This window comes from Ochotona curzoniae, unplaced genomic scaffold (assembly GCF_017591425.1).
Source record: "Ochotona curzoniae isolate NIBS_2020 unplaced genomic scaffold, NIBS_Ocur_1.0 contig_64, whole genome shotgun sequence".
Lineage (NCBI taxonomy): Eukaryota > Metazoa > Chordata > Mammalia > Lagomorpha > Ochotonidae > Ochotona > Ochotona curzoniae.
The window spans coordinates 25,049,890-25,121,978 of NW_024466502.1; positions in this window are offsets into that span (position 1 = coordinate 25,049,890).

Sequence of the window (72,089 nt, forward strand, 5' to 3'; positions counted from 1 at the left end):
GGCTACCGTGCTGGGCGTGCTATCTTTGTACGAGTAGCCTTTTTAATTGGACTCGGTTGTCATTTCCTGATGGTTAATTATATTGAGCATCTTTTTATACATCAGTTGGCCATTTGTTTTTGAGAAATACCTGCTTAAATCTATTGTTTCTTTCAAGTAGATTATTTGGTAGTTTTTATATTGAGTTGTTTAAATTATTATTGCATTCTTATTATTAATGATTTGTCAAATATGTAACTTGAAAATAATCTCATTTCATTTATTTTTTAACTCTGTTGCTTATTTCCTTTTATCTGAAGAATTTTTTTGTTTGATTAAATCCCATTTAGCTGTCGTATGGCATTTTGTGCAAATACCTATTAGGTCCAGTTGATCTAAGGTGCAATTTAACTGATTTTTCCTTGTTGATTTTCTTTCCATATGATCTATTTGCTTCTAAAGGCAAGGTGTTAAATTCTCCTTCTATTATTGTATTGGAATTTGTCTTTTCCTTAAGGTCTACTAATATTTGTTTTATCTATTTGGGTACTCTGATTTGGAATACAAACATATTTACAAGTGTTTTTATTCTTGCTGGCTTGAACCCTTTATCATTTTATAATATCATTCTTGTCACATTTTCCTATATTTGATTTAAACTGTATTTTCTTAAATGTAAGCATGACTACTATTGTTCTCCTTTGTGTTTCATTTGGATGGAATAGTGTATTCTATCTTGCTATTTTCAAGTCTTTGTGTGTCTTAGAGGAGAAGTGAGATCTTGGTAATCACCATATAGTTGAGTCTTGCGTTTCTGTCTATTTTGTCACTATGCTTTTTAATTAGACAATCCTGGTAATACTTAAGGTAAATTATTTTCTGGTTTTATTTTAATTCCTTCCCACTGCCTTAGGTGGAAGTCATTTTGTATAATATTGTGCTATAGTTATTTGCTTCTTATTTTTGGTATCTGCTGCCACTTTTGCTTTTTTGATTACCATGAGATTTACATAAAACATGTTTTGATTATAATGTACTATTTTGAAATAAGAACAACTTGACTTGCTTATGAAGGTACAAAAAGAAATTAAAAGATAATTCAATAAGCAATGGAAATAAGGAACTCTACACATGTCCTCAATTTCTCTTCACATTAAGAGATGCCTTATACCTTTGTATAACTCTTCTCTCCTAACATATGATTATTTATAATTTTGAACTCTAAATTGTTGTTTTTGAATTAACCCTATGTCTGAGGATGTGAATGGTTTATATGTAATGTTTGCTCTATTACAGCAAACTGAGTTTTTCTCTATAGCTACTCTTGCTGGTGAATTGTCTACCCTTAGATAAACTTCTCTTACTTGTTGATCTCTTTTAGTTTAAAGAATTTCCTGTTTCATTTATTACAAGACAATTTTGGTTGTGGTGAAAACTTCTCTTAGCTTTTGTTTGGAATGTCTTTATCTGCTCTTGGTATTTGAAGAATAGGTTTACTTGGCACAATATTTTTGCTGGAAGTTTCTCCCTTCAGTGTTGCCAAAGTGTCATCTCACTTCTCCTTGGCCTGTGATGTATGCTGACTTGTCTGACATCAGACAGACCCAGATCCTTTATGCATCACTGATTTTTGTTCTTGCAGCTTTAAGAATATTCTATTTATCTTTAACCATGGAGAACTTGACTATATAACATGCCTTGGTGTAAATTTGAATGAATAGAATTTGTTAACTCCTGACATTTCTGTATGTGCCTGTCCTGATTTGGGCAATTTTTCTAATCTCCATTTGAATGTACTTTCTATTCCTTGAGCATACTTGAATCCCCCTCAAATCACAATTATTTACATATGTGTTCTTTTCACAGCGTACCAACGTTCTCATAAGCTTTCTGCATTCCTCTAAATATTTTTTTTTCTGTTTCAACTGTGCTTTTCCAAATAGCCTGTCCTCTAAATCACTGTTTTTTTTTTTTCCTTATTTGAACAATCCTCTGATATGGATACCTTGTAACACGCTATTAATGTCACTTGTCTACTCTTCAGTTGAAGGATTTCCGCCATCTGTTTGTCAGGGCTCAATGATAGTATTAAATCATTTCTCTGTGTTCATTTGAAATTCATTAAATTTTCTTAAAATATATACTTTAATTCTTCACCTGAATAACTGACAATGGCAGGTCTGAGGTGGTGGTTTTCTGAAGCCTTATTTTGTTTATTATGAGGTCATAGTTCCCTGAGAGTTCTTGGCATTTATTAATGTGTGATGTCATTGAAGGATGAAGTTCATTTATTCCAAAGATCATTATCTCGCTTTATTGTAGCTGTACTTTAACTATCTGAATCTCTTTGCTCTTCTGTGATACCAGCACTAGGTAGTGCTGTAAGTTGAGGCTTGCCACAAGTCCACTGCTTGTGTGTTGTCACTGCCTCAGTGATATCCTGAGCTCAGATTTGTTCCACATCTGCAGTTAGCATGGTCCTCAGAATGAACATGAGCAGGGAAATCTGTCTCTGCAAGCGTCCCCTGGAGTAACGGCAAGCCCAGCCATCCAGTTCTTTGCCTACTGATGATGCCACAATGCTAGATCATAGGGGGAGTTCAAACCCACCTAGACCAAAGCCAAACCAACTACTATTATCTGTCAAATGCTGAGATGAACTCACAAACTAAGGCTGTCCTAACCAGCCACAGATAGTACTGGCCAACAGTTTAAGTCTGATCAGCTGAAACAAAGAGGCTCTAATTGGTCTAGGGCTTTGACTTTTGGCACTGGCCTGGGAGTAGTGGCAGTTATGATAATTCCGATGAAGGTTTTTCCAGTTCAAAACTGAGTCCTCAGATTCCAATAGTTCTATGTTGTCTACCCAAGGATAGAGGAAGGGAAGGTAATAAAGTCAGCACCTTGGTCACCCAGCAGGATACCAAACCTTATCATACTTGTGTATCACAGTCTAAGGTATACACAACAGGGCTGTATGAGACTGGAATTGATCAATACTGAAACAATCTGTCCTATCAAGGAATATGTCTTCATCCATTCCAGAGAAGGTCTTAGGACTGTAAGCAAACAGTGGCTTAGAAGTAAAGAACTTGGATTTTATCAGGTATTGCAATTTCACAGCAGCCATCCTGCTTTGAGATTGGAGGCAAAGTCCCCGATTCCCTTTCCTAACATATTTCCCAGTGGCTGAAGTTCATCTCTCCTTTCTGCCAGACCTTTGTGCAAGGGCAGCAGAGATGACCCACTGACTTCCTAGCTCTGGGCTGGTATAGCAACATTGCATGATAAGTCTCAACCTGTATTGCCAGCATCCCATATTTGTACCAGTTCCTGTTCTAACTGAACCACTTCTGATCCAGCTCCCTGTTAATGTGCCTGGGAAAGCAGAAGAACATGACCCAAGTGTCGGTGCATCTGGTTCCACGTAGGAAACTTGGAAAAGATCCTGGCTCCTGGCTTTGGCCTGGCCCATCCATAACACATGCAGCCAACTGAGGAGTAAACCAGCAGGTGTAAGATTCTGTTTCTCATCCTCTCTCTGTAACTTGCCTTTAAATCAATTTTTAAAATATTTTTAAATACTGCATTCAAACTGGTGGCAGGCTCCTTGGGGCCTGTTTTGGTTGTTGTTGTTTTCATGGCAGACCTGTTACTGAATTTCTATCTAAGTTTTAGATTTCATCAAGTGCCCCCACTCCCAGGAGGAGACTCAGTGTTTCTGTGCTGTACCTCTTGGAGCTGGAGAAGGGGTGAAGCAAGAACTTCTCTTTTCTTCCCTCTTTTTTCAGCACCTGTTTTCTTATACTAAAATCAGGTACTGTGTATTCTAACCTGGCTTCCTTAGCACTGGTGAAGGTGACTTGGTACATGAATGACTGTTCCAACTGGTGTCTCTGTGGGGAGGCAATCGCCCGAGATCTCACTCAGCTGCGTGCCATCTTCCTCTCTTGATGATGTGTTAAATTCAGTCATTGTATATTAAAAACATAGTAGATGACATGACAGGCAGTTGTCCTCTGGCTCAATTGATTCTAATCCTTAACAGAAAGATGCTGTACATGTAAGTAAATCAGTAACTGTCTCATGGTCTCTGTGGTAAAAATGCTAGATGTAACATTTGAGAAAAACAAGAAGAAATATGCTATGAAGGATAAGATCTTGATAGGCATACTTATGGGTAAAATGAATGTTTTTGAGAAGGTAGATTGAGATCTTAAGCCCTTCTAGCCCAGATTTGAAGTGCTGAATCTAGATTTAAGAAAACTCATATTGCTCAAGTTACCAGAGCTTGACTGACTTAGCTAGCAATTTCTTAAATGTGTTTAAACAAAAGTGGGAGCCCAAGCGAACACAGAGTTTCCTGCTTTGAAGGGACTGTGCTTTTTTTCACTAGATCACTTACTTACACACATACCAGAACACAGCATACCGTAGGGACTCGAGGAAGCTTGGCAAGTGAATTTGTCAGAAATCACAGCAAGTGAGGATACTCAAACTACCATGTTACGTGAAACCTTTTGTCTTCTTAGAAATTCAGAACTGCAAGACCAAAGCTTCGTTGGAGAAGATGTGTATTTTAGAGAAAAATCCCTGCTTCATGATGAAATGAATTGACTGCTCTTCCTGCTCCTTTAAATTTCAGATGAGTTTAGTGTGTAGAATAGCAACTTATTTTGCACTAACAGTTGTTTTTTGCATTTGCCTGGAATATTTGAATGGAAATCAAATTATTATACTATAAGAGTTAAATGTTTGATTTTAACCTTGGAATGGTTAAAATCTGATTTACATAAATGCACTAATTATTTTAAAGTATAAATGCTATTTTACTTACCATGAATTTCTGTATTAGGTATATTTTCTATTTAAAACATTATTTCATGCTTAAGACATCATCATCCTGAGTTCTTAATCTCCATAAATCAGGTCTATGTCAGAAGGTTCTTTCTGCTATAAACATGGGCATTTTGAACACTAATGTTCACTCAGACATTGAGATTAATTTTTTTATTTTATCATGTCAGAAAAATCTCAAAATCAGTAGCAACTACAAACCTCATGCATTGGCCTTTGAGAAAGCAGCAGGAATCTCCATTGGAGCCAAATTGTAGCCACTCGCTTGCCATTTGGCAAAGGAAACCATTTATGTGACTGTATTCAACAGCAGCACAAAATACCTTCCCATTTCCTAATTTTAAGAACCTAGGAAATCTGGATGACCGTAGAAATAACTTTTTTTTATAGAAGTTTAATGCAAACAAACTAGATTTAATTTTTATAAACGGATAGCAAAGTTGATCATTCTTAAGCTACAATAACATTTCCTTAAAGTAGTCATATTTCTCGAATTCTACTCTAATTTACTCTACTGCAATTTATATGATCACATTTTCCAAAAGTTTTTTGTATAGGGCAATCCTAGAGGTGCTTCTGTGATTTTATTGGGCATTTAACCCATGGCAACCTCATTGAAACCCAATTTCTGATGGACTTTTCATTTCTAAAAGCTCCCAATCTGGATTCAGTAATCCTCGGATCTCATATGAGAAGAAAGAATATGTGGACTCTGTTTTACTGTTTCTTAAAAGTTTTAAATCATTTATTTCAATAACACTTTCTACTTAATATTTGAAATTATAGGAAGGCTTTACCTTGTTTTTTCTGTGTGTTGTCATAAAAAGAGCTGATAGAACACAGACATTTATAAGTATATTAATCTGCAGTCCGAGAACAATGCAAGCTAAGAAATAAAGCAGAAAACACCGTTTGGTATTATTTCTTTATTGCATTATCACATTAACAACAAGTCAATGATATTTTCCTCTTGTAATGGAACAGCATTCATCATAGATATCAATTCTGCTAATAGTCCCCATCAGTGGAAGCTCTGCATTCATGGTCTCTTGTCTTAGTGCAGTGATATCTTGACATACAAATGTTTGTTTCATAATCCAAAAACTATAGCCTATTTAAATTATTTTTATTTTGGCTCCAAATTTAAAAATACAATACTGGTTTTCATAGAATTAATACCAATGTTGGCATTTGCCTCCAAAAGCATCCTGGTGAATAACTGATGAAGTGTTATTTCTGCAAGGTTAAAAATATTTTACAACACCACCTCTGCAAAGCAGAGGCGTACAGATATGGCTTCAGGCTTTGGAGGTGACTAGCTATTCTCCAAGGAAACATTTATAGAGTTTTTCTCAAGGCCCTCTTAGAGTAACTGGAGAAACCCATTGATTCTGAAATCACCGAAGTGTGAAGGCTCTTCCAACCACCTGTTCCTATGCAGAGACTCTTGAGATTGTAGCATCTAATTAACTGTTTTGAATTCTTGCTTTCTATTACCACATCTTCAGTAGCTCATGTTGAAAGTTCAAACAAGACACTCAAAACAGTTCAATCTCTGTTATCTCTCAGCAGGAATGACATTAATGAGTTGGATGCCATTTGTTTAATATCTGACTACCAGAAAGGCTGGTTCCATTCCAATTCATGCTCTTGAGGAGCAAACTCTAAAGCACCATGGACTTCCATGGTAAAACAGTGGATTATTCACCAGGGAATTGTGAGTCAAAGACAGACAGACCATGCAGAGAATCTTAGCTTTAGATTTATCTTGCTTTAGATCTTTGCCTTTGAAAAATTTTTTGTCATACGCCAGTCTATACAAGGTAATCTTCAAAGATCTTAATATTATAATGAAAACAGAAAAAGTCTGCTTATCCTGCTCTAACTCATGCACTCAATTTTAAAAGGATCAAAATTTTGAAAAAAATTTGATGCTTCATTTCCAACTAATTAATTTTTCTGTTCTTTTGCTTCATCTCTGAAAAATGTTTACATTTGCCTTTTCTTTCACCTATGGAAAGCAAAATATATGTAGCTGTCTTGTCAGAGCCTCTTTACCATATGTTTGTGGCTCTTTACTACTTAATTAGAATTCAGATACCATAGAATGGCATGAGAATCTTATTATTTAGTCACAATTGTTAGTCATCTCGATTGATTTCATCTTACTTCTTCTTACTTATTGTTATGGTTACAACAAACTCTTTCTAAAATTTTAGTATTAAAAGTTAACGGCCATTGTGATGGTATTAAGAAGTGAACGTGTAAGTGATTTGGTCATCAGAGATTTTCCTTTATGAATGAAATTAAAACCCTCATGTTAGAAAAGTGGCACAACAAGGTGTTGAGAAAGAGGTGAAGAAACAGGGAAAAAACAGAGTAAACACCCTGCCAAACTGAACTTATTAGAGATAAATTCAAAGAGGTAACCATCTGCCCGGGCATAGATGAAGTATCCACGTGGCAGAAACCCAGTCCCTCTACAGAATGGGCTTTTTATAGCTTTGGATCTCGGGGGTGCTCCTAGAAGCGGAGGAATTCTAAAAAAATGGAGGAATGGGTGGGAACCAGAACTAACTTTTCTTGGGTGTGTCAGTCTTGGTAAGCCCTGCTCTCAGGGAACAAGGAAATGCAGAAACTGGGGTGGGACCAGATTAAATTGGTCTTTTGATTCCATAGTGTATTCTCTGTATCTATCCTGAGAGCATAAGATACAAACTTGTTATCGTTCCCTTAGCCTATGGAATAAACCACATAGAGGATGGCTCATTTGCCCTTTTGCCTTCTGCCATGTGAAGAAGCAGTGTTCTTCATCAACTGCTTTCCCGGGCCACAAGCAGGGAGCTGGATGGGAAGTGGAGCTGCCGGGATTAGAACCGGCACCCATATGAGATCCCAGGCGCGTTCAAGGCGAGGACTTTAGCCGCTAGGCCAAATAAACACTAGCAGTAACTCACCAGTAACTGATCTCAGCGATGATATATCTTTCCCTTCTGGTCCCTAAAGAGGATTCCTGTCCTCATGGATGACAGAATAATTATCTTGCTTTTATTTATAATTTTGTCACCTGTGTATGTGTCTCTAATGATGTTATTTGGCTATGTTTGGTTTTACATTTTATAAAAATTATTGTCATAAGAACTCCCAATTATGTTGGGAAATTTAATAAGAGATACTTAATGGTTGTAGTTCTTCCACTTTATTGCAATATTATGCTATCGAATGATGTTGTCTCATATCCAATCAGCTCTACTAAGATCAATATTATGATGTATTTTCTTACACACATCTTCCATTTTTCATGATGAAGCATCTATTTAGTCAAGCCTAATAGTAGACTTGCCAGTCCAGGGGGTACGTGACTTTGACATTGTGGTAAGATCAAAACAATTTCTAAAGACGTTTTCTAATGTGTGATTCATATGAAAAGTTTCTGTTGATTTACATCCTTTTCAATAATTGGTTCCATACAGACTTCACATTTTTGCTACTCTGATGCATATGGCGTAATATTTCATTCGAGTTTCTGTTTGCATTTTCTGATTGTTGCTGAATTCAAATGCATTTTCATCTGTTTATGATTAGGTTTCCTATTCTTTGAAATGCTTATTTAAATGTTTTTCCCAATTTTGTATTGAGCTATTTGAAAATTTCTTCAGGGTACTAGTTTTTACACTATGCTGTACGTACGTTCTTGGAGTTCGAGACTTGACGTTGCGCTTCCTTTACAGCGCCTTGGAAAGCAGAAGATGGACTTTTTTAAAATAGCTGTATTATTATTCTAAATGTTACTTTCCAAAATTTGTTTTTTTGTATAGTAAGAGTTTGGAATGTAATTTTTTTAATTATTTGTTTTTAAAGAGCATTGTTTATTACAATGACCATTTCCAGTAGCAAATCTATCAGGCAATAAGTGTGTGAATGTGTGTGGATCTGTTTCTGGGTAATTCGGCCTCACTGGCCACTTCAGAGACTAACGGGGCAGAACTCTGAGAGCCGGATCAGCAGGAAGAGCCACATCAATTGGAAAATCGAATACAAAAGAACAGTGCGTGTCTCCTCCTTGAAAAGTTATTAATAACTTCAAGATGGCAGAAGGACAGCATTGGAAGCCCTGCCTGGGGCTCTTCCGAGTGGGAGACTTAACACAATGGCTTAAAGCACACGCCTACAAAGCTAACACTGCAGATAAAATAAAATAGGATTCATTTTGTATGTGAGGATTATAAAATAACTCAATCACCCGCATCTTCTCACAGGAAGCAGTTTTATATCAGAAGAAAAAAATAGTTTCAAGAAAGAAATTAGACACCAAAACATGTGAACAGAATTTGTAATACTATTTGTTTTAAGTCCACTGTGGGATCTATGACTTGTAAAAGTCAGAAAACACCAAACTGACTATCCTCTTTACACAGGTTCCTGCTTTATGATATTTTAAATAAATGATATTTAAAATAATATTCAACTAGTAGAAAATTTTATTTTAAAAATTTAATATTATTTTTAAAACAATATTTATGGTATTACTTTATTTTACATAAACATTAAAATGTTCTCTGAACCCAGTGCAGTAGCCTAATGGCTAAATCCTTGCCCATGCCAGCCCCAATTTGTGTCCTGGCTGCTCTGCCTCCCATCTAGCTCCCTGCTTGTGGCCTGGGAAAGCAGCAGAGGGTGAACCACAGTCTTGGGACCCTGCACCTGCACGGGAGACCCAAAATGAAGCTCTGGGCTCCTGGCTTCAGATCACCTCAGCTCCAGCCATTGCAGCCACATGGGGAGCAAACCAAGAAACTGAAGATCTTTCCCTCTGTCTCTCCTTCTCTCTATATAGCTGCCTTTCAAAAAAATAAGAACAAAACTAGTAAATAAAGTTTTCTATAGAGGCCAGTGTAGTGGTATATTGGCTAATTCTTTTTTTAATTACATTTCATTTTATTACACAGCTTCATAGGCTCTGGGATTCCCCCAACCCCTCCCTGTGCTCTCCCCCCACGGTGGATTCTTCCACCTTGTTGCAGTATTACAGTTCAAATCCAGTCATAATTCTTTCATTGCAAGCATATACTTTGCATAGTGTCTAGTATCTTATTGTCCAGTTCAATTCAACAGTTTCTTGGGGAGACCATCTCTGGTCTGAAGGCAGAACTGGCAGAATATCGTCCCGACCTATTAAAAGCAACAACATAACATCAACAACTCTTTACAACCTCATGGAGTTAATTGACATGATACTGAGTGACCAATATGTTAGAAAATGCAAGTTCTTAACCACATCTGTGATTACTTCATTGACATTTCAACTTTAGTGTATATACAACTGGCTGCTATACACCTTAAGATGGCTATAGAGTACTATTCAGCTGTCTCATGTCTATTTTCATTTTTGTATTCAGTAGTTTGTAGTGTTGAAGCATATATTTTTACTGAACTTGGTGGATTTGGGGATAGTCCATGCTGGCTTATAACTCTAACAAGGCATTTGTCAACAGTTGAGGCTCAGAACAGTTATAGGAGGGTGTGCAGAGAAGTCTTCAATACTTAGTAAGGAATAACTTATCTTTGTGTCCTACCTAGTAAGGTATATGTGAGTCCAGGCTATGTCAGTATCACAGATGGACACCGGTGTGTGTCCTGGTCATTCCAGTTCCAGTCCAGCTCCCTACTGTGTTCTGAGAAAGCAGCAGAGACTGTCAGGTTCTTAGGCTCCTGCATACATGTGGGAAATGTGGAGCAAACTATTGGCTCATGTTTGAGGTTGGCTCAGCTCCAGCTTTTGGGACTGTTTGAGGAGTGAACCAGCAGATGGAGGATCTCTCTACCTCTCTTTTTCTTTGTAAAATCTGATCTTCAATAAAAACAAATATACCTTGACAATATGATAGCAGACTTCCTACCATTGCCTTACCCACAATGCCATGGTACACTTGAACAGCGCAGTGTCGGGCTTGTGACTGTTGCTGAAGGACTGTTGTACTGTGGTAATAATATGTAGCAAAGCAGTGATGGCAGGGGGTGAAAATGGGGAGGGAGGAAGGGGAGGTGGAGGGAGTAATCCCTATACCTAGAAAACCCGTCATGGAAAATAATTTTAAAAAATAAAAATCAGCAAATAAATTTAAAAATCTTTTACAAACACCAGTTCTCTATAGCCCCCCATATGATGGCATAACTGTTTTAACTGTTTAGTAAAGAAATATTTGAATAGGTACCTTGGATCTATCCACTGATAAAGCCACTTACTGTGTTTTCCTATGTTTTCTAAAAGAATTATACTATTTATATTATAAAAACTGGATCAATTTTATACAGGGTATATTAAATAACACTTCTATTATTCAGCATTATCAAGGACTCTAGAGTTCCATGTAACTGAATTTAATTATTTGAAAATAATATTATAAATTATATATTTTGAAATTATGACAATTATAAAATTGAAAGCTTCAGCATTTTGCCATCATTTTCTCTTTTATAAGAGAAAAAGCTTCCCATCTTTATGAATCACTACCTTGTCTAACTAAACAGTCCTTCAAATATTATCTATTATTTTCTTGATTATGTGCAAGCATTATTTGGGACATTAAATGTGAAGCTATATTGTAGTTAAGTTAGCTAAATTATCAACAGCTGAATGTCCTATGTATTGAGCTGCAGGGCCTCCTCTCATTGTTCGCCTAGCCAGTTCCTCTTGGTTATATTGTCATCTGCTACTTCAGTATATCTAGTGTTTTTTGAATTGTATTTTATGCTTCATTTGCTTCTCATAACGTGATATATGCTTGGAACCACTTACTAATTTATTAGAATTCCATGTCGAATTAGAATCAGTAGCTTCAAAGAGGAAACCAATATAAAGAAAAATGCATAAGTTATGGTAACAGGATTTTGACTGCTGTTTGATCACTAGCAGACCTTCTGTACTCACAGTCCCTGCTTCTACTGACTGTGCCTAAAAATGAGCTCTGTTGATAGATGTGACACTGTAATGAGCACTCAGTTCTTAGTATTTGACATATTCTTGTCAGCTGACTTACAATTACTCCATTGTTTGTTATTATTTTCCCTCCTGCTAAATTCATGTAGTTTCAGTACCCAAATAGGTGTCAAATAACTCAAATTAATTTGGTTATGTGTATGTACAATTACAAGGCAAATAACAGTTACACTGTGTCTATTGCCTACCCAGGAATAAGCTGATTATTTATCCACCACACCAAACAAAAACAAGAGAAAATGTCGCTATCACATAGATCATAAATTACATCTCAATGAAGTTAGAAAGCACACGTTGGCCTAGGTAACAAAACCTAACAAAGTGTGTGTCACTAGGGAACAGTCCACACACAATTCTTAAATACGCAAATGTTGCTATTTAACCCTCACTTCAAAACATTAGTATTTTTCAAAACATACAGGGAGTGAGCACGGATGGAACATTTAGTTAAATTAAGCCTTCAGATGATCCTTCCTTTTTGCTTAAAAATTGTAACCTTTTTCTGCTGCAGCTACTAAGAATAAGGGATAAACAGTAAGGGAGATTCAAAAATCACTGTCAACATTCACAGCCATAAAAAGCAAAATAATTAGTAGTGGATAGTACATGCAAATAAATAATCCACAATTATACACGAGTTTTTATTTTAAAACAGAGCATGTTAAATTCAGAAATGTCAGCTTTTACAGGCTACTAACTGCTGAATAGTATCAAATGTGAGATCAAATGATACTTAGAAAAAAATGATGTATAAAGAAATGTTTCGAAGAAAGAAATCATGGATTCTCGGTTTGTTGTGGCTTTTATGGGTTTCTTGCTGACACACTATTGTGGTTAGGAGCAGCAGCTGGGAATACAGTTCTAGATAAAGCCTAGTGGCAGACACTGGAAAAACGGACTCTTCAATTCACCTCTCAGGTAAACATGGCGAATAATCCTTTCCAGCCTCCATTTCATCCAGCAACAATGAGTTTGTATGGAATAGAAGCCTTCCAAAGATAACTACTGTTAGTAAGAATATTCAGATGCTGGAGATCATGTGTCTGAGCATGTGTGTGTGTATATGTGTGTGTGGACAGTAAGCATCTCTGATTTTGCTTGACCATAGTTCATGCTTATCATTCTGTAAACTATGTTGTTTTACTGGTCTTAGATACATATTCCATGATAGCTGTGTAACTGATTCACCTAAGCAGATTCAGGTGCCCACTGCTATGATCTGAGAGATGAGTTTTGTATGATAAATATGATTGCATCTGCAGGCTTTGTATGCTACTCGTATAAAAATTACTGGACCCAGGCAGTGATGGATAAATGTGCAATGGATGTTACCATACCATACCAGTTATGAGATCCTTCTCTCTGGATTTCTAGACAAGCAAAAATTTGATTTAAAAAATCTCTTCAAGTTTATCTGGCTCTGATTCTCCATATACATTTTCTGAGCCACACACAAAGGATTTTCTCTCCCCACAATTCTAAATTTTTTTTTAAAGAAAATCATAATTCTGAATCGAGTAGTTGAAGAGCCCCTCCTTACTAGGTATAAAATCTGATCTAAGGAAGGAAAGGTACATTAATTGTTGGTGCACTACAAATTACTCCAATGTAGCAGTCTCAACCAGCAAGCGTTTACTCTTTCACAGTGTCTATAGGTCAGGAATTCAGGAGCAAGCAGCTTAGCCAGTGTCACAAAGAGTATGTCCTCCAGCTCTGGGCCAGTGCTGCAGCCTCCTCAAGGCTGACTTAGTGGAGCACCTGCTCCTAAACTCACCCATAGGGTTACTGCCAGGTTTCTGGTACTCATTTGCTGCTAACCAGTCATTCCCTTGACACATGGGCCTCTACAGAATTGCCATATCAGAAATAATGGTAAAATAATGAACTGTTTACATGTTAGGACAGCAAATACTTTTCAAATTGTGTCAAACAATAGGCTATGGTAATCTGGGGTTTTTTTTTTTCTGCTCTTAGGTTTTGATTTAGTTTTTTAATAAAGTGTTCAATACCATTTGTTTAATTATTTATCAGAGAGAGAAAGAAGATGAGTGCCTCCATCTGCTGTTTCATTTCTCACATGCTTGTAACAAGGGGTTGATCTCAAAGAAAGGAACCAGAAAGCCTTTCAAGCTGGGTGACAAGAACCAAATTTTTTCAGCCACTGTTACTACCTCCTATGGTTTGTGTTAGCAGGAGACTAAAGTCAGTAGTGGGAGTTGGGTCCAGAACACCACCAACTTAGATGTGGGACACAGCTGTTCCAAGCAGTCGCTCAACCACTAGGCCACATGTCTACACCCACTTTTATTTTTAAATGCTCAGCAAAGTTCTCCAACAACTGTGGATACTTTTTCAAGTGGTCAAGTACATAGAATGAATTTCAGGGTTTGGTTTTCTCTGCATTCGGAGAATGTTCTTTTCACCAAGTCCTGTCATCTTCCTTCAAGGTATATTCATGATTATTAAGCCTCTACTTTACTTGACACTTTTGCTGAGTATTATGACCTTTCATTTCCTTAATCTCAGATAACCTTGAATAGCTCTGTATTTATTTGAAAAGTATTATCCAGTTGTTTCTGATAAAGCACTGTAATAACTCCAAAGTTTTTACCTTTGCACATGATTCCTATTTCTGCTGATATAAAATCCTAAGCTGAAAATATTTTCGTTCAGAGATTCCTGTAAAGGCAAATATCACTGACACTTAATTTTGGTATTTATGCTGAAAAGTTTGAAGTCATTCTTATTCTACTTCTTTACTGCAATTACTATTCTTCTCTGATTCTTTCACGATCCCCTTCTTGTTTCTGATAAATCTGAAAATCATGTTTCTAGGGCATTTGTCTCATGGTGCTGGACACTCTCTGAATCTCTTGAATAAGGAAGAATTTCAGTTCTAATATTTCTCAAATATCTATTCTTCTTACATTTTTTCTAGTTTCTAAATTCTGTAGCATCTATTATTTAAAAAGTGGGTTGGTTGGCTTAATTGTTAATATTTTCTTGCAAATTTCCCATTAATTTCTCTTTTATCTGAGATTTCCTATGTGCCATTGTCCAAATCTTGAATTATTACTTTTGTGTCTTCTACTTTTTTATGTTGGAAGCTTTTCCTAAATTCTTGTGAATTTTTATGTATGGATTCTCCTTTCTTATTCCAGACTGAGTCAGTATATTCTGACTGGTGGAATATGACATAGTTGAGGAATGAGGGACTAACCAACTTTTGCACAGGAGAAATGCACTCCCTTCATCAAGTAGGGCTTTGATTTTATGCTCCTAAAATTCACAAGGTAAGCAGAGGACCAGCAACTCAGAGAGAATTTGTCTGGTTGTAGTTTTGGATTTCTCTAGGGGAAGGGTGAGGCAGCTTCAGGACACAGTATCTTGATTGAATTATCTGCCTTTTATCAACACAAAGCCATGTTACCTGGAATGTATGTTAAGCAATAAGACATTTCCCAAAAAGCTTCGCCTCCAGTGGGGTGACTCGGTGGGGGTTTGGGTGTTGGTGGATGGAAAGAGGGCTGTTTCCCTGACTATGTTATGTTTGCCCTCCCCATATGCACAACCCACCAGCTCTGTTGTTTTCCACTTTTTCTGATGCTTCCAAATTCACTGCAAGATTAATAGTTAAGGAATCAGAATTCTTGAAAACTGTCAAATCATAAGCCAATCTTTATTTTTCATAATGCTTCATTTGCATGTTTTAAATAATAATGCATAAACATAATTATTTAGGGAGAATTAATTTTCCAGGGACTTTGGCTGGAACATATCTAATAAATACATGGCCTAATATCATTGCAACCTAATATCATGAAAGAAATAATATGGCTTATTATTATTATTAACCAATATTATTTCAACAAAATAAAAATTTTTAGATGTGTAAAAATTTCTGACACAGAAATTTGATAATAGAAAACACTTGATAATTTAAAAACAGGAAATGACATAAATAATTAAAATCAGTGTTGGAAAATGGTGCATAAGTATGCAATATATTTAAAAGTGTTAGTCTTAAAATAAAAATTTTTAAGGATGTAAAACATTAGTAACTCTATCCAACAGTCTTGATCTATATTTTATAAGAAATATACTATTCAGTTGAAAACTTTATTTTGTATTGTTGGTGTTGGCGGAGCCATGCAAAGGTATTTAAGTCACATGTTAGTATATATTCTGACTTTTAAAAAGTTCATTTTTTTAATGATTATAGTATTTCAGCTTTCTTCCCTAAATTTAATTTTACTTTGGATGTTTTCACTGATTTAGATCTTATATTTTACTAACTGTACGTAGAAATATTTCATAATAAATTCCAGGATTTCTCCCTGCAATTTTTATGCCATAATATTCCCAAACAACTACTACATAGCAAAAACTTCCATACTGAAAATAGCAGTTAAGGTGGTTGAGCAGTTTTGTAGCAACATAACATCCTGACACTCTAACAACATTAATAATCCTACATCACATTTCAAAATTGCTCATTTAAGTGCTTATTTTGCTTCCAGAAGATGTTGTTTCTTGAAATAATATTCAAAGGATTTATGGGAAACATAGTGTGCTTATGAATATATTAGTATTTATTTTATTGTGAGAATGATTTACCATTAGCAGTAGAGAATTTAAAAAAAGACAGTGGAGACATGACAAGAAGCACTGCTGACATTCTGGCAGCCTGTTTTGGGACTGCGCATGTGCTGTTTCTGCACAGGTTGAGCTTAGCCTTCTGCCATGCGTATCAGTGTTGACTGCTTGTGCTTTGAGCTTGACACCAGTCTACCTTTTCAAACTGGTCATGTCCTTACAGTGATCACTATTTTTTAATTCCAGCAGGGCAATTGCATTTCTTTCCCTGTTTTTTCCAAAAAATTTCTCTCTGGATAAAAACAAACAAGCAGCAAATACAACAGACTCCATGCAGAAAGCTGGAAAAGAATCCTTCCATGAAAGCCTTATTTATGCTTAGCCTTCTTTCTCTGTGTCTGGGGTGCTGCCAAGCACTGGAGCTCTCAGAAAAAACATGAAGTAAAGTGATAATCCCTCCTCTGCAGTTTGAACTCTCTTTACTTGCCTGGGTTGGAAAGTCCTGCTTCTGATTTTCACCTCCCCAAATTTTACTGTACTTCTCACCTGCTATTTTCCTCTTCTCTCCAGTACTGTTTAATCTAGTGGATTGATATTTTACACTCATTCAGGAAGACTTGGAGACTTGAAAGGAGATAAATGAGATACAGATTCATCACTTTTTAAAAAAAAGATTTATTTTCATTTTTTATTGCAAAGTCAGACATACAGAAAGGAGGAGAGACAGAGAGGAAGATCTTCTGTTCAATGATTCACTCCCCAAGTGACTGCAATGGTCAAAGCTGAGCCAATCCAAAGCCGTGAGCCAGGAGATTCTTCCAGGTCTCACACACGGGAGCAGGGTCCCAAGGCTTTGGGAGATATTCAGCTGTTGTCCCTGGCCACAAGCAGGGAGCTAGAAGGGAAGTGGGGTCACCAGGATTAGAACCAGCACCCATATAGGATTCTGGCGTGGTTAAGGACTTTAGCTGCTAGGCCATTGCGCCGGGCCCAAATTCATCACTTTTAATGTTGCCCCTCACTTCTGGCAGGTAACTTGCCAACCATAGATGATAAGAGAACATCATTTTAAAAATGAATAACACTGTTTTTAAAAAAGGGAGAGAGGGCCCGGCGCGGTGGCGCAAGTGGTTAAGTCCTCGCCTTGCACGCCCGGGATCCCATATGGGCGCCGGTTCTAATCCCGGCAGCCCCGCTTCCCTTCCAGCTCCCTGCCTGTGGCCTGGGAAGGCAGTTGAGGACGGCCCAAAGCTTTGGGACCCTGCACCCGCGTGGGAGACCCGGAAGAGGCTCCTGGCTTCGGATCGGCATAGTATCGACCCGTTGCGGCTCACTTGGGGAGTGAATCATCGGATGGAAGATCTTCCTCTCTGTCTCTCCTCTCTGTATATCCGCCTTTCCAATGAAAAAATAATAAAAATAAATCTTTAAAAAAAAAAAATAAAAAAGGGAGAGAAATCATTTTAGGGTAGTGAAAGTGTATCTGTGGTCTTGATGGTGGTAATAGTTAAGCTTACCCCCAATTCATCAAGTTGCACACACTGAATGTATGTAACATATCTCCAACATACCTCGATAACATGGTTAAAATAAAATCCTGTGTTTCATGCAACTCAACTCTGCCTCTCATCTGTCATAGCTTAGAGGACAAGAAGTTAATTCAAGATCCAATCTGTGATTTTCTCATCCAACATGTTAAACATGCCATTGGGTTTCCAATATTGGGAAGCAGTTATCTGCAGAGTAGAAATAGCATGTTTCTTTATTTAGCCCCCTCAATCATAAACGCTATTTCCAATTTTTCCAACTTTCCTAAAGTTTTTTGGTCTGCCTGGTATATCCCCGTTGATTTGTCTTTTAGCTCAGATATTCTTTCTTCTGCTTCACCAAGTTTGCTGTTAAGGTTTTACACTGTATTTTCTATCTGACTTCTGAGTTGCTCATTTACAATATGGGATTTTGATTTACCTTCCATATGTCTTTCTCTCAGCAAAATTTTTCATCCATTTCAGTGTGGGTTTCCTCTTCTCAAATTTTGTTCCTTTGTGTTTTTTTGAATGATATCTTGGTTTTCTTTTGGATTCCTTTTCAGGCATTTTATGAATCACTCTGTCTTCACATTCCAGCATTGAACTATTTTTGTGTTCTTTTTGGTGAGTCATATTGTCTCCCTTGTTCTTATTTCTTGTTTTTCTGCATTTACTTTTAGGGAAACTTGTTTTTTCATCTGATGGCTACTACATTTAAGCTATACCTCTGTGGCTTAGTGGCATGTCTGTTCCTTCAGTAGATGCCCAAAAGACATGTGCCAGAGGGGCAAGGGAGTGCTGGTCAGTGCTCAAGGATGAGGCGTGGGTCCAGGGTGATCCCTGAATTGGGTGAGGTACATCTTCTCTGTTGTCAGCAAGGGGAAGGGCGTAATCAAAGCCTCTCCTCCTCTCTTCCAAGGTGAACAATGCCCAGGGCTTCCTGCACAAGGACTACAACCCACTCCCACCAACATACAGGTGCATGGAACATACAAAAGATCTGTGTGGTCCTCAAAGTGAGCATGGGACCCTCTAATGAATCACCACAGTCAACAGAGAACTAAGAGCCTCTGAAAGGAGGTACATTGATTACCTGGAGACCCAGCAACAGCACCATGCCCTGTTGTACAGACACAGAATTCTGATTGTCAGCTCCACCAACCTGCCTGGTCCAGAGAGAGCAGGTGTTGTCACCAGCAACCTATTGGTGCTCTACTGATACAACTTGACTGCTACAGCATGTGATGGGGTGTGGGATGGAAGCACTTCACACTCCTAAGTGGGTACCCAAACTCTGGCCAACCCTCCAGGCCAAACTCAAAGCCATTGAGGATTGTGGATTTATTCCACTGATAAAATCCCCTTGACACATACATATTTGAGCTCCCACTAATTTCACTTACATTAAGATGGTGTTTTCTCCCTTCTGGTTACTATATATCCTTGTGGGAAAATGGGTATGGAGGGATATCTTTTCCTCCACCGGCACTCCAGGCCAGGCTCTAAGTCAGTGTAGTCTGCAACGTTCTCCCTAGGGTAATATCATGGACTATCACAGTCTCTTCTCATCTCGCTCCCAAAAGATGCTGTCTTCTCCAGCACTCAATGTTGTGTTCACTAGCACCTAATTCATAAGGAATTGTCTTCAGTAGGGCTGCAAAACAAAAGATTTTAGTCTGGAAGACTTAGGAACAACAGCAGTTTTTCACAGTTCTGCAGGCTGACCATCCAATATCTGGTTGGTTGAGGACCCTTCTCAGTTGCACAGTGCTGGCTTGTCATTCGTATTCTCACATATAAAAGGATCTTTGTAGAACCCTTTACGATAATAGTCATTACATTCATCGCAGAACAATCACCTCTCAAATACCCCATGCCCTAATATGACACTATTAGACTTTTAAACTTTAGCAAACATATTTTATGTGGATACCATCAGTCCATTGCAGCAGGTTGGTATACCATGAGAATGCTATGAACGAAGGACTTCAATTGTTGTTTGGCTTAATGAAATAAGTCAAATCCAATCTGATTTTTGGAGGCTAATATATAAAGTGCCAAAAAAAACCCTCTTAATATGTAATGTACAATGAAATTGGTCACTGTGTGTAGCTCTTATCTATATTACTGCCCCCTCCAAATGCAATTTCTACTTTTCACTTAGTGAACTCCTGTTTTAGTAGACCATTAAGTCTGCAATTATAAGATAAATAGATCGGGTGTTGTCACAAAAATTTGAAGTAAGAAAAAGGATGGAAGGAAGAGAGGGAGTTGAGAAGTATATTATTAGAATTTTATCTATAAATACCTAAAATCAACTCTTTACATTAGTAATAAAAAAGCTCAATAATCAATACATATCTAGGCCTGAAAGCTCTGTATGTTTGTTAACCTGATACCATGGACAAGTGCTTGTTTAACTGGATGGACTCAATGGCACTCTTGGGAAGTATCATTGACCTGTGGCACCCCTTAAGGGTTCAATTCTGACTTCATCCACTGGCAAAGGTAGTGAATCTGATCAGATCACTACATTATCATTCTGTAAGCTCTTGGTTCAATTCTCTACTAAATGAAAATGTGGCAGGTGCTGTGTTAGAATCAGTAATATTTCATCAAATTGCATCCTTGGTCGATTTTATTTTCATTTCTTCTGATAACTGCAGGAATTCCCAGTCAAGTCCAGCAGTTGGTCATGTCACTGTCAGTCAAAGCAGCAGGGTATCCTGTTGTCAATGTGAGTTAAAATATTAAATGAAAATACCGCCAAGATGGTCTCAAGTTTTTTATTAAGTCAAATAAAATGATAATGCTTGTGATAACACTGTATCATCACCCAAGCAGTAAGTGACAGTAAAATCACTCTAGGAAAGCTTAAACACATGCACATAGGCACACACATGCATAAACTTAGTTTGTTCACTTTTTTAGTGTTATAATCATTTCCGATTCTCCTTCTGTGTCACACCTTCACAGAATATATGGCACACAGCTCAAGCATACTGATTTTCACTTTGTGAATCTGTAAACCCTATAATTCTTACCCCAAACCTGGCAGTTTAACCTGTCTTTCGAGGAATGATTTAATAACAGAGACTTGTAATGAGAGCTCTTACCACTAAAATGTCACTGTATTTACAAAATATACTACAGGGCACTTACTAATATACTACAAAGTGCTTTCATAAATCATTTAGCCTAGGCTACCTTCTTAGGGAACATTAATAAAACAGAAATAGTTCAGTGTCTGTGGCTTAAAAACACTCTTTCTGTGTGAAATAACTTGAGCGATCTTAATTGTTATTACTGTGTTTTCGATGTTCAGTACTCTCTAACAGTTTTACCAAACATTCATTTGGAATCAACCTACTATCCACTTTTTATTAGTATAATAGATAATGATAGAATATAGAAGGTGTTAAGGAGGGAAGATAAAGCTTGGAAACAACTAGTCAAAGAATAAATACTAATGCTGCAAATAATTGTAACACTCTTGTTATTACCTTTTGTGACAGGAAATATCATACATATCAATACAAGTACAGCATGCAAAATAACAATCAAATACTCACAGGAGACTTGATAGTGGTGGTAGGGTCAATCTTTGAAGGAGATTAAGGTGCCAAGAAGATAAGTACCCTATCCATGGAAACAGCTCATTGGTGAATTACAGAAGGTTTAAACTGTTCTGTTTGATTCTGAAATTCCTGTGCATTCCAATGAGCTGTGTAGACTCTGCTTCATGCCTGCAGTGTAGACAGTAAAGTGTTTCCTTTTGCCCTTTTACTGAATAGGAGAATGATTAAAATGACCTCTTGCGTCAGTGCCAAGCATCTACCCTTGCAGCTTCTTTTCTGGGAGGAATCAGAGAACTGTAAATGCACAATTTGAGAAGAACCAGAAAGAATGTTATGAAAAGAAATCAGAATTCTGAATATATTTTCCAAAGAGAGAAGGGAAAGCATTTTTCTACAATGTTTTTGAAAGTAGAGAGATCAGCCAATCGCAATCATTGACATTGTGAGCACAGACGATCAATTCTATGCTGCTTTGGTATCCACAATTTGATTCTTCAAGCAAGAACGCACAATATTCTGAGATTAGATGAGTTACAAATCAGGAAATATTTGATTAAATGATAGTTCTTTATCCATCTCCATTCTTTTCATGATCTTTCTTGACAAACATGCAGACTCAGACCTACCCCCCGACCTTTGATTTTCAATATTATTACAATTAGGACCTAACACAATTTGAATCATAAGTTTGCTTTTCTAAAACCCTCCTAAGTTATCACATCCTAATACAAAGATAAAAGTTCTCAACCATTTTTGCCAAAATTTCATCCTGATTCTAATCAAATCTACCTGCCAATGTTAAGACATTTAAGTGAAGGAGATGTAGGTTAGATAATAAATAGTCTAGGAGTATGAATTTGTCCTACTGGTTAAGATACCTGTGAAACATCAGAGTGAATGTGATCCAGTTCCAGCTGTTTCCTAATGGCAGCTTCCTGCTGATGCAGAACCTGGAAGGCAGTGATTGGGTGTCTGCCACTCACATGGAAGACATGAATTGTGTTTCCAGATTCCTTCTTCATCCCAGTCAAGCTTTGGCCAAGCCTGTGCCACTATGTGCCTTTACAGAATGAATCATCAGATGGGAGCAGGGAGCATTCTCTCTCTCTCTTTCTCTCTCTTTTTCTCTCTCACTCACCTTCATCCCCCCTCTTCTCTCCCTCAACCTCGCTCTCTTCTTTTTATATGACTCTGCCTTTCAGATAAGAAAATTTTTTAAAGTTTAAAAAATATTATAGAATGAGCAAAATGCAAACTGTAAGACTCTATAGAATGAAGTGATCTGTTTCTTCAACAAATATTTCATGAATGAAAGGGCTAGGTGTTGTGGTATAGTGAGTTAAGCCACCACCCAGGATGCCCGCATCCCTTCTCCTAAGGCTGTTTGAGTCCAGGTTGCTCCACTTTCTACCCAGCTTCGTGTTAGTGAGTCTTAGGAAACAGCACGTGATGGCTTAAATTCTTATATCTTCCTACCCAGTGGACATTTGGGAAATAAACCAGTGAACAGAAGCTACCCACATATACTTCTTGGTCGCTCTGCCTTTCACATGGGTAAAAATAATCATTCAGAGAAAAAGAGGAGAGGGAAAAAAGTAATTGCTTATAATATATGACCCTCATTTAGATAATAATTGAAGCTTTAAAAAGGAATCATGAGAATATATATAAAACATCTGAAGTCATATCTGACTATAGCTAATTCTTCAGGAATGATTATGGAGTGGAAATATTTATTGTTTAGACATATTTACTGGCACACTCATAAGTGAAGTGATATAATTTCTGATGCTTCTTTGAAAAAAATTGTGATTCGCTGGTGAAACTGATGAAAATATAGGTGAAACAATATGGGCTATACATTAACAGTTCATGGAACTGAGTCATGAGTGGTATAGGAGGGATTCATTTATTACTTATCCTCTCTTCCCTCTGTGTATATTTAAAATTCTCCAGACTGTTTCTTTCAATATTATTTTGTCCAATACAAAATCAACTCATCATATGAATTGCTAAATTCACTGTGTTTCGCTTCAACCAGATAGTGCTCTAAGATGTTAAGATCTCATTAGAGATAAGACATGTACATCAGTGTAGTCATTCACAGCTTGGTTTTCTGAGTGAATTCCATTATACTGCATATAATATTTTAAGAGGACAAAAAGAAAAAAGAAAGTCACCATTCCAAAGCTACATAGGATACTCAGCATTTCAAGTTACTTCTGTTTATGAATGAAGGAATATTTAACCTGGTTATCACATTAACTAAATATGTCAGTAAATGTTTGATTTGAGAAACTCTTTCAAGATAGGTCACTTTGCAAGTGAGATTGCAACATTTGCAAATTGGTTCTCTTTAACTGTTACACAGGGGACACTAAACGTGGCTGGGATGGTATTCTTCTCAGCAAATCAAGAGATCAGGTTAAGAAGTTTAAACAACTTCGCTAACCACTGAGAACTGGAGGGCTCCACAAGTGGGACAAAGCTATGAAAGTTGATTGAGCACCTTGTGCCTCATTATCCGTAGCTGTCTTCCCCTCAACAAAGCAGAAGAGCATTCTCAGTTCTCATGCGATAAATTGAAAATTTATCCCAAACTGAGTAAAACATCCAAGCTTGTCAGATACTGAAGGGTTGAGTCTACTTTTCCTTTTAATAATGTTCACCAACAGCACTGCAGGTTTGTTTCCATACTGAATCAGTGGTTCATAGAAGAAGCCAGTTGCATAGAAAAGCAAAATCATATTACTTTTACTATATTTTTAATTATAAAATGTTTCAAACATACAAAAAATCAAAGGTCAATATAGCAGAAATATATCTGCCAATATATTAAAATTTTATTCTAAAATTTAGCCTACTTATTTAAAAACTTATTCAATGACTTAGGAGAATTTAGTCAAAGCAACAATTAAGCATAAATGTAACTAGGTTTTGACACATACATCCTGTCACATAAAGATGACCACAATCATAACCTTTATTCATTTATTTTTTACTTATTTGAAAAGTAGATAGAAGAAGAGAATGGTAGATCTTTCAAACCTGATTCACTCCCTAAATACCTACAAAATCTATGTTTGGGCCAAGCCCAAGCCTGTAGTTAGGAACTTAAGCCAGATTTTCCATGTTAGTGGCAAGAACCAAACAGCTAAAGTCATCATTTGCTACCTTCTAGAATATGCACTGGAAGAATCAAGAATATGAGCAGGGTTGGGCCTTGGGCCCAGTCATGCTGTTACATGATTTGGACACCAAAGCATCATTTAATTGCTGTGCAAAACATCACACCCTTTCTTTCTCTTCACAATGAATCCCATCCTATTAGCTCAGCTCTAATCAACTGCTGATCTGCTTTCAATGAAAAGGCAAGTTGTAAACTAGAAGAAAACTTTTCACATATGTATGTATGTATCTATATATGTGAGTGTAGTTTTGTATGAGGAACTCTTAGAACTCAATAAAAAAATTAAGCCACAAAAATTGGTCAAATATTTAATAAATATTTTTCCAAAGAATATTTACAAATACAAGTGAAGCCAATTTCTTATAGGAATGCGTTCCCATTTTCTTTCCTTAGGTAATCATTACTTTAATACATTCATTTTTTTACATGGAAGTTTAAAAATATCCTTCATGGAAAGGATGTTTTTTTTCCCAGAAAAAAATTTGTCGGTATCATGTATTTTTGGAAGAGTCTACACAACTTGTCCTTTTTATTTATCAGCATGATTTTAGATTAATTTATATTTATGATGTGGCTAATTTATTCATGTGTGTTACTGCAAGCATATAATGATCCATGTGCTAAATACAGTGTGTGCAGAAATATATACAATTTTCTATTCTTGGATGTTTAGATTGTTGCAAAGTTCCTTCCCAATGCACATTTCTTTTTCGATGTGGCATTAGTTTTATTAAGATCAAAATTATACAAATCATTCCGTATAAAATCACCTCAAGATACAGAGGCACAGACACTAACTGAGAAAAGAGAGAATAGAACGTTGTTACTAAAAGGTAAGCAATAGAAGAATGTGAGGACAAACTCTGAGACTTTACAATTTCAGTATCACAATATTCCACAAACACCCAACATAATACCTATTGTAATACTAATCTGATCTGTAGAAATTGCTAAACTTTTAAATCCCTATAGCTATTCAATGAAACATAACTATCTGAAGCAGTGCTAAAAGGCTGAAAAATTAAGAAGATGCACATTTCTTGGTGCTAAAATCCAGCAAATTCCCACATGAATAAGGACAATGTGGCAATGGACTAGACTAGATATGTAAAGCAAAGCATTGACCAAAATCTTGGAAAATATCTTTGTTTTAATATGCAATTGATTCTTTGATGTCAAGATAAAATAATACCAAAATAACAGTCTTTTAAACAGATGCAATGGATTTCCATTGGCAAGAGAAAGAAAGTGGCACCTCCTTCATAACAAATAAAATTGTTGGCAAATTGATTCATCCAAGAATTCCTATATGTAAGATATGAAACTGTAGAATTCTCAGGGGGAAAAGTTTTGGGCAAGTTTTGTGACCATGACTTAGACAGTTGTTTCTGATACAGGACACCAAGTGCATAAGTATTTTTGTGTGTGTTTATGTGACACACACAATTCTTCTTTTTTTTTTTAAGATTTATTTATTTTATTGGAAAGTCAGATATACAAAGAAGAGGAGAGACAGAGAGATCTTCTATCCGATGATTTACTCCCCAAGTGGCTGATTCGGCTGGAGCTGAGCTGATCTAAAGCCAAGAGCCAGGAGCCTCTTCTGGGTCTCCCACGTGGGTGCAGGAGCCCAAGGTTTTAGGCTATAATTGATTGCCTTTCCAGGCCACAAGCAGGGAGCTGGATAAGAAGGGCGGCTGCCAGGTTTAGAAACTCGCACCCATCTGGGATCATGGCACATGCAATGCAAGGACTTTAGCCAGTAGGTTATCACACCAGCCTGCCACACATAATTCTGTAATGCAGAAGAAGCATTTAGCTAATGTTTCTTGGTCAGGAATGTGAATCTGCTGAGCACGTGCCTAGAATTGGTACATAATATGTGTTTACAAGACATGATTAAAAACAGTCTGTTTTGAATCAAAATGTCAAATTGTGTATACAAGGAGTTCTTCAATAAGTTTTAGAAAACAATTTTCTTCAAGAAAGGTTTTTGATTCTTCTTTTCATTTCTTCAGTGACACATTGATCATTCACTCCCAAAATAACCATAACTGCCAGGAATGTGCCAAAACAAAGCCAGGAGCCAGTAACTTCACCCAGATATCCAAGGCAGGCTGCAGTGGCCCAAGCACTTGGGTTATCTTTTATTGCTTTCCCTTGGCCATGAGCAGAAACAAACAAAAGTAGAGCACCAGGATACAAACCTGCATCCATATGGGATGCTGGCATGGCATCCATAAGCTTTAGCTGCTATCCCACAATGCTGGCCCTCAAGTGTACTTGTTTTTGAAGGTTTATTTATTTTTATTGGAAAGGCAGATTTATAGAGAGAAGGAGAGACAGAGAAAGATCTGTCCACTGACTCACTCCCCAAGCAGCCACAGCATCTGGAGCTGGAGCTGAGCCAATCCAAAGCCAGTATCCAGGAACTTCTTCTGGGTCTCCTACACAGGTGCAGGATCTCTAGGGTTTAGGCCATCCTCTACTGCTTTTCTTTCTCAGGCCACAATCAGGGATCTGAGTGGGAAGTTGAACAGCCTGGACAGGAACAGGCACCCACATGGTGTCCCAGCGGTTGCAAGGTGATTGTTTAGCCACTGAGCTATAGCTCCAGATTTCATAGATCTAGAGTTCTGCACCAATTGTGTAAAGGGCATCTTGTGGAGCAGTCTTACTCTTCTAATGCTCCTAAACTCCTGAGTCCAGGGCTTCCTCTGATGTGCTCTTTTGGAGAAGGCAGCTTTTCCCTCTGTTGTGCATGCTCATTCCCACTGTATGCCCATAACCCTGTACCAGCCTGCAAGCCTCTGGTGTTGGCATTGGGTGCTGTGACTGCCACTGCCATCTTCCCTGAGCTACCCAGAAGAGGCTACCACGCTTGTTTCACAGACTCAGATGTTTCTCTCTGCTTCCAACATCTGATAGAGTTCCATTATTCCTTTCAATATGTGACAAATAGAAAATGATATGGAAAATCTGATAGAGGCAGGGAAGCCCATTTTATGCTATCCTGTTAACAGTGCTGGAGCTAGATAACCAGAATATTCTGCCCTCCAGCTATCTCTCCTTAAAAAAATAGTTTTTATTTGAAAGGCAGATATACAGAGCAGAGAGACAGAGAGCATCTTCCATCAGCTGGTTCATGCCCCAAATGACCACAGCAGATGGAGCTGAACCCATACAAAGCCAGGAGCCAGGAGCTTCTTCTTGGTCTCCCTTGTGGATCCAGGGGCCTTGGGTCATCCACTGCTGTTTTCTCAGCCCATAAGCAGGGAGCTGGATTTGAAATAGATCAACTGGGACATGGACAGGCATCCATGTGATATGTTAGCAGTGTTGTTGGAGGATTAGCCAGATATGCCAATGCTTGAGCTGCTAAACCTACGCATTTTTAATGTTGCCCAGCCAATATAATGAGTGTCCTTGTTAACTATAGGGACTATAAAAAATGTTTGCACTTTTTTTGAACAAGCTTAAAATTAGACTGAATCACGACAAAATCCAACACAACTTCACTACTCATTGAATTCTCTGGCACGTCCTGCCTTTTCTACTGCATTGACTAAGACCAACAGTTTGCCAGTCAAGTAGCTTTGGCTCTGTCCTAACATAACCAGAAACAGGAAATCCTAGAGCGTTCCTAAGATGGTCAGTAAAATTATCAGCTATGCTTCCCAGCACTTACTGAATTAAGGTTGCGTTTCAAATTGTAATGTGTGCTTTTCCAAGAAAATAAATAGTTCAATTATATTCTAAACTGTGATTTATTTTTATCAAGTATGCTCCACTCATCCTGAGCTTCTTCTGTTTTCACTGATTTGTATTAGAAACCCAGCACACCACAAACTGGCTTTGCTTCAGATGTCTTTGTTTGTCAGTGGGAAAACAATCATCAGAACATTCAAAGAGCATCAAAATTTTCAGAAGCGCCAGAGGAGACCTTTGTTGCGACTCTGAATTTTCTGTTGATTTCCCCTCCATGGCTGTAAATATCCTTGAAAAGCCATGTGAACTGTATCACAGTAGTACAGGGGGAATATTTGCTTATTTCTCAGCTGAGATATTTCTGTAAACAATAAGCCCCCAGGAGAAGGCCAGATTCCCAATGTGGTTGATAATTGTTTGCTCTATTTGCCAAATTGGAGAGTTTGGCAGAGTTCTATTTCTCTCTGTAAAAGGAACTGTTTGTTCCATCTAAAAAGAAAAAAAAAAAAACTATTTCAGAGTTACATGCAAAATCAACAAGATTCTCACTTTGTTCCCCTTGGGCTAAAACAGACCTTTGGGTCCTGTGTCATTATTATGTCTTCAGGTTCTGTATCCCATACCTACCTAAATTGAAGGTCTATAGCTAATGTTTTCCTCATTAGAAAAAAACACACAGGTGAAAAACAGGAGGGATCAAAAATTCTACTTTGAATATTTTGTATATGCATGATACCAATACTTTTCTTGGCTTCCAGGAACTATAACCAGCTTCGTGTTTTCTCTGCACGGATGTCAGAACATATTCAATTCATAAGCAATAGGAGAGAATTTGCTAAAGAATCCAAGACTCTAGGTTAGGCACTTTAAGACCTAGTGTTAGCTCACTTGAATATGTTCCTTCTGCAGGAGTGCGAAGCAAACATCCATCTCCACTGTTACATTTTATGGCCAATTCCATTATCTCTTCTCCTATAATTTGTCTGCGTTGCTTCTTCACTTCCCATCCCTTAGCGCTAGAGTTCTCATTCATACCTTGACTGGAACACACACATCAAGTGGCTTTGACACTCAGGCGCAATTACCAATGATGCATTTGCCTCCATGCAAATGTCAGGGTGTAGCATCAGAAAGGTTACCTCCCGGCACTGCAGGGGCAATCATTTTGCAGAGTGCCAAAGCTCCATTCGCTCTGCGTCCTTTTCAGATCCAATCAGAGCTTCCTGGCATCAGTCACAGAAACAGATCCCTAAATCTCTGTCTCCTGGGACAGTCACACTAATTGCCAATCCCAGGTCGACCCCCACCCCCAACTCAGGAAGCAGCCTTTGCCTATGGAAATAGTAGACTGCGATTGACTCATACATTCTTGTAGAGTTTCACTTCCTGTCTGGTAAGGAGTTTCGGCCTTGGGAGGGAGCAGCCCTGTGGCCAATGTCCAAGGGGTTGAAAGTCAGGAGCCTGTGCCTTCTGGGTTCATTATCAAGGTCTGGAATCCCTGTCACTTTCAGCCGCTGTATACCTTCCTTCCAGACCTATTCTTAATCATTCCATGAACCATAAGGTGAAGCCAGAGGTGTTTCTGGGTTTGGGGAGAAAGTGGGAGACAAAGAGACCCACGGAGAAGCGCGCTGCATGTTTCGCTCCCCGCACCAGCTCCGAGCAGGGGGTGGGGACACGCACACAGCGCAGCTGAGACCTTTATGAAATCGCTGCAGCGGCAGGGGCGGCAAAGCACTATTTTTATCTCCAAATTGATTCAGCTGCAGCCGCCGCTGCGCCTCTGACTTCATCTCTCGCCGGCCCTCCCTCCCCCTCGCTGGCCCCACTCCCCGTCGTCACAGCCCAATTTGGAGACTTTATCTTCAGCTTCCTGTGCCGCCCGCTGCCCCCTCCACGCGGCTCCCTTCCCTTCCCGGCCAGGGCTGGGCTGCGCTGGACAGGGCGCGGGCAGGCTCCTGGCGGATACTGATAGCGACAGCCGCAGATGGCGCCCCGGGCTCGGGCGTCCCGCGGAGGCGTGAGGCCAGGCGGCAGCCAGCCTTCTCCAGGCCAGGCCAGCATCTAATTGTTCACCCTCCAATTTCCTCTGCCCTTGGGAGAGTTCACAAAGAAATCTCATCAATTGAAATGCTGCAGGAGGAAACGCGTGCCAAATGGGTCCCACCTGACCAAGGTCTATGTTTGCATATGCTGTTGTTAGGGACAGAGGGCATTGGCAAGCTGGGTCGTCCTTGTGGACTCCTCCTTTCTAGCCTCCTAGCTCAGACAAAAGCTCCTGGACCTGGGCCTTGCCCCCAAGGAACTGGGAGAGCCTTCCTTGCTGAATGGCAGACAAGGTGGGGTACTGCCCCGCACCCTTACACCCTTCCACCCTTCTTCCGCATGCCGTGTTTGGAGTTGCAGCTCTATCTGTCTCTCTGTGCAGTTTCCTGATATTTTCATGTCTGCCTAGCTGTATCTGCAAGGTCCTCAGAAATGATTGTTAATCAAGGATCACTAGGGAAGGGTCTATTTTACCTACCAAAGAACAAGATTAGAGAAACCAGGTGTGAGGTTATCTGAGTACCTTCTTAATTAACTGTGGGAACCCGGACTTACGGATGCTAGGGCCTGGCTGACTCCGTGGGTCAGAGATCAATTCTCCCTCTGAGCTAGCAGTGTTGGTCTCTCCCAGACGCCTTTAGGATACAGTAATAATATTCTAGGGATGTTGATCTAGGCGACATCTTGCCTGCTATGGTCTGTGTGGCATCCAAAAGTCATGTTGCACCTTTAATGGCTACTGTCAGAATATCCACCTTAGGAAGTGATTGCATCATGAGGCAAGGCCACCTGGAAGGGTTTAGAGAAGTGTCAGAGAGCTTGAAGGATGAGGTCACCGCCTCTTCAACCCCTTCATCTCTGGAAAAGGCACCAACTTGGAAATGGACAGCAGCCTTCGGCAGATACCGAACTATCTGATGTTTTGATCTTGAACTTGGCAGTCTCTGGAACAGTGAGAAATAAGTGGGTTAGAAATCACCCAATCTGTGGTGTTCGGTGACAGCAGAACAAAAGGACTAAGACAGAGCAAGAAGAATCTGTCGTCTAACAGAGAAGGTAAGACACAAACAAACAAAAAGATGTGTCAGAAAAATCCAGGGAAAGAGGTGAGGTCTAAGTGAAGCGCCACTAAGTAAAGAAGACTTTTCCAGGCCTGGGCTCTGCCACAAGAGTGGCTGTTTAAATTTAAACTTTACTCCATTACAATCCAACATTTCAGTCACCACACCAGTCACACTCAAATATTGCATAGTCACATGTGGCTCAGGGCTCCCAGGGTTGCATAGTGCATGTCATTTTTGTCATTACATTGAGTTCTGTTAGACAGGGCTGCTTTCGAATTAGAGAACAGCACAAACAAAGACACTGAGCTAGGAAAAACTCATGTCCCATAAAAGGAACCCGCTCTGTAACTTGGAGTGACTCGGGCAGTGGATGAATAAAAGGAAGCATTCAGAAGTGAGAAGCTCAGAGGCTTCCACCACATGTGCTTCTCAGACACTGCGTTCATTTTGTAGGCAATGGGTTTTCGACAAGACACCGCAAGTTAGAGGAGTGCCATGGCCAGAATTATGCTTCTGCGAGAGAAACGTGTTTAAGATACATTTGCATGCTTTTGTACTTTTCAGAATCTTTGTTTATCCATTATCTTGTCTAACTCTCAAAACAAGCCTAAGTAGATGCAGAAAGAAAAAGGAAGTTTCCAAGGGCTTGAATAAGTTGGCAAAGGTAGGTGGGAAAACATAGGAATCAGAAAGAAGCCCCAAAGGAAAAAAAAATATTATTCCATGCTTGAAAAGCAGCTACTGTTCTCTGACTCTGTTCCATTGGCAAGTCTCCCTTTTGCCAGCAGGAGCTACTGATAAGTTACATCCCCTCCCAGGAGCTGAATTACTGTATTAAATACTGACAACCCTGAAGAGAAAGCGAAAGGCCATGTGACATAGTGGCCATTTGGCCTAGGAGAGATAAAATGACAATAACAAATCAGAACCATTTGAAAGAAGAAAAGCCAAGGCAGAAGCCTGAGGCCATGTGAGTGGCGCCCCCTGTAGCTGGCCACACACACAGCAGCCCGAATCACCACCCTTGGGAAAAGAGAAAGCTATGCCTCTGGGCTAAATGCAGAAAGAGAAAACCCAGAGGCCTCTGACTGGGTACCAGAGCAGCCCCGCCTGCCTGAAGGCACTGCTGAAACTCGTGATGCAATAACGCTGAAGACAACTCCCTCTCCCCTCACATCCCCAAGAAACCCTCGGATCATGCCTGGTAGTGACTCTCAGTTGGGTGTTTAGGGAAGAAGAGCTTGGGTTTGAACATCTGGGCACTTTCATGTTCTGAGTTCTAGCTGATGCCCTGGATGAGGCGATTAACTTCTTACACTCAAAATGTCTTTATTTGGAAACTTATGAAATGCTATAAATATTTATCAGGGTGTTTGAGAGGATTCCATGAGACCACAGAAGTCCATAGTCCATAGTCAGAGTCTAGGACACCTAAAGATAGATTTTTTTTTTTTTTATGTAACACAAAAGCAAGTGGAATATTCTGGTTCCAGGTAGGAAAATGAAGAACAGTTGCCAGAATTCAGCAAGGTCTCCATCTCCAGTCCCCAAGAATGATCTTCCCTGTCTTGAAAAAAACAGAATTTTTTTTTCTGTCTCCCTAGTGAGAGACGGTAAATTCACAAACAGAATATTGGCTATTTCCCCACCATCATCAGTGTAGCAAAGGATATGAAATACCAAGTGAGAGAAGGTCAGTATGGATTTTTGCAGGGTGTGCATCCCAGTGCAAAGCCAAAGGTTGGATTTTGTCACAGATATAAAGGCACTGCCTCAGGCCCAAGCTCCTATCCCCACCTGCTTTTAATCTTGCTTTCTTTCTAGACTTTAAAAACATAGAGAATTTTACTGGTGGCCTCTTTCTTCCTAAGGTATTGCCTCTTTTGTACAACTTCCTTATATTCCCAGTTTAAACAAACTGCAATTACTTTTAGCGCAGTTTCTTCTTTGGGCTAGACCATGGAGCAGTTACCACATGCAATGACAGAGGGGTACTTTTTCTCTTGGCATCTTCTACTTGAGAAAAACGTGTTTATCTGGTCATCAAAACCCCAAACCACTATCTCTCCCAATCTTTTGGGCAACGAAAGATTGAACATTCCCAAGCAAGCCAAATCAAGACCACTGTTTTAAAAGGTTTTATTAAAACAGGAAGTTATTTGAAGCAAAAGAAACAAATGCTTCCTAAAGCTTAACTCAAATCCCCTGGTCACAGGGGAGTGAACAGAGGGCACCCTTTGTCCCAAGCACCTCTGGTGACACAGAGAATCCTGCTGTCTTAGTTCTTGGTCCACCCTGGATAAGGAATGTCAATGCCACAATTTAGAACTGTGTCCATCAAAACTGAGAGCTCTGTGTGTCACCCTTCCCACCTCCACCCTCATCATCCTTGTATTTATAGTCCCAGTTACTCTAGGTTCTTCTGAGTCCAGCTCAATGAGGAGTCTCTTAAGTAGAGGTTGATTTGGCTGCACCCTTCCAACGAATGCCAAATCCTGTGTGGATAAAACTAATACCTTTTTCATATGCTATACTTCGGAGAATCACAATATTTTGGATTTTCTAAGGTCCAGATGCATCCTTTGATAACAATGCCAGTGAGACTCAAGGGGGAAGGGGATGGGAGCTCATCTCACTTCCATGGTTATGGTTATACTCTCAGTAGTTCCCTGCTATTTCTCAAAGTAGCTGCCTAAACTCAGTAGAGCCTGAGTCGGATGTGTACTGATGAAAGTAAGGCAGTTTGCCTAGGGCAAAAGAAATCTGGCTCCACGGAGCTGAAAGTTAGGGGAAGCTAATTCATCACACCCCAGATCCTTGGACTCCTCAAGATTTTCTGCAGATAACACTACCGTGTGTGGTTTCTAAGGACTGGACTGCTGGCTAAACACACTCACAGGGAGATGTGTTCAGTAAGAGCTTGAACTTTATGAGGATGGCAGAAGGGGAAGCGTGGTCAAAGAAAAGCAAAACGTTTTCTTTGCCTGAGTGATAACTCTTTGAACCATGCTAACGACTTGAAAAACGAAAATTTGCAGAGGCCTAATTCTGAAGCACTTTTTTAAATTTAAAGAGGCTGATTTTTTGAGTAGTTAAAATCTTTGATCAAATTACACGAATATGGGGTAAATGACCAAGCTTTCCTTTTAATTTCTAAATATATTCATCCATGGCACAAATGAAAAAAAATTTCAAAACAGTAAAGTTTAGTGAGAGCTTCCTTGTCTTTCTAACAGAGGAGCCACAATCTTTTCTGAGCTGGAATACTATCGCCCAACTAAAGCTGGGTTTTCAGCCTGGTGGCTGCTACTGATTGGAAAGCATATGGAAGGTAATATGTATAATCTGAGTGTTGTATAAGCTGAAGGATTCATGCTCTACATGCATCACGGCCTTCAAGGAAAATCGTTACACAAATGCAGTATGTTACTGGCATGCAATGGTTTTTATTTTTAAAGAAGGATATAAGCTATGGTACATGTTATGATTTTATACTTAGTCTTTTTGCATGATCTAGAATGTTTTCTAAGTATTTGATCATCAAAGGTCCTTTTCTTTCAACTTTATTTTAAAAAACAATAAGCATGCAGTGATCCTAAAAGAGTTAAAAAAAAAAAAAAAGAGTTGGGGGTAGACATTGAGCCAGATGGCTAGAGGCCCTGTTGAAGAGGGAGGCATCTTAGATCAAAATGACTGGGCTCGTTCCTGGCTCCCTTTCGACTCCAACTTCCTATAATGCACACCCTCAGAGGCAGAGTTGATGGCTGAAGGCACTGGTGTCCACCACTCATATGGAAAGCTTGGATTAAGTTCCCTGATTCTACTCTGTATGCCCGCTTGAGACATAAACCAGAAGATGGGAAGTCTATTTGTATCCATCTGTCTCACAAATACATAAAATAGAATAATTTTTAAACTAGTCAAGTTTCAATTTCCCTCTCTGTGAAATGCAACCTCTAAATGCCTTTCCCACTGGGCTTCTGTAGCAATAAACTAACTTAAATGATATAATGTATGTGAAAATGTCTACCAGTGGCAGGCACTTTTTAAAAGCTTAATAATTTCAGCTTTTTGCACCTCTAAAGCAGGTTAGAGGTAGTTTGCCTTATTCATAAGATCATTTATTACATGACAGATATTTCCATAAAGAAGGGCTCTGAGAAATGGGAAACAATCTTTCATGGAGCAGTCAAACCTTATGACATATCCTAGCATGGGAAGAGCCTCAAGTGTCTTCTGTTGCAAAGAGAAGAGTGTGATGTCTATGAGCATTGGGAAAAGTTGCCTAAAACCATCATGCAGAGGTATATATGGAGATTTGAAAAAGTTGGTGGAAAAATGAAATTAGCTCCTAACCCTGTTTTGACATCAAAAAAAGTTTAAATCTATGCATACTTTTTCGCGAATACACATTTTTCGTGAACTTTTGGAAGACACTTGTTACGTTATCTCAGTCTTCCTGAAATAGCTATGTCTGTTGAGACCTGTAAAATGGCATGATTGTCCCAGTCTATGCATTGCCTATGCAGTCCTCTGAAAGGCATTTCCCTTTTTGTCTTGGTTCATATAATTAAGATACATCAATGTATCCATATTTGAGATACATGAATAAATGTTCTCACATGAGAATTTTGTAAATCATATAAGTAAGGAAGTATTTAGACATTATCCAAAATCAGTCCAATGTCTTGTAGGCTATTCGAGATAATTGCAAGAAGTCACAACTGAGATTTAAAGACCTGTAGTTACAAAATACTGGGGTCTTTGCCAGCTATTGTGTGTATTAGAAACACTAGTCACTGAGCCCTGTGTTGAAGAAACAAAGAAATTCAAGACAGATCCTTTCTTTAACCACTGGTGATTTCTCAGAGAAGGAAAACCTAAAGCAAATTTAACATATTACTATGTAGCAAGTTTGAAAGTGGAAAATTCTGCAGAAGCAAGAAAAGAGCAGACTCGGGGAATCTCCGCCCAACACCTAAGCACGATATACAAACATTTTCAACTTGGGAAAATTACAAAGGTTTGAGCCAATAATTCAGAGGTAGCATGATTTTCATGTTTTTTCTTTCACTGTGAGTTAATCTGCCAAGCAAATTGTTCCTGATTCACTCTGGCCTCTGGTGCTTATCCTCATGAAGTTGTACATCTTCTTAGCTGCTAAGTAGGAGTTGTGGTGCAGTAGTTATGTATCTCTTGCCTTCCATTTAGTCTTTTCTGGGCTCACACAGTTATTCTTTATCTATCCAGCTGAGCAGGATTGGTCTCCTTCGTGCAAAGTGTTCATCACACACTCTCAGGAATGACTTTAGAAGCAGGTGTTTGGCACAGCACTTCAGATGCCATTAAAGCACCTAAATCCCATGATTGCTTCAGTTAGAGTCCCAGCTGCACTTTTGATTCTAGCTACCAGCTAATGTTAGGAAGCAGCAATATCGCTCGAGTCCTTGTCTCCCAAGTAGGAGACCTGCGTTGAGTCCCCAGTTCCTGCTTCAGCTTGGGCCAGCGTTCACCACTGTAAGAATTTGAAAGAATGACCATTGATAGGACTGTTGTCTATCTCCCTGACATGACCCCACATACATCTTACCTCTTTTTTTTTTTTAAAGATTTATTTTTATTATTTTTTCATTGGAAAGGCGGATATACAGAGAGGAGAGACAGAGAGGAAGATCTTCCGTCCGATGATTCACTCCCCAAGTGAGCGCAACGGGCCGATACTATGCCAATCCGAAGCCAGGAGCCTCTTCCGGGTCTCCCACGCGGGTGCAGGTTCCCAAAGCTTTGGGCCGTCCTCGACTGCTTTCCCAGGCCACAGGCAGGGAGCTGGATGGGAAGAGGGGCCGCCGGGATTAGAACCGGCGCCCATATGGGATCCTGGGGGTGCAAGGCGAGGACCTTTAACCACTTGCGCCACCGCGCCGGGCCCACATCTTACCTCTTAAAAAAAAAAAAAAAAGACTAGTTAGGAGGTAAGATATTGCTTAAATGATTACATTGAAAAGATATCCTATGTGTTCTTCAGAGTAAAACCACTCATCATATTTGAACTTGTTGATGGGTCTGGTGCTGTAGCCTAGCATTAAAGTCCTTGCCTTGAACATGATGGGATACCATACAAGCACCAGGTCTAATCTCGGCAGCCCTCCTTCCCATCTAGCTCCCTGCTTGTGGCCTGGGAAAGCAGTCAAGGACAGCCCAAGCCTTTGGGATCATGCACCCATATGGGAGACTCGGAAGAGATTCCTGGCTCCTGGCTTCAGATTGACTCAGCATCGGCCATTGTGGTCACTTGGGGAGTGAATTATTGGATGGAAGATCTTCCTTTGTGTCTCTCCTCCTCTCTGTATATCTGATTTTGCAATCAAAATAATTAAATCTTTTAAAAAAATATTTTGTTGACCAAAGCACTATTATTTTCTCACACATTTAAGCAACTCTTTTGAAAGCATTTCTGCTACAATGAACCCCAAGTAATCTAGCTTGTGGGTTGTTCCTAGTAGGAGCTTGGTGCTTCATTTTGTACAAAAGGTATCTACTGTTTTCATGAGGTTTTAGGCATTCATGCTGTGGATTTTTTATTTGTTTTTGAAAAGTAGAAAAGAATGAGGTATAACCTAATCATATGCCATGCAATAGATTATCGTAACCCTTAACATATAAGTGTTGATCCTTTGATATACAATTCAGCTGCACTGTAAACTCCTTTACTGTACAGCACAGGTTTGATTCCAATGTGCGCAGACCCACACTCCTGAGAAGTAATACACCTGTTATTCAAATTGTTTTACCTTGAGAGCATCACTGACTCTGTAGCTTGGTATTATCATCTTATTCCACTTTGTAAGCATATGGTCTTCATTCAAAATCTCAAACCTTATAACTGACAAAAATACTGACCATTTACCATGTCGGCATGGTAAACCCAATGTCCCAGTTACCACTGCAGAAACAGAATGCTGGCCTTCCATTAAATGATAGATGATATTTAGAATTATACCTGTTCTACCTTCACCATTATAGCTCTGTTCCTCACAGAGAACGTTTCAAATGTATACGAAGAATAAGAAATAACACCCTCTTCAGTTCATCCTTGAGTTCAATGCAAATTCTGAATTCCACTAATGCCGAGTAGTGAAGGTGTCATAGCCTGTTTGATATCTAGTGGCTACTCCATGCCAAGAACCACAAAACTAGTACCTCTTTTCTGTTCAGACAATTATATGTCACCTGTCACAGCAAGAGGTCCAGCCGTGCCATTGGAAATGAGATTGCATCTGAAGACAATTCCAAGCTCACATTCCATTGTGTTCCCCTTGAAGTCACAACTTTTTCATTAACAAATTGCTGTTTGTAGACATTCATGGCCCTCGCATCCTGAACTTCAATCTAATTCCAGGCAAGATCTTTTGTAATAGAGTGCTAATATTTTTCAAAAGAATAATTCTGGGACATTTCCCAGATCAGCATCTGGCTTTTCATAGTTCCCCAAGGAAAGGATTTACAAGGGAAGGCAGTGGAAATAATTGCATTTATTAACAGTTTGTTTTATGTGTGATTTTTTTTTTTTTGCACATCTGCACACAAACCACAAATTCCCAGGTACAAACTGGTTCTGTTTTCTTTTCTCGCTGGGTAACTGACTTGAATGATAATGCCTGGCAATGTACTCTCACCCCATCTGCATACACAACTCACACACACTTCACAGTGAGGACTCAGTAAGGTTCGATTCCATAATGTACCTCTGCATTCGGTTAGGTAGAGCACATTTTCCAATGCATAAATCTTCCTATGCAATGGAATTATTTTGAGAAAGTGTCACCAGTCACACTTATTTTAACTGGAGGAATAATTAAATAAAGCACGTGGGAAGGGGTTAACAGCCCAGATATAAAAGCAGAAATTCTATGGTAAAAAGCTCTCCAACTTCACTGCGACAACAAGAGGAAACAAGAGAAGCCCTGCAACTGATTGTCAAATTTGGAAATTATGTTCTCTTTAAATATTAGAACCTTTTTTATTTTTGTTTTTCATGGTACGGTTCCATAGGCACAGGGATTCCTCCTTTCTAACGCAATCCATCGCTGTTGTCCTGATATTATTAGAACAGTATAAATAATCCTTCAGCAGTGGTCACAAGTCCAGGGAGAGGATGTCAGAAGAATCCTCTTCTACTTTATATATGTCTCTCTGCCCAGGGAAATTATGAAATTTAAGAAGTCATAACGAGACTACAGATAATATGGGTATCTTTAAATCTAGGTTGCAGTAAGTTACATTTTCTGTTTCAACATGTCATTTATTAAGTTGCTGGATAGCCTTAATGTGAATAAAATAAGCACTCCCTGTGGTCAAAATGCATGGTGATAATGAAGACATATGTGAGCACAGACAAAATTCCAGATGTAATTACAAAAGTAGGGCACGGTAGACTCTTGGAATTCTGAGTGCTAGGTTGAAATCAAGACAGGAAAGGAAAATTCATGAAGAAGATGACATAGGAGCAGAAATCTGAATGATGAATGGGATTTCCAAAGATAAAAATGATGGAAAAATGCAGCCTACATAGGAATGTTTCAATATCGTATCAGTGAAAATGAAGACAGAATTGAGTTTTATGACACTGGGGTATAGGTTGATTTTGAAATAAAATGAAGATCAGGCATCTTTGGGAAACACTGTGATTAAAAAGAATATACTAGTTGTATAAAAAAAATAAGCCATTGGAAAATGTGTGAAAAGCAAACAGGTATATTTAAAATATACAGTGTGGCTGGTAACTATGAGAATAAGTTCTATTTTTAGGGAGCCATATTGTTCTGCCACATACCATGTTGTTTTGTCTTATTTTGTTTTGTTTTGTTTTCTTTTCTTTTTCCAAACCTAAATGGCCAAGAGAGAGATTTAATTGTTCCACTCAGGAGTAAATAAAATTTTAAAAAGGAATTCAAGAAAAAAATGTCAGAGTCAGTGAAATTAGTATAGTTGCAAAGAGGGTCAAAGGAGGGAAGAAGTGTTTGGAGTAAAGGCAAAATGACATACGAGAGAGAGAGAGAGAGAGAAAGCCAATGAGATACTGTTAACAAAAATATTCCTTTTTACTTGAGAGGCAAATTTTTAACATTAATTAGTTTATTTTTATATAGTCAGAAGGAAAAATGGAGAGGCCTTCCATCTGTTTGTTCACTCCCCGAATGGCAGCAGTAGCCACCATGTAGGTGAGGGTCCCAATGTTTCAGGTCATCCTGCAATGCTTTCCCAGGCCAGAAGCAGAGAGCTGGATTGGAAGTGGAACAGTCAGGACAGGAACCCTGGTGCTTGCAGGTAGAGGATAAGCCACTACTAAATTATGTTTTGAAGGCCTTTATATCAGTCCCTTTATGGAATTTCTTATAGATGCCAGTCTCTTGTGCATGCACAGCAGTGCACAGGTGCAGAGCTCTTAGTGGGGATTCTGGAAGCTGGAAGACCATGGGCACAGATGGTACTGCCTGGCCTGTAGAGAAGCTTAGCCTGCAGGAAAAAGAGACTAGGATTCATGATGCAGATGAGGAGTCATGGAAGTTTGACTTCTTTGTGCTTATTTGTTTTCATCTGTGTTTTAGAACTATGGCTCCTACAGAATCATAGAGACCGTTTTGGAAGGGGCAGTTGAGATGGGAAGAGATTATGAGACTATTGAAATAATCTGGCGTGGAAGAAACAAGAAACTGAATTAAGTTTATCAGTTCACACAACTTAAACAGCATTCACAAAATCAGATGGAATTGGTACACTCATCTTGGTGATGCTGAAACATTTAATATCAAAGGTAGTTCCTGGTAATAAAATATATGAAGGGTACTTTCACTAGACTTAGGATAGAAGAAATATTGCAGTTATTTCAAAACTATATTAATCAAATTTAGAATGCATATTTTCAGTATGAGATAATAAATGCAAGCACTCAAGAAAAGAAATGAAGAAAAACCATGTTAATTGTTTTTCTAGATTTATGATTATTTACCTCTGTACTCTAAAAATGCCCAGAAGCAAAAGTAACAGCTAACTGATTTCTCCAGCTCTTTGAAGGTCGTCTCTCAAAAGCATTTTCACATCAATGGGAAACAAGTTTCAACCTGAAGTAGTTTCCACTAGCCTGAAATAGAATCATTCAGGAACAAGCCATTTAAATCAACATTGGAAAACTCAGTGAGACAAATGACATATTATTCCCCCAACAAATTGATGACCTATGAAAAAACTATCAGGGTGCTATTGTAGAGTAAGAGGCATTTAAGAAGTCTATAAGTAAATATGATATATGATCCTTATTTAGATGTAAACAGAATAACCTAACTGTTCAAACATCTTTAATAAAATTACCTGTTAGGTGTTTAACAACGTCACAGAGAAGAAAATGTTCTTATAACTTTGAGATGTATATTGAAGTTTAGCTCGGGGGAAGCGATGTGATGTCTCAAGTTTGACTTCCAATACTCCAGAAAACAAAGTGAAGCATTATGCCTGTGCAGGTGACTTGTGGGAGGGGGCTTGGGTTGGGATCAGTTCAGCAAGCTTTTAATAAAGAATGTAATAACTGTGTATGCTTAGAAATGCCCACAAAAATATATTCAAGGAACAAGTAATTCCTTGTGTCCAAGGAAGAAGGCACACTATTTTGATAACTTTGTAGTTGTGCTTCCCATCTTTTGGCCCCATTCAGTCCATGCCCTCAGTCAGCACCAGGTCCTTTGTCTCCTGATAATGTTATTGTTATTATTATTATTATTTGCTTTCATAGACTCCAAAAGCCTCACAATGATGATCAGAACAAGCAGGACCTCACTTAAAATTTCTCATTTAAGGCCCTTTGTCTTCTTCCTTCATTGAACTTAAGATAAAATTTACAAATCATAGAGAGAGTCCATGTTTGTCACATGAGCAGTTCAGTGCATTTGTTGCATTTACATGTACAAATAGTGCCTCTATCAAATTTGAAAGTATTTTCAACACCTCCAAATAGTCCAGCAAGCAGTTTAACTTTAAGGTCCTTTTAAAGCTCCTACCCGGAGGGCTAGACAAGTCTCTGAGCCTGGTCAATGTCTTTTTCATTCCACTTTTGCTCACCTTGGTGCTGTTCCATCAATGTCTTCTTCCATTACTGCCTTTAAGGAGAAAATTTAGCTATGATTTAAACCAGGCTGCATCTCATTCATGGACTTACCACAGTGCCGCAGATGGAGTTCAGTCATCTTCTTCTGCTGAGTTCCAGCATCAATGCATCTGACAATTGGAGAGGCTGTGTTCTTTGAAAGCATTATATTGAACAAGGAATTTTAGCTTACAACTTATTGTTGTTATAATAATAGAGCAAAAAAAAAAACGCTAGGAAAAAGAATATTCTAATTCCAATCTGTTTAGAGTGTTGTGGCTAATGGGAAGAAAACTGATTTTGAAATAAGAAACAGAGATAATACATCTGGATAGGTAAATGTTCTTGAAAGAGGCTAATTCCATACAAAATCACAATGTGGGAGACGTACCATGATTGCCAATACTGTCAAAGTTTCTAGTAATAGAAAATGTTCCAAAACAATTTTTAAAACAAAATGAAACAAAATGTTCAGTGATGCTGAACATAATAATGAGAAAAATCTGTGGGTATAAATGTTGAGCATTTGAAAATTCTCTACAAGGCCAATCCTGGCGCATGCATTAGTGTTAGTTGGACCTGGCACTTAAATGATGCAGGAGAGCCAGAGATTTCTGTCACCACCTGGGTCTTCTCCATGCCGCCATCAGTTTCATGACCTCCTAGTGGTGCTGGGAGCAGAGCATGGTGCAGGTGAGACTGAAGCTTGGAAGTGACAGGAATGCTGGAATTGTAAAGGCCTGTGAGCTTCGGTCGTAACCCAGTACAAATCTACTACACTACCCTTGAAGAAATGGGGCTCTGACAAAGGGAGCTTGACTTCGGAAATTTACCAAACCTAACTTCAAGGTTTCTTGTGCCCTAGGATGTAGATTGTTCATTTAGTTATATGGGAAACCTTCAGAAAGTTCGTGGAAAATGGGTATTGTGAAATATATATGCTTAATTCTCAAAGAATTTGAGTTCCTTTCTCTGGTGCCTTCACATGCTCATTTATTTAAGTTTTGATTAATTTAATCTATTTTTAAAAAAGATTTATTTTGATTGCAAAGTCAGATAAACAGAAAGGAGGAGAGACAAAAAGAAAGAGTTTCCATCCAATGATTCATTCTGCAAGTGGCCACAATGGCCAAAGCTGAGCTAATCCAAAGCTAGGAGCCAGGAGTCTCTTCTGGGTCTCCCATGTGGGTGCAGGGTCCCAAAGCTTTGGGTGGTATTCAACTGTTGTCCCAGGTCACAAGCAGAGAGCTGGATGGAAATGGGGCTGCTGTGGCATGAATTGGCACCCATCTAGGATCCTGGCACATGCAAAGCAAGGATATTAGCCACAAGTCTTTGGGCCCAACCTATTTTTATGCATGTAGGAGTTTTCTTTAAGCAATTTTTGATTATCCTCAATGATTGAGCTTTGTTGTGAGCATCAAACTTTTGGCTATTCAGTTTCTTTAGTGAAAATTTTTCTTACAGAAATGTTCTTTAATTGCTAAGGGAAGAAGGCAAAGAACGCTAGTGATAAGACAAAAGCTCCATTTTTAAGAAGGGGGCAAGAGAAGTGTTACAAGAAACTTGACAATCCAAGGGTGGTCCACAATAGGCATACATCCTATCTTCAGGAATGAACGCAGGGCTCTGATTCAGTTTTTGGCTCAAGTCATTCAGTCTGTAAGCCACTGAGCATCCGAAGGTTGAGTTCACAGCCATGAAATCTTACTCACATGTTGCACTAATGGTGTCATGCTGGGTGACTTAGAGCAACAGAAGTGTTTTGTCTCATGGGTCTGGAGACTAAAAGTCCAAGTTCAAGGTATTGGTAAGTTTAATTTCTTCTGAAGATTGTTAGCAACCTTTATGCTGTTTCTCTCCCATAGCTTCAGGTTGGACCTTATTATTTTGGCAACCTTTGGCATATCCTGGTTTATAAACTCATTTCCTTTGTATTAGCCAGCTCACACTGCCTTAACAAATGGCTACCAACTGAGAGATTAAACAACAGACATTTACTCCTCACAGTGCTGGAGGCTGAAAGCCCAAGAGCAAGACAGATTCAGTTTCTGATGAGGGCTGTCTTCCTGCTTATATAGGGCTGCTTTCTAATTGGGTCTTCAAATAGTGGGAGAAGGGCCAGGAACAAAGTCTGAGAAACAGATAGATGAAAGCAAAGCAGAAGGACTTCTCTGGTGTCTCCTCTTCTAGGGACACTAAGCCTATTATATTAGGGCCACACACTTGTGACTCCATTCAACCCTAATTACCTCATTGTAGGCCTAACATATGGTCCCACTGGAATTGAGGACTAGACCATATGAATTTAGGGCAATGGGAGGAAATTGGAGGGCAGAAACAATTGTGGCTATAACATTCTTTCTCCATGTTTACATGGTGCTCACCATCAATTCAGGTTTGTCTCTGTGTCCCAATAAGTTACTGAGAGTTGTATTTCAACACTTGACTTTTGAAGGAATATAGGTAATCCCATACCACACGTGAGCCCTTTTCTTATACTAGGACATTCAGTTGTTTAGGTGATATCTTAACTGACCCTGAGTCAAGACTGTGAGTACAAATAGTATAAGAGCCCAAGCAGGAGGTGGAGAAGTAACACAGATAAGCAGGCAAGAGGGAATAGTGTGTGGCTCAGAGGTCAGACACCTCTTTCAACATCCGTATCCATGTCAGAGTGCCTGTTTGGAGTCTTGAATTGGTTCTGTCCACTTAACATGGGTGACTTAAAGTGATTGCATGACACTTGCTTTTAACTTGGTGTAGCTGGACTTTTGTGGACATTTGGAGGGAAAAGAACAGGCAAATATAAGGACTCCCTTAGTCTTACCCCCTTCTCTCTCTCTCTCCCACTTTCCTTCTCTCTCTCTCTCTCTCACTTGCCCACTTACCACTTGCCCACTTGCTTCTCTACCTCTCACTATTCACATCAACCAACACCAGCTGTCCCCCCAGAGAAAGCATATTCCTGAGAAAAGACACAAATCTGCATCATGCCTCATTTGCAGACCTGCTTCTCCTGGCCATTGAGCTGGATCTCTGATTGTCTTACTTTGACATCTCAGAAACATACTAGAGATGTTCCTGTAAAACAAGCTTCTCTCCTGAGTCTTACATCTGGTATCCCAAAATGATGCAAAGCTCAGCCCTACTGTAGATACCAACTTAGATTCTTATGTTTGGAACAAAGCACAATATCTATCTACTTTCTTTATCCATCACAAAGTCAGAAAGACAAATAAGCATAATACATGTGTGGAAAAATAATAATTTGCTTCCTTCTAGCATTTGGCAGTGTTAATTTGTACTGCTGTCTTCTCACCAAACCCTGCTAATGGAGATTCCATTTTGGCTTAAGTTGTTTTGGCCTTAGATTGGGGATTTTCAGGTTATCCCTAAATACTCTTTGGTTCACATAATATTTGGCCCAGCTTCATGAGTGTGATACCAGTCAAACAAAATAATCAACTGCAGTTTTTTTTTAAATAAACTTTTAAAAAGACTCAGGTAAAAGTGTAAAGAAAGGACAGAATTAGCTACTACTCGCATATGTCTTTCCTCGATTATTTCAACCTGTCATGATAATGATGATGGACAAGGTTTACAGATGCCTGCAGCAGGAAGTGGTTTGTAGCAGGGAGTGGAAAAATGTGTCAATGTGCTGCAAGTTTGGATAAAATGAAAAAATAAAATCAATTATTGGGTTTGGTAAAATGAAGGCTTTAGAGACACTGACAGAGGTTTTTCGTTGGAGTACTAGAAAGAAAACTTTGCTAAAGTAAATTGTGCAGCAAAAGGGACTATGAAACTGAAATCAGTGGCTGCTGACAGTGCTTTTAAAGGGTGTAGCTATAAAGGTAGCAGAGAAAATAAACAGTGTTTGGAGAGGGGTATGCCATCAAAGGTGTACACTTGTACAGAAACACAAACGGATAAATTCAAAGCCTATTTTTGAGCCTAGGGAAAGAGTATATTAGGTGCTGATGATTGGACAGTACAGAACAAAGGATATTGTGAGATATATTTGCCTATGAAAGAGTAGTAGGTGAGTGGCCACTGATAGGCACAGGGATTCCAAGTTAAGAGGATGTGCACAGACGCAAGTGGGTTTGTGGGCTACACAGGCAGATGAGTGTGTCTCCAGCAGGTGACCTTCATTTTATCAATGAAGTGCAACATGAAGGTTATCAGGAAGGAGGGAAGACCATACTTCACTGAAGACTCTGGGGAGATGGCCTCTTTGCCTTTTCTGGTCTTTCCTGTCTCCTAGTGGCCTTTGGACGGTAGCAATGTGATGCTATCCTGCCTTTGTCAGCAGAGGCATTCTTCCTGGGCCTGTGCATTTACTTTATCTTTTAAGGATGTTTATTGTTGCATATGGGTTTCACCATCCACTAGGCTCATCTCATGTTGAGCTTCTTTTTTTTATTTTAAAGATTTTTTGAGTTTTTATTTGAAAGATAGATTTTACAGAGAGAAGGAGAGACAGAAACATCTTTCAGCTGCTATTTCACTCTTTAAATAGCCACGGTAGCCAGACCTGAGTCATATAAAGCCAGGAGCAGGATCCTATTCCCACTTGGATGCAAGGGTCTAAAGATTTGATCCATCCTCTGCTGCTAGTAGAACAGCCAGGACTAGAACCAATGTTGAATATGTGATGCTGTTAATGAAAACTGGGAAGTTAGCCTGTTGAGCTACCATACCACACTGTTGGATTCTTAATTACACCTACCTACACAGAAATCCTATTTTAAAAAAAATCACATTCACAGGTATTGGACTGTAGAACATAGACATTGGGGCACACAATTCAATACACTACAGACATGGCATAATAATCAGCCTAGAACAACCAGAAAAGTAAAGTATCTAGAGAAGTATTAAGGTTCCATTTGTACTTTTTTAATATTTATTTATCCTTCAAGAATTACAGAGAGAAATGGAGAGGAAGGAAATGGTAGAGAGAGAACTAGCTTTCATTTGCTGGTTCTTCCCAAGTGTCTACAGAAGCCAGAGCTAAGCCAGAACAAAGTCACAGGCTAAGAACTTCTTGCAGGTCTCCTCTGTGAGTACAGATGACAAGTACTTGAGCCATCTTCTGTTGCTTTTCCCAGACCATTAACAGGGAGCTATATCAGAGGTTGAGCTGCCAAGATATGAGTTACTATCCAAAGACGATGACTTTTTCTGATATGCCACAATGCCAGCAACTAAACTTTTGATAATAAATTGAAATAAGATCCACTCACACAATGTGTCCTTTTTTTTTTTCCTAAGTAATGTTCTGCTGCTAGGATATCTTTATGAACTAGGTGGAAAGTTTCACAAAGGTTGGAATTTTGTCAAACTGGTATGATGAATAAAGAGAATGACAAGGATATTGTGAACATTGAGTAGAAGTGGCTGTGTAGTGTTGTACTGCAATGTAGTACATAAAAGGTGATAACAAGAGGAGAAGTGAGTTGTCACAATGTATCAGTGGATTAGAGATCAACACGAGGTTTAAAAGCATTGCAACAGAGAATGTTTATAACAAGTGAGTTAAATGCATAAATTTCAGAGTATAAGGTTTGTTGTACCATCCATTGGAATCACCAGAGAGGATGCTATCATAGGATAAGAATGATTTAGAATACCCATGAACCCATGAGCCCATGAACCCATGAGCATGAGTGGAAGTATAGTGGAGAAAATAGAAGTCCCAGGGATTATAAGGACTCCCCCAGCAGGAAGGAACGTGAAAACCTCAAGGTTTTCCTGAAGTGAGAGATAACATAGGGACCACAGGATGGTAGATTATTTTCTAGGCTTGTAACTTTATGCCAAGCAGGACCACAATGCTATATGAAAACCATGAAGACACTGGTGATTCTGAGCCTGGAAGAATTATAGTAGCAAGGGCATAGCCACATAAGAGTTGTTACAAAATACTTGTATAAAACTGTGTACAATTGTCTTATATTCAAGGGTACATGCTCCTGAAAGGGCCCATTCTGAGGCCAGCATTGTTGTTTAGTGGTTTAAGTCATTGCCTGTGATTCTAATATCCCATATGGGCACCTGTTTGTGTCTCAGCTGCTCCATTTTCCATCCATCTCCCCACTAAGGGGCTAACAATGAGCAGGAGATGATCCAAGTCCTTGGGCCCCTGCAACTTATGTGGGAGACACCAATGAAGCTCCCGGTTCCTGTCTGCTGGCTTTGGCCTGGTCCAGTACACCTATTCAGCAATCTTGGAAGTGAAATAGCAAATGGAAGATCTCTCTGTGTGTGTCCCTGTCTTCTCTTCTTCCCATCTCTCTGTGTAATTTTGACCTTCAAATAAACAAATACATTTTAATAAAGAAAGTAATCATTGGGACTAAGAAAGCCATACTTCATAGCATGGTTTACTGTTTTTAATGGCACATATAAAATGACTACTTTCTAAGGAATAGCTTCAAAACAGAACTACCTGGTTTGTGCCTTGGAACTTAGGAATTACCAACCAGTTTCTTCTTCCTTGCCTCTAAGTTGTCTAAAAGGCAGGATAACTGCCTCACCTCCCTTGATCCTCCATGAAGAGAGGATAGGACATGTACTGGGATTTTTTGTTGTCACCAACTAGTTTTGTTGTTGCTGACATTATCTGACCCTAAGAACAGTGAGTTTATAAGATTATCAGTTTTACAACTCAGTCTCAACCCTCCCTGCCTCTACGTAGCTAACTCTTCCTTGAAATATTTTCAGAGCCCCTAAGAAACACCCTGTACTGGCATAAAAGAGAGTTGCCAGTCTGTTCTTCATGCCCTTGGGGTGGACTGGGCTTGGTGACATCTAGAAGGCTGAAGTGATAGAATATCATTTTGATATTATAGAAAGAGTGCAAATGAGGCCCTTCACATACAGCCAACGTTCTCTTTAGACACAATTTTGCAGAACACAAAGTTTTCCTGGGTATATGTATATGGGGTTAGATTTCTAATCTGAATCATTGTTCTTTACCAGCAAAAGCTTAATTCATCATCTTTCACTAACTCAGTATTCTCCCTTTAATTATCTGTTTGTAGCAATATTTAGACTAGTTTCCCCCATTACGATTTCTTTACCAGTAAGAATGTCTGCCATAAACCACTTAAGGTCAAAGACTGTTGTGAATTTTTCTTTCATCATCTGTTGTCCAGATAGTGAAAATGTCACCTGAGAATTTACCTTAAGAGGACAAGGTGTCAAAATGGTTCTTGCCCAGGAAGCACTTCTGGACACTGCAAATATTCTATACAGTACACAATTTTATTATATCTATTATGAATGTATTTTCTACAATAATGAATCCAATGGACTGTACAGATGCAATAGCCCTGAACATATTATTTTGGTATTTTCAAAAATGCCTGAACATTTTTTCATAAATTCTCACACCGTGCTTGATGGAATGAAGCAGACATAAGTGTATGTATAATAATTGAGCAAGTCATTTCCTCACTCTTATTTGGAAGAAGGGCTTATTTAATTTGGGTGTGGCCAAATGGTCTTGAGAATTCCCTTTTGATTGAGAAGTTGTTTGGTTTTTATTGGTCTAAACTGTTCTTTTTTCTTTAAAATTGTTTTAAATATTTATTTATTTTTATTGCAAAATCAGAGAGGAGGAGAAACAGAGAGGAAGATCTTCCATCCAATGATTCACTCCCCAAGTGACTGCAGTGGCCGGGGCTGAGCCAATCTGTAGCAAGGAGCCAGGAGATTCTCCTAAGTCTCCCAAACAGGTGCAGGGTCCCAAGTTCTTAGGCCATCCTTGATTACTTTCCCAAACCACAAGCAAGATGGGAAGTAGAGCCACTGGGATTAGAACCAGCTCTCATAAGGTATCCTAGAACATGCAAGGTGAGAACTTTAGCTGATTGGCCACCATGCCAAAATCTAAATTTTCACTTTATTGATTTTAAAGCTATAGAGAAAGAGAGACAGATAACTCCTCAAATTGGATTGCCCCCACAAATGCCAGAAACAGCCTCTTCTAGGCCTAGCTGAACTCAGCTTGAGTCTTCTACATGTGTGGTGGGCACAGAATACTTGAGCCATCACTTGCTGCCTCAGGCATCAGGAATGAAGGGGAAGTCAGGAGTTAAACCCAGGTCTTCTCATACAGGAGGCTGGGGTTTCAACTGGTAGTGCCAAGTGCCTGCTCCACCCAGTGTTTCTTGAAGTAAAACTATCTCTTCTCAAAAAATAATGCTTACCACCAAGTGAGCATTAATTTACCCAAATCATTCATATTGTATTATGGCCATGTGGTCCTTTTTGTTTACAGAACATCTTTTCAAATCCTTTCTTCTGTAGATATGGGATGTAAAGACACAACAGGATTGTTCAATTCTGTCGTTTCAATGAGGAAATGAAATCTCAGTGAAGTTAAATGACTTGTCTGAATCATTCATTGCGTAAGTTATGGCAGGAATGGAACAAGGACTTCTGAGGCTGTGATGTGACTGATTGCTACCTTCATGCATTAAATCATCACAGGCAAAGGCTATCTTTTACGCCTGAGCAAACTCAGGTCTGATAGTTTTTGTTACATATGCTCAAACCTTCTGAGGGCCAGTGCTCCTGCTTGATTTTATGCAAAAGCCAAGAATGCCCCTGCTCCATGCAGAGCAATCTGTCTTTCATTGCATTCATTTATGTTTCACATGACCGAGTTTGCTGTTTAGAAATCATCAGAGTATTATTCCAAATGGGAAAAAATCAGATAAAACCCAGTGTTCCTGGCTTCAGCCTGTATGATTATAAATACAATACTGTACTTACAGTAGGAAGCCTGAGTGAATAGATGTCGTTGCCTTTGAAAGGATGAGCATTCGTTCTGACCTAGTAACTATCTAACACTGGGTACAATTATCTTTCTACAAGTGGCGCATTATTATTTGACACATTAATTGTTGTGTCATTTCTTTCTCAAAGGCATGTTAGGTGTCTGATACCAACTAGAGCTTCATGAATTATCCATGCTGGAGTGCTGCGGCATGGGTTTACCTTTCCCGAAGAAAATCAACCCAATCTCATCACCTGCTTTCAATTACTGCATGCAGCCCTGCGCTACCCTGTGACCTCAAACGCTTTCTTCCTGAGGCCTTGGCATGTCTGATAAACATCAGCAATGGTGCACTTACTCCCCACAGCTGGGAACACTTTCCCCCTTCTTAAGCAAGTCACACAGAGCTTTGCAGAGTGAAGCATTTGTATGACATTGTTGCTACCTAGGAGGTGCTGCACAAGATTGATGGAGCAGTCTCCTGTCCGTGTCCAGTCCACCTTGCTTTCTTTTCAGTCTTTTCTAAGAAAGGTTATTTCACATAGAATGGTTTGTAGGGCACAAAGACTCTGGGCACAGCAAGGTCCAATGTTCAACTCTGAATGATCTTCCTCCATGGCTGCAGCTGCTCATTGGCAGTTTGTGTTGGCTGATGGGCTGGCAGCCTTGAATCTGCCTCTGGGCCTGTCATCTGTCGCTTTGTTAGACCGCTGATGGGCTGTCTGTCGCTGCTTGCCCTTTAAGCATCCTCTTCCCTGTCTTCCCACTTTGGCTGCCACTACATGGAGAAAATGTAGCAGTCCTTCATCCCCCTTCGCACTCCAGTGGATGAATCAGTCTCATGGCAGAGAAGAGAGCCTTCCCATTGTCTTCCTAAATGTTTTGGGAGTGCATATTCCATGGCAAAATGCTGCTGAAATATCAGCCTTATAATGCACTGATATTCCATATCTGCTGCTAGTTAAGGTCATGCCACCTGAAGGCTCCTCTCTCCTTTTTGTTTTAATTGGGTGCTTTTCTGTTGCTTTCATTTCAGTTTACAGGAAACACTGACAGAGACCGCTGCTCATTACCAAGTGAGTTGTTGGGTGAACTGAAGTTTGATAAATTAAAGATGATATGTATCACCAAATTTGTCTTGGGCTGCCTCATGCTACATTATAATTTGGGAAAGGGACTATTAAAATAAAATATTAAAGAATAAGCTGAAACAGTCCGCTGTTAACACGTCCAATGGCAAGATAAAATTACAGGTTTCATTGTATATGCGGCACCATCTGCCTCTGTGTGGAGGCTGAGCCTTGGGCTCTCCCAGGGGAAATAGCTGTGGATAAGTTATTCAATTAGAACAGCATTATTGGCCAGCTACCTTGGAGGATTGGGTTGATGATGTTGTGATTATCCTGCTCCACATTCCTTCATGTCTCCGGCAGGCTGCAGTGCATGGCAACTTCCTTAAGTGTTTACCGAGCCCTACAGTCTAGGTGAACAATTGGAATGAAGATTATCAAGGATTCCTGAAAGAAAATCAATTTTGAATGAACTTTTCTTGCTTAGCCACCACTCCAATACTTTGAGTCATACTGTATTTTTGTGGACTTTCATTGAATTAAGTGACAGAAATGGCAGTAGGGAGGAAAGTGAATTTCATGACATGCATTTAACCTGTGGCATTGCACAAAATAATTCTTCACGTACGATTAAAAGGTAGAAAAAAGACTTAGGCCTCCTTAAAAATGATATTAATCTTAGATATGGGAAAATCTCACAGGAGCATAATGCTTTTTTAATAAAGGCTTTAGTTGTTCTTCAGAAACATTTGTTTCATAAAAAGTAATAATTATTTATGAGTTCCCCTGCCTGGAGGCTGGGTTTTTTGTAGAGGACACCATCTAACCAGTGACTTCCTCAATGGGAAGGTAAATCAGCCTTGCTCATGTTTAGGATCCCAGATTTATGAATAGAAGATCCAATACTACTACTCTTCCTACCTCCAAATAATATAAAGTTTATGATATGCAGACATATATAATTTACTTATTTAAAAGGCACAGCTACAGAATGGGGGGAGGGAGAGTTCGAATATGTACCAAAATGTTTTCCCTAATCAAGGCTGGGTGAAGCTGATGCTAGGAGCCTTGAGTCCATCCAAGTCTCCTACACAGGTGGAAGGGTCCCAAGTTATTAAATCATCATTCACTGGTTCCCAGTACATTAGTAGGCAGCTGAATCAGGAAACAGAGCAGCTGGACTGGGGTTGACATTCCCATTCAGGATGCAGGCATCATAAATGGTGACTTAGCTGGAATGCAGCGACGTGAGCCTCATATTCCCATGTTGAATTTTATTGTTGTTGTTGCTTAAAGCTAGGTGTGTGTGTGTGTGTGTGTGTGTGTGTGTGTATTATTCCTAAGGCAGATTTAGAGAGGAGAGATGGAGAGAAAGATCTGCCATCCACGTATTCGCTCCCAACGTGGCCACAACATTTAGAGCTGAGCTGATCCAAAGCCAGGAACCAGGAGTCTCTTCTGAGACTCCGATATGAGTTTTGAGCTGTACTGCTTTCTCAGGCAATAAGCATGGAGCTGGATGGGAAGTGGAGTAGCTGGGACACAAACTGGCACCCATATGGGATCCTGGTGCATGCAAGGCGAGGACTTTAGCCACTAGGCTACCACTCCAGTCCCTGTTGTGCTTTTTTGTTTTTCTTTTAAAATCACAAATTCTTGTTGAAAAAAGACAGAAAGGTATTGGAAATAAAAATCTAAACTTACTTATTGTCAAGTTTCTCATTTGTGAACCACAGTGCCTGAAAAAGTTGATGAAGTGGTTCATTTAATGTCATAGGCAGTAGAGCTGACCCCTGTTGTGTTGTCATCTCAGTTGAGTTCCTATCCAGCTGCTCCACTTCTAAAACAGCTCCTTGCTAATGCATCTAAGAAAGCAGTGGAAGATGGCCCTAGTCCTTGAGATTCTGCATCCATGCAGGAGACCCAGAAGTTTCTGGCTCCTATCTTTGGATGGGTCCAGCTCCAGCTGTTGGAACCATTTGGAGAGTGAAAGCACGGATCTCTGTTTGTCCCTCTCTCTGTAATTTTGCCTTTCAAATAAATAAGAAATTATCACACACACACACACATACACACATAAGTGCTTATGCACATATATATAAACTTGATGGAAAATGGAATTAAAGAATAAGCTTATTTTGGTTATATGGTTATTTTTAGACCTTGCATTTTTTCAAATTGTGCATGTCCCACGAACACACACATACATGTGCATACATATATACTTAAATGTATGTATATATACACACTCTTAGATATTTTCCGGTACCCAATTGTCAGTTCTGGTGATTTTCTATGATTGTGAATTGGGTAGGAACTGAGATACACTGCTAGTCACTTGTTTTCATTCTGCAAGCAGACTGTCTGCATTTGAGACAATCAGAATTCAGAAGAATCATTAGATTCTAATTTTTGTCTTGTTTTTGTGTGTGTAAAAGAAAGACAAAGAAAGGGAGAGATAGATAGTTAGAGCCTGATATTTCATAGTATTCATCTTTAAGAGCTTCTTAAATATTAGAAATCAATCTTTTATTATAAAACATTTTCCCATTGTTTAACTACTTTCTATTTAGTTTGTGATGTTACTTGTATTAATAAATGTTATTCACAGGAGTTTAATCAATCTTTCTGACCTCTATGTATTGTCTTTTTAAATTGTGTTATATTTGGGAGGTATTTTTTTTTCTTTGAAGTAAGTTAAATATTTACTTAGATTTCTTAGTTTGTAAAGTATAATTTATTTTCTCTTGGCTGTTGAATCAGTCAGATATGTTTGTAAGTATCTATTTAACATCATCTATGAAAAATGTGCCCATGAAATCAAACTATGTTGTTAAAACAGCTAACACATCAGTAGCTATCTTGGTCCATTTTCCATATCCATGAGCTGTAACAATATACTTGGAACCTGGTAATAAATAAAACCCAAATTTTTATCTAGCTTTTAACTCTGAAGACTGTGACATCTAACAGCAGGACACTTGCACTGTTGCATTATGACGTGATGGAGGGCATCACATTGCATGACAATGCAAGCATAATGGATTGTGTCTCTCTCTTACAAAGTTACAATGTCTTCAGGAGGGCCTCTCTTGACCTCATCAAATTTTCTATGCATATGGCAAGAACGTATGTTTTGTTTTGTTTTGTTTTTTCTTGCTGGTTCAAAATTTCATATGAGTTTTGGAACCAGTTGGACTGATGTTTTCCACCTACGTCACTCAGTTCCTAGATCCCTTCAACTTTCACATATCCATCTCAGCCTACAACTTTAAGTTGTAGGAAAGAAAGAAAGAGCAACGCCTACACTTTGGTGTGCTTTTGGCAAGGTAATCACATCAGAGTCCATCTACAGGACTAGTCATCCAGCTTCAGCCCACTGCATGAAGGCCTGAAAAAAAGAGAGCTGGAACTATTGATAAGGACTTGTAGAGTCTGAGTTTAAAATATTGCCTCACATTAACCTTTTTTTCTAGGAGATACAATCCCAACATCTCCAATCATGACCCTAAGCTTAATGTCCAATATTTGTGAATACCACACTCATATAGTACATTTTTTATTAAGTCTATAGATGGTGGCCCTAACTCCATAGCAAGCTATCTTGTATTCATTTATCCCATAATACCTAAATTCACCAGTCCCATCTGGACAGCTATATTGAGTGTCCCCCACTTTGTTGAAGCCCTGACTCTGCACCTTAGAGGGTCTGACTCCATCTTGGATCTCTGTGACTTCCAACTCTACACTCAGGGGATGATTTTCTTTTCTATTATCCTCTCTTGGGCTCATTTAAGATAGATTCTAAAGAAAATGCACCCTTCTTAGCCCATTAACTGCTTCAAAAAAACCAAATCAGAGTAATTTTACTTAATTGGTATTGTTTCCAATATCTAGAATCAAGCACTATTTCATTCATAAAATAAAATAAGTACTCTGATGGGCCAAGCAGAAAAGGCCAGCTTTACAGACATCAAAGGAAAGAAGAAAAGAAGAAAAAATAGGATGGATTGGTAATTTCAAATTGACTTTTCCTGCAAGCATGAAAGTGGGAGGCAGAACAATTGGAAAATAACTGGCTAGCATCAGTTTGCTTCTTGTGAGGGTTTAAAGATAAGGGATGTAAGCATGGATACAGATTAAAGCAGAGGGAATTTTGCCTATTACCTCTTTTCTCTACCAATGTCTTGAGAGCATAAATAACAGCACAGTTTGTTTGCTGACCTGGAAATTTAGCACAGGCAATTCTGATATGGACTAGGCTAGGTAGTGAAAAAAGAAACAAAGAGACTTGTACGTTGGTCTTCTTGCTGTGGGCCTGCTCCACCAGAATTTCACTGCCTTCTGTGCCTATTCAGTGTACCTGCTCTCCCAGGATTCACCTGAGCTTCAGTCGTATGTACAAGACACCATTATGACCACAGGTGTGCTAAGCTCCATGTTGGGATGTCAAATCTTAACATGGATTACCATATGTGCTGAAACCCTGCCCAACTCTGCCTCATATGGATATTCAATTAGGGCACTGCCCCCTCTCTGATAAAAAGACAACTGAAAGTGGTTGGGGCAATTCTTCCTCCCGAGGTTCACAGCCCTTATGTCTGTGTATGTACAGTATCTCTCATCTCTAAATAAATCCTGCTCTTGTACTTTTGTATTTTATCATGTCTCTGCTTTGAATTCATCTCTCACACTAGGAGAACTTGGAAGAAATCCAAGTGGGAACATGCCATTCAACAACTCCATTTGGATTTTTATCCTGGTCTGTAGCAGCCCAATGGAGAAGTTTAGTCTGAAACTCTGTCTCTGTATAATTTTTATTTAATATTACTGAAAGCCCAAGAGATGTTTTACAGCTTTTCAGCCTCAAATATTTTTAGTCTACATTCACAGTTTCATTAATAATACTTTACAAAACTCATTTCACAAATTGTTGTTGCAATTTGTACATTTTCCTAAGTTTTCTTAAATTTCCTTACTTGAAACACTCCACAATAACCAACACACAGTGCTAACTTGATGTTGTGCCAACTCATGCTAGAGAATCCCATTGGTTTGGTATACATTTTGCCTCTTAGGTTATCAGTTGATAGTCTTACTAAAACTTTTTCCACAGAAACATTTGGAGCTCAATCTTTTTAAGCATAGATGTCTGAGACAGAGGGAAGAATATGTGCAATCATTCAGTTGTTCCTAATTGATTCATCTTGGACAGAAAGTAGAGTATCTTTTGCTCCACATCTCACCAGCAGTTTTTAGTAGATTTCTGAATGTAAGCTATTCTCACTGAAGTTACATGGAACCCCTATGTGGTTTTTATTTGTATTTCCCTAATAGCTAGGGAGCCTGGGATTTTTTATTTGTCTGTTAGCCATTTGAATTTGTTCTTTTGAACAATGCCTGCTCATTCCTTTCACCTGTTTTTTTTCACAGAGTTGTTTGTTCTGCTGTTGCTGAGTTTCTGAAATTCTTTATATTATTGCCCTATCTGTTGTGCAGTGTACAAAATTTTGGCTTTGACTGGCTGTGCTTTTTATAGCCTTTCTATGAAGCCTTTGTCTATGCCTATATCTTGTAGGGTGCTTTCGATGTTTTTCTCCAATAGTTGGATGGTTTCTGGGTACAGATATAGGTCCTTGCTCCATTTAGAGCTGAATTTTAAATAAGGTAAAAGGTAGAGGTCTTATTTCTCTCTTCTGCAAGTAGAGATCCAAGTATCTCAAACCAGTTTCACTTGTCTTGTTGAAGTTGGCTGTACCTGTGTTGGCTCACATCTGGAATTTCCTTTCTGTTCCATTGATCTTTTTTTTTTTTTTAACCAATAATAGGCTGTTTTGACTGTACCAGACTATAGTATGCCTTCAGATCTTGAATTGTGATTACTATAGCTTTATTTTTGTTCTTTAAGGTAGCTTTGGCTACTTATGGTCTGTTGTGTTACCAAATGAATTTTTGTATCACATTTTCTAGCTCTGAGAAGAGTGTTGGGATATTGACTGGGAGCACGTATGGACATTTTGATGATGTTAACTCTACTGAAAGTTTTCTTGTTAAAATCTGGAACTAAAAAAGGATGTCTGTTTTCACCACTGCAATTCATACTAGTACTAAAATCCTGGACAGACCTAATAGGCAAGAAGAAGAAATTCAAATTCAAGGCAAGGACTTAAATTATCCCTGTTTGCACATGACATGATTCTATGCGAAGGAGAACCAAAAGACTCACCAAAGAGACTTTTGGAACTCATAAGAGTTTGGCAAGGTAGCAGAGTACAAAATCAGTGAATATAAATTAGTTGCCTTAGTACAGCAATAACTCCAAGGCTGAAGAAGAACATGTTAGAACAATTCAATTTAAAATGCCAGTGCTGTTGGTAGGTTTCTGTATGTGGGCCGTTCTCATTGGAGTTAACTGGAACCTCAGTGTTGTTTTTATTTGAATTTCCCTTATTGCTAGGGAGCTTGAGCATTTTTTTTCATATGCCTGTTAGCCATTTGAATTTGTTCCTTTGAAAAGTGTCATGATGGACTTGTGAAATTTCATGAAAGACATACGTTGTAAAACTGGAGGGAAAATCAATGGGGAGAGGAGGGAAGTTCCCAGTGTCTATTAAACTGTGTCATAAAACATAATAATAATAATACATGTACAAAAATAGCAGTAAAGAAGCTTAAATCCCTTAGAATAAACCTAACCAAAGGTGTGAAAGACTCTATGATGAAGATTACAAAACATTTAAGAAAGACATAGAAGATACTAAAAGACGTTTATTTCATTAAAGGATTCTTTTTCACTCCACTTACTTGACTCTGAGTATAACCATCCTTACAATTTATCTTACACATTGGCAGTTGTAGAGAGTTTGTGTAACCATTTTTTTTTCTGTATTTGGCGGTATTGTAATGAAAGACTTGAGGCAGACTAGTTATAGTAAAAAGAGATTTGTTTGGTTCATGTTTCTGAAGGTACATGATCTAGGTGCTGACAGTAATGAGGCAATATGGAATTTATTTTACATAACAAATGATATGAACATGCCTCATATCACATAACCAGAGACAAGGAGTGTGTGTGTGAGACAGAGAAATTTTTCTCCCTGTTCTTGTAAAATCACCAGGATTCATAGTATTGGCTCACCCATAGGACTGCATCTACCAATAATTACTTCCCAAAGGCCCAGTTCTAAACACCAAAGTTAGATTAAGTTTCAATCCTCTTAATGCCTCACAATGGGGGTTAAATTTCGCAAAAACCACATAAGACACTGAAACTATATCCAAACCATAGCACCAGCTTCTGACAGAAAGAATAACTGCTGTTCTTGTAGCAGTTGTAAGCTGAAATTATATCTCCCAATTCCCTAAAACATAGATTTTTCAACATTTCCTGAGCAAAAGTATAGGAAATGTAGCCAAAGAATTTTACTGTTTGGCCATTTCACAAATTCTATCCTGAGCACAACAGATATCCTCAGAGTATATATGCATCTAATCTTTTATATTTATAGACAACTATGGAGATCATTTGTTTGTTCTAGCAATTTTTCACACTGAAAATGAAAATGTTGAGTTATTGCTAAAGAGTACGATTAACTTAGAGCTTAAGCTCTGATACAGACCTATGATCTGCTAAACAACAAATAACATTTTTCAAAAACAACTAACATTCTGAAATGTTTTGTTCTAAAAAATGTACACTTAAAATGTACATTTAGCCCATATTTGAGTGCATATCAACTACTTAGCAGTACTTCTGGCTTATTGTTCACTATTTGCAAGAGAGAGAATGCCTTTTAAACACAATACAATAACCACACTTCTTGTATTTGCTTAGTTATAAGCAAGAAAGCTACCAATATCTTACTAGCATTTTCCCAAAGTATTAAGATGCAGTAGATTTTTAAAAAACTAAAAAAAAAAATTCAATGATGAGAAAGTATCCATCTGGCTATTGCCATGGGCTCTTCAGAAGAATCATTGAAATCACTGCTCATAAAGCCATTTTTTAACAATATCACTGTGTGAATTATGATAAGCAGGAAAGGGTCCATAATGACAATAATTCATTAGGCAATGAGTATATCCTAAATCTCAAAAACAAATATGAGGAAAGTTACAGTAATCTGTAAATTATAGAATACGAATAAGTTGGTGAGTTAGTGAATATTTAAATTATTAGATTTCATACTTACACTAAAGTACCTGTCTGATACACTGTCATAAAATACTTCTTCCAACAGGGTATGAATTTTCAGGTGTCACCTATCACCAGTGATTATCTCTTCCATTAGTTATCTGGTTCAGAGAATAATGTAGACATCTTACCAAAGACATCACCCTCATCACAGAATAGTGTGAGTGATAGCATTCTCTTTATAGTAAAAAAAAAGCTAAGTTCACAGAGCTCATCAGTGTTAGAACCAATTTCCAAATCTAGTTGATCTTTCTTACATTGGTGGATGAAAACTTGAGCTTTCCTTCCTTCTTGTCCTGATGCCTCACTCTAACAAAATCTCATCACAAGAGGAACTGTGTCTAAGAGAAGTCACAGTCAAGTCCCAGGCCAACACGATGCAGATATCACAGGCGGGAAAGCTGGTGACAAAAACATTGTATGGAAACATTTGTAAAACTGTTACCTAGTGGATGATTATTAACAAATTTTAAATCATGAGGGGTTGGCATTAGGGGAAATGGATAGGAAATGTTACAATGCTAATTGCACTAGCTGTTCTTGTAGTTTTCAGCAACATCCGATATGAGAGAGATATGTTTGGGCTCCTTTAAACCAATTAGCCTTGGTAAGGAAAGTTATCTTGGCTTGAGGCATGGAATTACATAGACTTTGGTTCCAATACTGAGAACTTACAAGGCTGAAAACATTATTTCAGCAATTCTGAGTGTATGGTGACAATATGGTTTTTCATCTAACTTCATTTTCCCTTAAAAATAGAATAGTAATGTGAATTTTTAAAGAAAAATACAGTCACCAGCTACATAAAAAGTTAAATACCATGATTCTACCATGAATGGCCACCCCATAGATGTGTGGAGACAAATCAGCTAACATGCCTGTCTTTTATCGGAAGCAGTGCAGACAGCAATAAAGAGAAGCAACCGAATGTTTGATGGACCCCTAAAGAAAACTCAGAATCGTGAGTATTTTCTGACAGTTTGTCAGAAATGCAGTGAGCAAATCTGACAATCAAGTCTGAATCACAATTTTAAAAGAACTCAATTCATGATTGAATATAGTGCTCACCAGAAACACACACACTCTCCTACACTATCTGTGTACTTCCTTTTACTTATGAAGTTTACATAAGATACATATAATGAATCTATAAAAGATATTAATCTACATTTTATTTTTACAAATATACTTTAGATTGATTGCCAAAAAATCAACAGAAATGACTCAGAGGAATGTTTTGCTTTTGTTTTGAGCATTGACAAAAGCATACCACATAAATACAGAGAATAACATAGCAGATGATCTTGACATCTGATAAAACACAATTAGGGACTAACTAAAAGCACTAGAAGGAACAATGGATTCAGTGTATGAGATCAAAGACTGTGATTTAAATAACATTTATGAATGTGTATGCACTCAATGTTACAGCAATATCTTTCATAAAGCGGAAATTATAGACAATTCAATGAGAAATAAAAACAGCAAAATGAAGAATGGAGACTTTTATTAAGTATACAGAAACACCTAAAAGCTTATATTTTAAACTATGATATTAATGATGAAATCCAATGAAACAAAGCCAAAATTTTAGAAGTGGGCTCTATTATCTATATAATAAATATGTAATAAATGATCTAATATATAACATATATAATAGAGCCCATTTCTATAATTATATATATATAATTATATATAGTGTGTACAGATAAATATGTACAGATATATATGGTAACAACTCAAATTAACAGGGAAAGATATACTTTTTAAAAATATTTATTTTTATTGGAAAAATCAGTTTTACAGAAAAAAGGAGATACAGAGAGAAAGCTCTTTCATTCATGGTTCACTCCTTAAACAGCCACAAAGTCAGGAGCTGAACCAGTTCAAAGCCAGAAGCCAGGAGCTTCTTCCAAGTTTCACAGGCAGATTCAGAGTCCCAAGGCTTTGGGCCATCCTCTGTTGCTTTCCCAGACCAGAAGCAGGGAGTTGGATGGAAGGTGGAGCAGCCAGGATGCAAACCAGTGCCCATATCCGATGCTTTGGCACTGCAAAGTGAAAGATTAGCCAAATAAGCCATTATGTCAGGCCCAGAAAAATATAATTTTAAAATAAGTTTAAGAAAAAGAAATTGTTAGGAATTATCACCACAAATCCAAATGCCAGACACAGTGAGTCATACATGAGGTCTTTAGTTGAAGGAGAAAATGGCCATGGGGAAGAGAGAGAGAAGTCTGATGGACTATTCCATGCTCGGAGACATCATGGGACCAGTTCCACGTGAAAGGGTGACCATGCGAGGGTAATTGCTGCCCAGGGCATGCGGCACTAGCCGTTTATACATCTTAGGTGTGAGGGATTAGGAAGGTAGCAGCTCTTTTGTGCATGCTTGTAGCCATGGCATCATGGCGGATGTTGAGGATCTGCCCAGACTGAGCATTTCAAACATTCTTGGGTGGAAGTGCCTGCTTGACCTCATCAAAAATAGCTTTGAGGCTAGGGACACTTTCTTGTGTTGTTTATCACCAGAGGGAGTCTAGCAGGAGAGACACAGGGTCAGATGCTTGGAGTTCCAAGCCTACCAGGTGTTCCTGGCTTATGAAAAGTTTCCTTATCCTCTGATGCACTCAGTTCATTCAGGAGTCACTTCTACTCGGCCCAATAGAAATTACTGATAAATCTCAAATGAATCAGATTTATTTGTAGGAAAAAAGTCATATAGGGCCCGGCAGCGTGGCCTAGCAGCTGAAGTCCTCGCCTTCAGTGTGCCGGGATCCCATATGGGTGCTGGTTCTAATCCCGGCAGCTCCACTTCCCATCCAGGGCTGGCTTCTGGCCTGGGAAAGCAGTTGAGTATGGTCCAAAGCTTTGGGACCCTGCACCCATATGGGAGACCTGGAAGAGGTTCCTGGTTCCCGGCTTCGGATCAGCGCAGCACTGGGAAGTAAATCATCGGATGGAAGATCTTCCTCTCTGTCTCTCCTTCTCTTTGTATATCTGACTTTGTAATGAAAATAACTAAATCTTTAAAGCAGTTATATAAATAATAGAAGAAAAACTGGGTAAATTGTTCTCTATGGATGTGCAAGCAAAAGGTTCATAGTTTGATTAAAAATTGGAGTTGGTAAAGGAAATGATTACATAAAACTTCAAGATGAATGACAAAGCAAAAATATGAAAAATTTTAAAATTCCCTGGAAACATTATCAGCATATTTGGTATAAAAATTCTAATACGCCTAATCCATGGAGAACTTGTAAACATAAAGAAAAGCACCAGTAACACTGTACAAAACCAAGCTGGAGAAAACTGGAAAAATGATCAAACAGTTCACAGTGAAAGAAATACATCTGGCCATGAACTTTGTAAAAATATACTCCATCTTGCTCTTATAAGAAAAGTATGTGTTAGAACTGCACTGAGATGCCATTTTTCAGGTTATACCCAACACTTTAACAATATATTCATTTAAAAAAGTTGTAGGGGAATCCTACTCTCAAATATAAAAACTATTTCAAAAACCTTAATGAAAGTTGTAACTACACCTTAAGAGTATTATTGGTGCCAAAAAATCCTTAAACTCATGCATAATTTTTCCTGCTATGCAATTTTAGTTAGCTTTTTGGCAAGCCTCTATATATTTCTGATAGAAATTCAAGATAAAGTATTATCATGCATGTAGCACTATCCACTATTTGCAATGTCAGCATTCCACGTTGGAGTGCTGGCTCAAGTCCCCGCTATTCCACTTCTTATCCAGTTACTTGCTACTGAATAACAAAGGTAACCTGAATAAAAAGTAGACCATTTCCAGGAGCCTAGAAAACATCTTCTCATGTTTCAGGTAATATTGAAACATGTGAAGTGCTTTCCTCTTGGGCCAATAATTGCATGTAGAGGAGGATATACACAGTATTTGTATGAAGAGTAAGGATAGGGCTTGGCATGGTAGCCATATGGGTGCCGTTTCTAATCCCAGTGGCCCCACTTCCCTTCAAGCTCCCTGCTTGTAGTTTGAGAAAACAGTCAAAGATGGCCCAAAGCCTTGGAACCCTGCATGCCTGTGAGAGACCTAGAAGAGGCTCCTAGCTCCTGGCTTTGGATTGGCACAGTTCCAGCCGTTGCGGTTGCTTGGGGGAGTGAATTCTCAGTTGGAAGATGTTTCTCTTTGTCTCTCCTCTCTGTATATCTGACTTTACAATAAAAATGAAAATAAATCTCTCTCAAAAAAAGAGTTAGGCTAAATATAACAAAACGGACTTCTGTTAGAAGATGGAGAGAGAGATGCTGTCACAGATTAACCAAGGTAACTATTATGATGACTCCTGGAAATTATCCTCATCACCAGCACTGCTCTCATCACAAGATGTGAACAGAACTCAGAGGCTCATAGGAAAACATGCCTCAGCCATGGTTAATGAAATGCAAATATGTAGTCTTGTTATTTAACTTTTTCAAGTGAAATTGAACTCAGAATTCCCAAATGAGTGAATTAAAAGCACTTCCCTTTGATGAGAGCTTTCTATCCCCTGCATAGTTTATGTCTGAAATTTAATTTACTTCACACTAGTAAGTGTTGAAATTCTACTGTATAAACTCAAGAAACTAGGATGGAACAGGTGAGAGAGACAGCAAAAGCCACTGTGTTTCAATCTCCATATTAAATAGAAACATAAAAGAGGACACTCTTTACTCCATACAGCAAACCTGCTGCCTTAACAGTAATTTCTAATTTTACAATAGCCTTCAAAATTTCATTAAAAATAAAAACCTACTGGGATGGGCATGTGACTTAGCAGTTAAGACACTCCCTGGAATGCCTGATTCCATATTGAATACTTTGAATTAAGTCCCATCACCACTACCAATTCCAGTTTCTAGGCAACCAGCACTTTGGGAGGCAGCAGTGGTGGTTCAAGTGGGTCTCTGCCACCCAAGTTAGAGTCCTGGATGGAGTTTCCAGCTCTCAGATTTGGCCAGGATCAGCCTAGGTCTTGCAAGCATATAGTGAGCAAAGCAGCAGACTAACAGACTGAACCTCTCTCTGTCGAACTAATAGACTGCATCTCTCTCTCTCTCTCCCTCCACCGCCACCCCCACCCCCAGAAGTACATTTTTAGAAAGTCAAACTGAATAGTTTCAAAACCTATTCACATCAAAGTGAAGTTACCTTTTAATTCTATATAGACACAAATTTATGGAGTACCAGCATATTGATAAGCATTTACTCTAGGTACTAGATAGTCAATTATTTTAGGTTGTTTCTCTGATACGGAGCTAGGATGTTAGTATACTGCGAAAGGAGAGCCATAATAAGTGTGGAAATAAGGCGAAAAGATGATAGGGCTTCCAGTCAATTGCAAAGTTTTCTCACCTAAGAGAGGTTTTCTCTACCTTACTTTATTACAGAAGAAGGCTGCTGGAATTTTTACTGGGAAAACCAGTTTTTGCCTAAAAGTAGAGATCTGAATAGGCTTTTGGGTAAACTGCTTTGTAGAGTCCATAAACTTGATGCTAGGGAGCAAGACAGCCTGCTTTTGCTCGGATCGTTTTCGAAGGATGTGTTACTATAGCGGTGTCATATACTTGGGGTAAGGCCAGCAACATTCTTGTGTAGGAGAAATGCTGCACATCAATCATAACCACAAGCAGAGAGGCCCTGAGAGCTTACTGACCCATTGTATTTACCTTCTCAGTAACAAAATGAAATTTTAAAATATTTGGCATTATTTAGAAGTAACATTTCAATGTTAGAGAATGTCTAACACAAATTATGTCTTCTGTTTTCTAGTAGCCATGGGAAGCACTTTTTCTCTTGTAACAGCGGTTAGATACTGAAATTGTTTTTCGTAAATCCACACTTGTATCATGCTGTTAAATCTATCATCACTTACCAGTGAGCTTATACATGAAGTTAATCTTTGGAAGAAATCAGGTCATTAAGGTATAATTTTAAAAAATCGGAGAGAACAACCAAATCAACAGTTGAAATTATTTTAGAGTAACTAAAAATCAGTGTTAACCTCTTGCACCTTGGCCCAAAGCCATTTTCTTATCCCTACAATCATTGACAGATGAAAAGTTAATGAAAGCTGCCAAGAGACACACAGTGTTGAGTTGTTCAGGGTTGTATTCAGCTATATGCTAGAGCAATCTGGCAAGCAATGGCTCAGACAAACATGGAACTTCCTTTTAATTTTACCAACAGGCAGCAAGGAGGAAATCTATTTATAGCTCATGTACAACAAATCAGCTACTTCTATACATAAGACAGAAGTCAGGAAATAGTTTTACTCTAATCATCATATCTGTGTTTAATGACAAAAGAAGGAATACAGAGTGGCAGAAATTTACACCAGTTTATGGTGTAATACACAATCACACTTAACACTAAGTTACCAAGAAGTCATATTTTTTCCCAATAATGACCTGTACTAATGTAACATTGATTAGAAATGGAACACGTGACCTTCTTTCAAGAGATTCTAATGGGAGGAAAATTAAAAACTTAACATTGCTGTCCTTCCCAGAGTAGAATAATGTTCATAGGAGTATGGGAGAAATGGGTAGGTAATTAGGAGCGCTTGCTTCAATTATTCTAAGAATCCAGAAATATTAGCAAGGACATAACTGTAACTCCTATAAAAAAAACTGGGTCCTAAAACCTATTAGGTCTTCTTATCTTGGACAAAAGATCATTATTCATACATAATTATGCAAATTCTGATCAAGTACTCCATCAGTTGTGAAGGATTCAAATGAGATACAAAGCTTCTATCAAGGAGTTTGCGATCTGGTAGTGGAATGACTTTTTAAAAAATTGGTGAATGGGGCTCTGTACAGAGCCCAGAGCAATAGCAGAAAAAGTGGTGAATTCTACTTGGTGAGGGTCAAAAGAGAGCAATTTGGTACCTGGCTGAATCACTGTGCAACGTCCTGCGGAAGAAATGGATGTTTGATAGACTACATGATGTGGATGGAAAAATTATGGCAGTTCCACAAGTTTTGGCTAAATCCCACACCTTCTCATACCTTGCCATTCTACAGATTCTTTCCATTGCAGGAAAAGAAGAATTGGCCGATTGGGGAAGGAGGCAAATTTAAAATAACCACAGCATCACTCTGTTTATTTTGTCTGTTGAAGTTATGGTGTTTTCATCTTCTAGAAAACTCCAAGCACCAGATAGCAAAATACAGAATAGATTCTGGATCTTCTGATTTGGGGGCTAATGGAACTCTAACAATATTTGCTATAATTTACTATTATTTTAAAAAGTTTGATTTTTTTTTATTTGTTGACTGTGATTTGTGGTTATTTTTTAGCTGGGTCATGTTAACTACTATAACTTTCCAATTTAACAAATGTGACAAACCCATGGAATTCTCAGTAAAAACAATTTGTCAGTAGAATAATTTATATTAGGTAAGAAAGAGTGACAAAAACGCACTGTAAGCTCTTTGTATTGCTATTACTATTAGAAGTTATATGCCTGGTGCAGGCATTATGGTACAGTAGATTAAGTTTCCAACTGAGACACTCCATCCTCTGTCACAGTGTCTAGGATTGAATTCTGCCTCTCTATTCCTTCCAGCTTCTTACTAATGAGACAGACTTGTGTGGCTTAAGTACTGGGCCACACATGTAGGAGGACAGATAAAATTCTTTGGCCCTTTCTTTTGTCTAGCCCAGCACCAGCTATATGAAGAGTGATAAGCAAGCAGATAAAATGTATGTCTCTATTTCTCTCCATCTCGCTTTTTCTCTCGCTCTTCCTGTCTCTCTCTCTCTCTCTCTCTCTCTCTCTCTCTTTCTCTCTCTCAAAAAGATACGTTAATAAAACTTGAGAACAAGAAGTTATAAGCTTGGTTATTTTAGCCAGGAAAGTTTAGAAGTAATAATAATATCTACACTATAAGCTGTGAAAATGAAATACACAAATAAATATGTCAGAAAGAATATATTAGGAAGAAAAAGACTCAAAACAATCTTTTTTTGTATTTAAACTTAATCTTTAAGACTATATTCATTGAAATTTTAACAAACATTACAGTACAGTTTTGCACTTTACAAAGTAGAAAATGGAAGAGCATGTGAATGCTTTCCCTTTTGTAAAAACTTTATGTACTATGGAGCCCAGTGAAGAATCTTAAATTATTTTAGAAAAATTACTGTTTTTAAAAGTTGCTGGATGTTAATAACCGAAGCAGCACACCACCACCATAAAGTATCATTCTGTTTTGCGAAGGACTCTTGGAATGGCCATTTAATTTTACTCATTATGGGAAATGACCCTCGTCGTTGGGTTGCCTACACATCTTTAGAAACAATCCCTAGGGCATTCTCTGTTATAGACTGTGGTTACTGACTTTAGGAGCAATGATGTCGGATGCCCATTTAATTATCTACTTTAGCATCATAATTCTCTTACAGTATAAAATATGTCTCAAGCCTTAGGCTGTGAAAAGATGCATTCTCTGGGTTTGTTTTTTTTTTTTTTTTGAGGTAAGACAGACTGTAGGAAAATGGCATAAGACAGAACTGCTATGAGAAAGAAAATGATGTGACTCCAAAAACTCTTGAGAGCTCCACAATGGAAAAAAGGAAGAGCTCCCTAAATTTGAAATAATTCAGTGCCCTGCCTACTGATAGCAGTTATATTCTATGATGAGTACTTACATTAGAAAGAAATCAGTTGCGAATTCAATGTAAATAACTTACCACCAGGTTAATATGAAAGATAAAGATTGACATCTAGACAATAATGGAAGAATATCTAGATTAAACGTCAGTATTCTGAAATGCTGAAAACACTGATTTAATGTTGCAGAACAAAATGAAATTGAAAAAAAATCATGAGATGATGCAAATGAATGTCTTACACTAAAACTATATTCATCAATTGTTTTTGCAGTTCCTGCCCTTTTTTCTATCTTTACATAACTATGCTTTCCTCCTCACAGTTCAAAACTTAATCTACAACACCTACTCAATGACCAATCTCCAATTTCCCCTGACAATAAGACATTTCTCTGCAGCACAATGACCTTTCCTCGTGCTTCCTTCAGCTTGAAACACCTTTCCAGGCTCTCCCCAGTCTTCACACTGCTGCACGGCCCTCTTACTCTCATTTCCATGTGAGTAGCATTCGTAGGACTGGACGTTGTGCTATGTGTGTCAGTGAGTGCTGTAAAAACCTCAGATATGACTTCCACTACCAAAGACTTTATTTACTGTTTTGACTTATTTATTTATAAGAGAGAGAGAAGTAGAGAGAGAGAGGGGGATAGGAAGAGATCTTGCATGCACCCCACAAACCCCCGCAACAGCTGGGGCTGGACCATGTTGGAGTCAGGAGCCCAGATATCTCTCGGTGACCCCACACGTATGGTAGATCTCTTGCTCTGTGTCCTGCACACGCACTTGGGTCAGGAGCTTCTGTCTGCCAGGTGAATATTTCCTGAAAGACAGGTAGAACCTGAGCAGGGATTTTTGGCGCCAGCACTCCCGTGTGGGATACAGGCATCCTAACTGCTCCAAACTCTGTACCATTACCATGGATTTCATCAAAGGGCTTTATTACATTCAGATAGAAGGTTTATTTTGCTAAATAATAAATTTACCTTAGCTTGCTCTAACTTTTTGACTTTATAAACTCACTTTCATTAAGTTTTTGATTCTTTTGTGGTAACAATTAAAACATAAGCACACTGGACAAAAATATTTTCGTGATTTCATTATTCTCTATGTTTTTTCCGGCGTAAATATTTTTCAGTTTCTTTAAAAAAAATAGTCATTTTTTCTTTATGTAAAGTGAACGAATTTCACATATTTCATGATACAGATATAGGAGCATAGTTATACTTCCCACTCTACCCTGCTTCTGCCCTTTTTCTGTTTTTTTTTTTCCTGATTTTACAGTGGCATAATTTCATTTCACTTTACAATCATAGATTTAACACTCCATTTGGTGAAGGTATCAACCCACAGAAGTGAAACAAAATAGTAATAAAACTGCTGTTCCTGAGGTATATAAGCAAAAGCCATAAGCAATAATCAAATCCCAAATGTCGGGCCCAGCAGAATGGCTGAGTTGGCTGATCCTCTCCTTGCAAATGCTGGGGTCCCGTGTGGTTGTCTGTGTTCCAGCTGCTACTCTTCCTGTCCAGCTTCCTGCCTTATGGCCTGGGAGGACAGTGGAGGATGACCTGGGGTCTTGGAGCCCTGTACCCACATGGAGGACCTGAGGGAACTCCTGGCTTCAGGTCAGTCCAGCTCCAGCCGTTGCAACTGTTTGTGGAGTGGACCAGCAGAAGATGGATCTTTCTCTCTTTCTCTCCTTCTCTCTATGAATCTGCCTTTCCAATAAAAATAAATAAATCTTTTTAAAAAAATACCAAATGTCAATCCCACTCAATGACTATATATTTTTTCTACTCCATATTAGTGATCAAAGACCAGTGAAATTATGTTATTTGCCTTTTGGAGACCGGCTTATTTGACTAAGCATGAGGGTTTCCAATTAGATTCCTTTAGTTGCAAAACACATTGTCATTCTTTTTTTTTTATATATATATATTTGAGTGAGTGATAATCCATAGAGTATATAGACTACATTTTCTCTATTTAGTCATCAGTTGATGGGCATCTGGGTTGATTTCACACCTTAGTTACTATAAATTCAGCTGTTAGAAACAGGGGTATAAATAACTCTCTTACATGCTGATTTCATTTCATTTGGATAAATTCCCTAGAGTGGGATGACTGAGTCCGTGATAAATCTGTTTTCAGGTATCTGAGAAATATCCATTCTTTTTTTCCATAGTGGTCTCACTAGTTTACATTCCAACCAACAGCAGACTAGGGTGCCTTTTTGTGCCACATCCTCACCAGTATTTGTTATATTCTGTTCATTGTGTTTTTGTTTACATTTTCCTGATGGCTAGTGAACCTGAGCATTTATTCATATGTCTGTTGGCCATTTAAATATAGCTTTTGAAAAATAACTATTCATGCACTTTGCCCATTTCTTGGAGTTTTTGATAGTTCATTGAATTCTTTGTGGATCCTGAATATTCAACCCCCATCAGTGTCATAGCTTCCAAATATTAAGCCATGGTACACACTAACATCGGACTTCTCAGGATCCATGTCATCAATGCCATTGTCTTCCACAACTTGACCGTTGGAAGGGCTTGGGGGCAATAATGTGCATGGAATTGTAATGTCTTATGATGACAGTTCCTTCTTCTGGACTCTTTTGGAAGGACCCATCTGAGGTTCCAACAGGGGACATCACTCTTTTCAGAAAGATATGCTCATCAATTGGCTTGATTAGTTTTTTTTTTC